Source organism: Petaurus breviceps, unplaced genomic scaffold, assembly GCF_028583685.1.
Source record: "Petaurus breviceps papuanus isolate PSGF00001 unplaced genomic scaffold, PetGlider_PUasm1.0 90792, whole genome shotgun sequence".
Lineage (NCBI taxonomy): Eukaryota > Metazoa > Chordata > Mammalia > Diprotodontia > Petauridae > Petaurus > Petaurus breviceps.
Genome location: NW_027187347.1, coordinates 4,202,808 through 4,274,896, shown reverse-complemented (window position 1 = coordinate 4,274,896; position 72,089 = coordinate 4,202,808). Strand labels below are relative to the sequence as shown.

The following is a 72,089-nucleotide window of genomic DNA, read 5'->3' as shown; positions in this document are numbered from 1 at the left end:
AAAATATTTTAAAAGTGTTGTTCTTTTACAGATCTGTAATGTTTACATGGTCCAGTATGAAAAGAAAATAAGAAGGAAAATGCAGTCCATAACTCAGCAAGCAAACGTGACGGCAAGGAATAATGAAGTTCATCATAAACAATGTGAAAAACAAATAAAAATTACCGAAAATAAGCTGCAAAGCCTTCGGGCAAAAGTGTCAACATTGCTGAGTCACTGGAATCTGGTAAGTGATAGCATTTACTTTGAATCCTAGAGATGCTGATTATAAGAGAACAGAACCTGAGGCTTGTTACTTACTATTCCCACTGTCACTTAATCAAATGACTGTGGACAAAGCACTTTCATAATCTGTGCCTCAGTTTACACACATAGAGGTTGCGAGGATTTTGTTGGTGTTGCTCAGTTGTTTTGGTCGTGTCTGACTCGAGGTGACCCCCTTTTGGGGTTTTCTTCGCAAAGATACTGGAGTGGTTTGCCTTTTCCTTCTCCAGCTCATTTTCATAGATGAAAAGCTAAGGCAAACAGGGTTAAGTGACTTGCCCAGGGTCACACAGCAAGTGTCTGAGGTCACATTTGAACTCAGGTCTTCCTATCTTCCGACCCACCTAGCTGCCCAGTTATGAAGACAAGCTTCATTTAAAAATGGACACACTCTGGAAAGAAATTTAAGGCATTCTAAATGCCTTTTATGAAAATGTCAGATTGTTATTGTCAGCATGATCTTTGTTAGATCACTTTATTTGTTAGTCCACTTTTTGTGGACTTCAGTTTTCTGTTAAATAAAAGGATTAGACAGCCACTAGGGTGCCCCCAACTCTGACATTTTGTGATGCTAGTATATGATCAACAGAAGTATTTTTGACTGACCTCAGTAGCAATACATTAACATCTTTGCCACAGAAAATTAGTTTCCCATGTTTTCAGCCAGCACAATATTTTCATTTTCTCAAAATAAAAACAGATGTGTAAAATTTGGTCTAATTAGAAGGAAATAAAAGAAGAAATTATTTCATTAAAATTTTTTTTCTAAAATGGACTAGTATAACTAATGTTCTTTTCATAAGAAAAGTATTATTGACAGAGATGTCCTAGGTAAATGTTTGACTGACTTTCTGGGGGGAAAAATTGTGTGCACAACACGGTCTTAATTTTAATCTGCATTATTAACATTTTCTAAGTGACTTTCATAAGTCTAGTCAATCAACAAAACACTAAATGCATCCCTAATTTGTAGTGTTTGCCTATTTCTGAGGTGTAAATGGTCATACTGAAAATTTAATAATCAACTCTCAAGAACAAACGTGAGCCTGCACCATCGTACCACTGAGCCTATTCTAGTATTTTCATAACAAAATGGTTATAATCAACCTTTTATCATTCACTTCCCATTTAAAAAATAAAAGTAAGCTTTCACATTTCTGTAATGCATCAAAGTTTACAAAGTGCTTTTCTTCACAAAACAACTCTGAGGAGCAGGTACTACAAATATTATTATCTCTCTGAGAGCTGAGGAAACAGAGAACTTAAGTTACTTGCTCAGAGTAACACAGCTAATAGGTATCAAAGATGGCACTCAAATTCAGAGCTTCTGTCTCAGACCATTTCTGTTTCTTTTGTATTGTGTTAAGGAGAGTGAGGCCTGACCACAGGTGGCAAGGAAGACAAACGTGCTTAAAAATGAGTCAAAGAGGGGCAAGTAGGTGGTGTAGTGAATAGAGCACCGGCCCTGGAGTCAGGAGGACCTGAGTTCAAATCCAGCCTCAGACACAACACTTACTAGCCATGTGACCTTGGGCAAGTCACTTAACCCCAATTTCTCTGCCTTTCCCCCTCCAAAAAATGAGTCAAAGAAATAAGAAACCTTATTGAGGAGCAAAGGGCGTAAGTTTCAAGTGATGGAACTTCTAGGGTGTGGGAGGCAAAGACCAATGATGTAAGAGGGGACATAACTGAAGATGCTTTACGGTTTTACCTACAAGCAGGGCTGTGGTTCTACATCTCGGGAGAGCCAATGGTTAAATTTTCAGTGTGAGCATTTGTACCTCAGAAACTGGAAAATGCTACAAATGAGGGCATGATTTATTGTTGATTGTCTAGACTCAAGAGAAAATGTTAATATTACATATTAAACTTATGTCATGCATACCTTCCCCCCCAAAGAGCTAGTTTTTAAACATTTACCAGAACACAGGGATGTAGATTCCAAGGTTAGAAAATGGGATCTATGAGGAAAGAATTAAAGATTAGAAGTTGACCTAGAGAAGATAGAATTCATAGGAGATTTTTCAAGTTTTTAATGCCATAATTATAAAGAGGAGGAAACCTTATGATCAAATCTTCTCCTGTTAAGTCTGTGAGAGGAGAACTAGGTCATGCTCCCAACAGTGTCTGCAGAGGGAGTAAGAGAAGTAAAAGCCCTCACACGGAAAGAGGTTAACCTCAAGGGCACACAGGTGGATAGGTTAACTGCAGTGAGGAGGAAAGAAGGGGTGAGAATGTAATAGAAAATGTTAAGGGACTGGACAAAGGGAATTAAGGAAGTTCCGCTTGGATGAGCTCAGTTTTGCCAGTAGAGTCCAGGCAAGATTCCTTTGGCTATAGGGAACCAATCAAAGATGAATAAAAGGATTTCAGCATAACAATGAGGTCCCAATTGAAGTCAGAGAAAGTGAACACTTAGGGACCCAATCTGTGTGGCTTCCTAAGAATTCAGCATTTCAAGAGTATAAGAAAGGCCTAGGGTTTACAGTACATTAGGAATTAGCTGGGTGGAGACAACAGGTGGAAAAGAAGGCCTGGTTTTCAGGGGTAGAGACTATGTCTTTCAAATAACCAACAATGGGCTCAAGACCAAGTAAGTCAGAACAGGAATGGTAAACTGATAGAATGAAAAGGGTTCCAGGGACAGAAGTCACAAGGATGAAAGATCATTTCAGAAGGAGCAAGGCTATGGGACAGATGGAAGGGTGGGAGACTGTGGTCATAGAGGAATTTCAGAGTTTGAGATAGTAGAATTAGAGTAGTTTAGAGTGATGAGTCCTAAAGGAGGAGTGCCTTTTAGGGGTGGCTAAAGTAGAATGATAATGGAGGAAACTAAATTTGAGGAGTTTGAATATTAAAACTACCTAGGGGGACAGCTAGGTGGTGCAATAAATAGAGTTCTGAATAGGCCCTGGAGTCAGGAGGATCTGAGTTCCAATCTGGCCTCAGACACTTGACACTTACTAGCTGTGTGACCTTGGGCAAGTCACTTAACTCCAATTGCCTTGCCTTCCCCCCTCCAAAAAAAAAAACAACCCAGGAAGATGACGGGTGCTAAAGTCATTGAGGATCATAGGAGTATTCACCAGGTCCATATTATAGTCAGAAAGATCAAGAGAGGAACAAGGGAGATAGCTTAGCCTTTGTGGTTGAAGGAAGCCCTGGAAGTAGCACCATTAGCCAGTCAACAAGCATTTATTGAACTGCGCACTGTGCTAAGTTATGGAGATACAAAGAAAGGCCAAGGTCACAGTCTAAAGGGGAAGACAACATGCAAACAACTCTAAAAATTTACAGAGTGATTTAGAGATAAGCTCAGGGGGAAGCCACTAAAATTAATGGGGATTGGGAATGGCTGCTTGCAGAAAATAGGACTTTAGCTGAGTCTTGAAGGAATCAAGGGAAGCCAGGAAGTGGAGATGAGGAGCAATGGGGTAACGACCAGTGAAAATGCATGGAGTCAGGCAGTAGAGTGTCTGGTCCAGGTAAATGCAAGGAGGCCATTGTCACTGGATCCTAGAGTGTGTGAAAGAGTAAAAGGTGAGATGGCTGAAATGGTAGAAAGAAGCCTGATTGTGAAGGGCTTTCAAAGCCAAATGGAGCGTTTTATGTTTGCTCCTGGATGTGAAAGGGCGCCACTGGGATTTATCAAGTTGAGGGGGAAGAAGGGGAAGGCATGATCAGATCTGGGCTTTATAAAGGAAGGTTACTTTAGCAACTGAGAAAAAGGATGCATTTGAATGAGGAAAGACTTGAGGGAGACCAGCCAGAGGTCATTGGAGTAGTACAAATGCAGGTGACACAGACCTCTACCAAGGTGGTGACAGTGTCAAAGGAGAAAAGGGGACAGCTTGGATGGGGAGGGGAGAGGTAAGAGAGGGAACATTGGAGAATAACACTGAGGTGGCAAGCCTGGATAATTAGGAGGACAGTGATGGCGAAAAGACTTCTATTAAGTTCAATTTTGGATGTGTTAAGTTTAAGATGTCCAGTAGGTAGTGTGGAATGTATTAACTCTTACTCCTAGTCTGTGTTACATATAAAAAGTTCAAAAGAATAGTTTCTGGATGATTAACAATCATTTTATTAATTATGGCTCGTGGATAATTAATAAAAGGGCCATTGGTTGTCTCTCCTAAACTATAGACAGATCATAGTGGCTTTTTGATGCTTAGATGCCCTTAGAAGAATGGGTCTTCCCAACAAGTAGCAATTAGCTCTGATTGGTTAATAATTAATGAGAAGATTGAATATTATAATGATAGGTGGGCCTATTCTAATGAGGGATCGGGAGTGACTTTGATTATTTCACTTTTAGGCCCAGACTACCCATCTACACAGAGGATCTTACCCCACCCCAGACCCCCCACTCAAGCCTGAGTTGAACACAAAAGGGTTTTACCACTTGAGGGGGTCTGAACAAGATTAAGGAGAAAGTTAATCCAATCTCCATACTAATGGTGTCCTTCAGATACTGACTGAATAACCTATAAGGAGCTGATTTCTGAATAAGGAAATAGGAAGATAAAAAATTCTGGTCCTAATTCAATAATTGATTATTAATAGAAGAAAGAATCATTTCTCTTGCCTGGCTATTGGGAGAAAGTAATCTAAGACACATTATCTTTGAGGGAAAACCAGGTTTTAATTAATGTTAGGAGGTGAAAATAGGGAAATACATATAGAAGAGGTAAAAAATGAAAGGGAGTTGGCAACCAACTAGGCAAATTTTGAATGAGTGGACAGGAGAATAGGGCCTGGGGGGCAGGAATGCTGAGCTATGTAGAGATCAGAGAATGAGCAGCGTTAGTCAGAGATGGGGTGAGGAGAGTAGCCAGAAGGATTTTCTAGGCACAGGACAGGGATAATAGAGAGTGAGACAAAGCTTAGAATGAACCAATTAGCCTGAGATTCTAATTAGTATTTGCTTGAAGAAGCCTTCACAAGCTGCAGCAGTGAGTAGACTCCCAGTGAATCTCAGTGCAACTGAGAAAGGCCAGTGGTTTTGACTTGGGAAAGAGTTTAGAGGTGAATCCACCCTTCCTCATGGTTTAAACTCAATAGTGATTGGTTTTTTGGTTTTCTTTTGTTGTTTTTTGTGTTGTTGTTGTTTGTTTGGTTTTTTTTCAGATTACTCCTTCGGAGGACTTAGAGCACATTGACAGTTACATAGAAACTTTGCTGAATAAAGAAAGTGTTTTTCTACCTGACACTTTAAAACTAGTGACAAGAAAGCCAGGAGAGGCTCTTCCTTCCTGTGAAGAGTGAAAAAAAGTGCCTTGTACACCACACCCCTTTTCAAAGCTGTTAATGAGGTGTGACTCCATAGCTTTTATTGTTTTTAATTGTATGAGGATGGGAAATTTTGATAGTGATTTTATCTCTGCTCTAAATAAAGGACAAAATTAGCGTGTCATTGAGTCTAAGGGGGAAAAAACAACACTAAAAAAAGGGATTCCCACTGGTAGATATTTCATACTCTCTACCTATTCAAGTATCTTTCGAAAGTGCCTTTGCTTTCTTTGACTCCCATGTGAGGGACATTGAACAATGAAAACTTAAGCAGGCTTAAGTTTTGGTTTTGTTAAAGAAAAGTAAGAGCTTGAAAAGGCTAGCTTTCAAAAATAAAATTTGAAGAATTAGACCATCGTATTTTGTACTTCTCCCTTTGAGACTCCTACTGTACAGATGTACCTGGTGGGGAAATCTGACCTCCCTTTACTAAGGCCAGTTCATTTTGAAGCAGATAATATAAATCCAAACCTTTGAGCCTTAAAATATATGCCTCTTGGTTATGTTAAGAAAAAGATTCCTTAGAGTTATGTTATAGAGAAAAGGAAGAAATAACTCAGGTAAAATTTTTTTATCATACAAATAATTATATTATTCTATTTTTATCGTTAACTTAATGTTTTTTTTTAATATCTCTTGTTTCAAGTACATAGGGTTAACAGGGAAGCAATTTTTATATTGTTCTTGGAAACTAAAATTTGTATTTTTCTTAGCATTGTATTTAACTTCTAATAAAAACAATAAAGCTTGTGTGTTCCTATTTCTGCCTTTACAACTGTTACCTTTATAATGTGATTATGATTTGAGGATATTTTGGAAATCCAATTTCTATGGGAAGGAAATCTTAGGCTCCTTGAAAATAATTTATAAATTCCACAAGCTTTCATTGTGTATAATAGATGTAGCATCACTCGCTGGTTAGACAGCCGACCAATGCTGCCTCTGACACATTGACAGTGAGAACACATGCCACATTTTTAACTTCTCAGCCCTCTCAGGGGTGTATCCTCACCTGAATCTAGGATGTTCCCTTGACCAATACCATCTCAAGACCAGCCTCTATTCCTGTTATGTTCTCAAGACTTGATTCAATGTTAATTATTGTACAATCCGGAGAAAATTTAAAATATTAAAAGGAAAACTCATGTAAATTTCCCACTACCTCTGTCAGAGCTCCCAAAAGGAAAGACACTCATAGTATAAGAGACTTAGGGCTGAAAGGGACCATAGATGTCAATGAGACCAACCAACTCATTTTACAGATAAGAAAACTGAAACTTAGGGAGATCTTAAGTAAATAACTTGCCCAGCATCAGACACCTTGTAAATGTCTGAGCAACATTTACTCTCTCCAGGGCACCACCTAGCTGGCATCATAACTATAGCATGGAAAGGGTATGGGGCAAAAAAGTTGCATTGCTTCAGTTGGGCACAGTTTACTCACCTCTGCATTTGCCAAGTTGGCATGCTGGTGTTCAGTCTGCAGGAGGGTTAAAAAATCAAGTGGCCTCCATTACCAGTTTCTTCTCTGCCTATTTGGACAAGCCAGCCCCTCCTTCCAGCTGCCTCCTCTCAGGCACCATTTCTCTTCCTCATGTAATATATTAGGTACTGAAACGATGGAGTCCAAATAAGGTAGTCCTAATATCGTCAATGATGAAAATAGACCAGTGTGGAAATGACATTAAATCCCTACCATTTCCCATCTTTTGATTTTGGCCCCCGTGTTTTCATTTATAAGCGTTCTCAGATTGTCTGACTTACCTCGATGTGACATCAAGCTTCTAATCGGGCTCCTTTTTCCTCTTCCACTGATTTTTACTGTTTTGCCAGGCAGTGTTGTGCATAACATTGTGTCACTCTCTCCCAAAATACTTTGCAAGGATCTCTGGGTTCTCTGTCTTTCCATATAACAAGAAAAGCAAACATTGACTGACTAAGGTGATTTCTGGGTGTTTTTGGCCTCCTTGTTGTTGAAGACTGTTTTTCAATCATTCAAGTTCTTGAAGAATGTTGATAACAAAAATCAATATCTTTCATTTTTGAAAATGAAAATGAAAATATCTTTCATATCCCCTTTTGTTTTTTCAGGGTTAATAATATGTTTAAATAGGTCAGGTTAAAATCATTATAATAACCCAGTGTCTTCTCACCTTTCTCCTAATTCGTATTGATTTTGACTTTTTCTCTGGCCAAGCAACCTCACAAAATAGCTGGTTCCAAAATTATTCCATTTGATTAATGAGGTGTTTCCTTATGGTTCAAATATTGCTGCTTTCATTTCATTGTGATGTGCTTTTTTTTTTTTTGAAGGGGGGAAGGCAAGGTAGTTGGGGTTAAGTGACTTGCCCGAGGTCACACAGCTTGTTAAGTGTCAAGTGTCTGAGGCTGGACTTGAACTCAGGGCCTCCTGACTCCGGGGCCAGTGCTCTGTTCACTGTGCCACCTAGCTGCCCCATTTTTTGTGTTTTGGAATGATCATCTTTTGTGGTCACTAGTTCTATCAACTTCTGAATCTCTCCAAGAAAAAAATTCATGCTTTATAGATATAAGGCTTCTGAGTCTCCTATAAGGCTTCAACAAATACCTTCATTTCTTGATGCTGTAACAGATTTTTCAAGATGTTTTTGTCTTATTCCCTGCGCACTGGAGTATCCAAGTGTTCAGTATACATTGCCGTATTGTCAAGTTGTTCAGACAACTTCTCAGGAACAGCTTTTCATCATCTATGCCATGCTTGTTCTTTTGCCTCTGCTGGTCAGAGAATCAAACATTATGAGTTTAATAGGAAAAATCATTTAATTCAACAAATATTTATTGAATCTCAGAAGAAGAGGTAGAATTTTCATGGACAGAATGCTGGACAGGGGGTCAGAATGCATTTGCTAGCTATGTGCCTTCTGGGCCTCAGTTTCCTTGTCTCTAAAATGAGAGACGCTTGAGAGGCATGGTGGCATAGTGGAATAAACCTTATACTAGATTTCAAGTTACAGATAGTTCTACCATTAACTAGCTATTTGACCTTACACAAGTTAATCAACACTTCTGTACCTCACATCATCTTTTTAAAAATATATTTTAAGATAATTTTTAAAATAAAATGAAAGAGCAGGACTGGATGATTTCTGAAAACCCTTCCATCCACAACTGACTGCAGGAAAAAAAGGAAATGTGCACAAAACACATTTTTACGTTTAATTCGCATTAATAACATTTTCTCCATCACTTTCTTAAATCTAGAAATCAACAAAACAATAAAGTCTTCATTTGCAATATTTGCCCATTTCTGCACTGTAAATTCTGACGCTGAAAATTTAGCGGATATCTGTCTGTCTCTCCTGTGCCAGGGCCAGCTGTCTTCAGCATCCCCACCTCCTGCATTTAGGTCTAAATCTCTGACCCTGTGATCAAGCTATTATGTTCATCTGCACCAAGCTAGATGTTCTTGGTATTCCAAAGAAGCATCATAATCCCCAGTGTCCTCAAAGCCCTTCATAAGCCAGTGGGAATAACAAGAAATGCACCAAGAAGATCAAAATAACTGAAGGAGCCTGTAGAGCTAAGATGTGTTGCCAGATGGTCACAGTAAATGCCATGAGTTCAAAGTGAGGAAAGAGCATTAGGGGCTGGAGTGGGGACATAGCTTGAGCTGTAGCTTTATAAAAAAACAGGTACAGGGGAGCAGGGAGAACCCTCCAAAAAGAAGTAGAGGAAGGTGGATACACTATGAGAACCAAGTGAGGCATCCCTTTCCTGTGTAGGACAGCAGAGGGAAGGGCAAGAGGGGGTTAATGTGAGGCTAAAGTGTGGAGGGCCTTAAAATTCTGGCTAATAAGTTTAGAATTATTCTGTAGGTAATTCAGAGCTACCGAAGGTTCCTGATGAAGAAAGGGGGATGATGAGAGCAGTGTTGTAGAAAACTTTACATAGGGGTGGTGTACAGAGTGGATTAAAGAGAAGGAAGAGGGAAAAGACTGAAGAAGCTTGGATAAATGGTTAGGTGGGCAAGTTCAGGGGCACCACAGTGCACAGAGTGCTGGGCCTACAAGCAGGAAGACTCATCTTCCTGAGCTCAAATCTGACCTCTGACACGTATTAACTGTGTGACCCTGGGCAAGTCACTGTTAACCCTGTTTGCCTCAGTTTTCTTACCTATAAAATGAGCTGGAGAAGAATATGGCAAACCACCTCAGCATATTTGCCAAGAAAATTCCAAATGAGATCATGAAGAGTCACATACAACTAAAGCAGCTGAATAACAACAACAAATTGTTAGGTACCTGTAATTCTTCCCCCAGTTGTCTAAACGATGCTCCTAAATGCATAGATTTGACTATGGCTCCTCTCCTCCAAAATTCTCAGTGCCTTCCTAGTCCCTATGAGATAAAAGTCAAACTCCTCAAGCCTAGTTTTTAATGCCCTTCATAATCTGACACCAGTAGCTAGATGGTGCAATGGATAGAGCCCTGGCCCCGCAGTCAGAAAGACCTGAGTTCAAATCCAGCCTCAGACACTTAATAGTTGTGTGACCCTTGTCAAGTCACTTGACCCCATTTGCCTCAATGTCCTCATCTGTAAGATGGAAATCATAATAGCACCTGCTTGCTAGGCTTATTGTGAGGATCAAATGTAATGTTTGAAGACCACTCAATGGAGTGTCTGGCGCATGGTAGATGCCATGGAAGGGTTAGTTATCAGTATTATTGTCACCTGGCTCCAGATTCCTTTTCCAGCATTCTTTCAGACGATGGCCTGCTGCAGTATAAGCAGACTGAACTAGCAGCGCGCCCTGAACTCAACAGGCGATGTCCTTGTCTCTGCATATTTTCTCCTGTCTCCTCTCTACCTGCTCTAACCCTCTCGCTTAGAAGGTCTGCCTTTGCCAGCCCACCCAGTTCAGAGGGTTTCCTCCTCCTCCTCCTCCTCCTCCTCCTCCATATTTTCTTAAAGCATTTTGGATCTTTCCTTTGCCTTTGGATCCCACACTCGCCCTTGCATTATTATCATCATACAGTGTGTGTGCAGTTCCTTGGGCTGAGCTGGCATTTAATAAATGTTTGCTGATGTGAGCTTGATGGGAGAGAAGATGGACTGAGCCTGATTCATAGATGGTTCTGGGGAAGGGGTGGGGGGTAGAGCAGCAGGAGAGAAAGAGAGAAGAGAGGGAGAGACAGAGGGAAAGAAGGAGACAGAGAGAGAGAGAGAGAGACAGAGAGAGAGAGAGAGAGAGAGAGAGAGAGAGAGAGAGAGAGAGAGATTGAATCAAAGGTGACTTAGAGGTTTTGAGGCTGACAGAGAATAAAGGCTCCATTTACAGAAATAGAGAAGTCAGAAGAAAAGAAGACGTGTTCGAGCATCAGTCTTCTGAGCTTGCCAGATTCTTTTGTTGTCGTTCAGTCATTTTCAGTCGTGTCCAGCTCTTTATGACCCATTTGGGGTTTTCTTGGCAAAGATACTGGAGTGGTTTGTCATTTCCTTTTCTAGTTCATTTTATAGATGAGGAAACTGAGGTAAACAGGTTACATTGTCTAGGGTTACCCGGCTAGTAAGTGTCTCAGGCTACATTTGAACTCAGGTTTTAAATGACAGTGTTCTACATGACCATGTAGCTGAAAAAGAAACCTAAACCCTTCCTGAAAGAACTGTGAACCAATATACTTACACCCAATGAATTCCTAATCAGAGGTGGCTGCCAGATGTTTAGGAAGATGGCATACCCAGCCCTTATCATAATCTCAGCTTCCACCAATGTTCCCCATCCCATTCCATGCACGAACTACATATAGTACCCCTGTCTTCATTCCATTTACTGCTAAATTTGTTCACCCGCAGACTTTCTCTGAAACACATATATACACACATATACATATATACATGTATACATTATATATCTATATACATATATGTATCTTAAGATTGATTGTGTGACATGGGAGACATTGGCACAGGACCACTCAGCATGGCATGCCCACATCAGAGAAGGTGCCATGCTCTATGAGCAAAGCAGAATTGAGACAGGTCAAAGGGAACACAGGATGCGCAGATGTAGAGTGTCCACCCCAAATGTTCACACAGACTATTTGTACCCCACCTGTGATAGAGCTTCCCAAGCTCATATTGGCCTGATCAGCCACAGTTGGACACATTGAAACTTGACTCTAGCATAGTGATGTCATTTTGGACCTCTTTGAGAACAAAGGACCACAACATGCAACATACACACACATATGTTATAAATTTACACAAATACTATAGATTTAATAATTTTTCATTATCCGTTTATTTTCAACATTTCTTCGTCTCTATACATTGGGGAGGGAATGTGGCTCAGTGGGAAGAGTTCTGACTGGAGAAAGAGGAGCTGAGTGAATACTGGTTATAACACTTTATTTCTGTGCCCTTACATAAATCGCCTAAAGTCACCGGGCCTCAGTTTCCTCCTGAATAAAGTAAGGGACTTGGACTAGATGAGCGTCTCGTCTCACTCTAAGTCTGTGATCCTATTGTGGAATGCCAATAACCCAGAGAGACAGCATAATGGACAGCCCTTATTTTGTAGCAATTTAAGGTTTACAAATCACTTGGCAAATATTTTTCTCATTTTATCCTCACAAAAAACCTTGGGAGGTAGGTGCCATTATTATCACCATTTTATAGATAAGAAAACTGAGTCAGAAAGAGGTGATGTGACTTGCCCAAAGTCACAAGGCTGGTAAGACTGGTTTTGTGAGACTGGATTTGAACTCAGGTTTTCCTGACTCCAGCTCTAACACTCTTTCTACTGCACCACCTAGCTGCCACTAATAAAATAGTATCAATAACAATAGCTAACATTTATATGGCACTTACTATACACCAGTCATCGTGCTAAGAATTTTATTATCTCATTTCATCTTCACTACAATCCTAGGAAAGGTAGGTGTTATTATTGCCCCCATTTTTTTACAGGAGAAGAAATTGAGGCAGAAGCAAAATAATCATTGATTAATAGAGTCAAATGAGATTGGAGCTCATTCTCCAGATGCCCACTTAAAATGTTTCCTTGAGACCATCCTCTCTCCTTCTGGGAATCAATAAAAGCAGAGTTTAGAATCAAGGGTAAAGTAAGGCTTGCCCACAGTAACCTTGCCCGTGTCAACAGCCCCTTGGCACCTTTAGCTGGGCAGCTGTGCTAAGGATACCATCTAACTGTAGTCACTGCCTGCTTTAAAAATGAGCAGTCATGGTAATCTCACCAGCTTTCTCTTCTTACTTAGCCTAAAGCTGTAAGAGGTTTACAGTGACCATTTAGGGGCACACTTGAATTTCTAGTTTCATTTAGGAGTCAGTACATGAATGAAAAGAACCCCAAAGAGAAAGCTGTTAAGCCTGGGAATCCCAATGGGGGGCACAGAATCAGTAGCTGGTGGTCAAACTGTTATCACTGCTACCCAGACCCATGTATGGTTTAAGAGATTTATGACAGAATGCCCATCTGGATTGCAAACCCTGCATGAGTTTAAAGCACTTCTGGGTCTGCAAGGCCTGAATCAAAGAGCGAATCAATATGTTGACCAACTGTTTAAAATTTTTGACAAGAACAAGGTAAGATTTCTTTTCCTTTCACTTCATTTACTTGTAATTTTCCATCCCCTCATTTAAAAAACAAAAAAGAAGAATTACCTGAATTAAAAAGTAGATCTCTCAAAATGAGGAGGTCTTCATGGAATGCACAGCTTGCAGAGGAATGAGTCATTAAATACTGTTAGCACTGACTGTGTGAAGATAATTGGGGGTGAGGCACTGAACACTGGGAAATGTTCTACATGTAGTGAGTTCTTTTAAAAACTAAATTAAATCTCTGTGTGTAATTCTCAGGGCATTATTTAAATAAATCCAGTAAGTGCAGATTGATTTACAAAGCCTGTTTTTCAAAGTATTTTAGGCATTGGTGACATTTTCTAGAAAAGCAATTTATGGAATTTTGCTTTTAAAAGTGTGATTGGGTCTAGATTGGAAGATTAAATCAATGGAAATTAACAATGTGCTTGTGTTCCAATCAAAGTAGGAATGTTTCTCTTTTTTATTAAAAAAATGGATTTTTATAACTGACCAGCTTTAATTTGAAAATTAAAATTAATTTTGACAAACTTGGGATAAGTTTTGATTTTTTTTAGAAACTCTGTCTTTTTCATATTTTGTTTTGTTTTGCCCCAGTATATTTTTTTAAACTGTTGATTTTAGGTTTTTCCCCTAAGCTTTTTGGGTTTAGTACTTTTTGTTTTAATACAAAAATTCAAATCAGAGCAAAGAAAATAATGATACAGGACAAGAACAAGTCAGAGAAGGGACTTGAACAACAACTCTATTCAAAATGCCTAATCTAGAATTAAAAAGTGAAGGGTTTTATAATAAACAAAAGAAGTCATCTTGGTTATTTTCTAAGCCCTCCTCCCCACCTTTTTTTGGGGGGGGCCTTATTATAAAACTCTACCTTACAGGTAAGACTTTTTAAATCCCGCTCGTAAAAGAGGAAGTTTCATAATGGGCCAAAAAAAAAAAAAAGACCATGTCTAAAAAGAAAGGAAATGCTGCCTTCCAAGAATAAAGCTGGGAGGAAAAAGGGACCGGAAAATTACTGGAGAAAAATTGTATGTTACTTTAAAAGATTGCAAAAGTGAGAAATAGAAGAGAAAAAAGGAAGATGGGATTAATAACATGACTAGAATCAAAGCCAATTGGTTTGCCTTTAAGATGTGAGGAAATTTATGATAGCTCCTGAGGCCAGAGAATTTCCTAAATACAGACATAGAAATAGTGACTGAACCTTTGATTTCATTAATATAGGAAACTCCTGGAAAAAAAAAAAAACTCCCTCTACCCGTGCAGGGCAGTATTTTCTCTGCAATTTATAGTCTCAGACTGTTGCCTGGAGAACTGAGAATTTGAGTGGCTGAACCAGGGTCAGAGGCAAGATTTGAACCCAGATCTCCTTGGCTTCAAGACAGCTCTCAGGTTACTTTACCATACTACCTGTCAAAAATACAGAAATAAGAGGCTTCAAAGATGAAATCCTGAAACTGGTGAAAATTTAACATGTGCAAGGACTAAGACTTTTTCAATCTATTCACAATTTTTAGGCACAAATTTAAGACAATTGGTGGGAGTGAGGAAGGATCTCATCTTTCCAATCATGGCTGTAAAGTTCCATGAAGTCCCTACCCAAAAAGAGTTTACAACCCAGTGAAAAGATTAGTTGGATTTTCCCTGTATTCTTCACTTATGAACCCTGAAGCAAATCTCAGATTTAGCATATCAACCAATAAACATTTACCAAGCACCTCCTATATGCTAGGCACTGTATTAAGCACTGGGGATACAAATAGAGGCAAAAGATGGTCCCTGCCCTCAAAGAGTTTACAATCTAACTGGGGAGACAACTTGCAAATAAATATTTACAAAGCAAGCTTTATACAGGATAAAAAGGAAATAATTAGCAGAGGGAAGGCACAATTAAGGGGGGTTAGGAAAGTCTTCTGGTAGAAAATGAAATTTTAATTGGAACCTAAAGGAAACCAGAGGGGTCAATAGGCAAAGATGAGGAGTGAGAGCATTTCAGATATGAAGGACAGCCAGAGAGAATGTCCAGGATCAAGAGATGGAGAGTTCAAGGAACAGCCAGGAGGCCAGTGTCACTGGATTAAAGAGTATGTATTAGGGAGTAAGGTGAAAGATGACTGGAAAAGTAGGAAGGAGCTAGGTCATGAAGGACTCTGAATGCTGGAGCATTTTGTATTTGATCCTAGAAGCAATAGGGAGCCACTAGAGATTATTGAGTAGGGGAGTGACGTGAACAGATCTGCACTTTAGAAAAAATCGCAAAGGGGTATGTGGCACTTTTGTGTGTCCTGTGTGTGTATGTGTGTGTGTTTCACAAAATATTTAATGCCTTTTACATAGTTTTTAATAGCCCCTCTTCCATTGTGCCTTCTGCAACCCGCACTAGCAAGCCTCTTTTGATGTTCAATTAGAATCTTGTTAGATAAGGGAGTTACACTAAGATTCAGTCATTTCCCCAAAGTGTTGCTATCTTTCCTTGCCTGCAGTTTCTCTCTTATGTTGGCATTTTGAACCTACCGTGATTGTCAGCATTCCTATGCTAGAGACAAAATGAGTAAAAAGAGAAGCTGGATTTGAGAGGAGGACCTGCTGTCAAAATGATGCCACTGCTGAGGAAACACACATGCAGATAATGTCCAAATAGGCATCTCATGATTTACAGACCCTTTGTGTGAGGAGGAGCTCAGTTCCAGGCATTAGAGAACTCAGTCCCAACCCTGAAGCCCAATTTCCAAGATATAAAATTCACAATATATTTATGATCTGTTATAGAGATTGATGTTGGCTTGGGTGCAGTGTGGATCTAGGCAGGGGAAGAATAGATGGTTTTTATCTGACATTGGATTTCAATTCAAAATAGTGTATATATGCACATGTGTGTGATTCAAAAGAAATTAAGAGGATGATCTTATACCACATAAGGACATTTGTCGTTATCAACACAAATAAGATCAGAATATTTTGTTGTTAAATGTTGGAAAATAGGAAGAATGGTGATTCATTAAAATATGTAATTATAATAAAACCTAGTCTCTCTAAAACCCTGTGGAGTGAGCAGTGTCACTGAAATAGAAGATACTTGAGGTCTCATTATGATTGGACTATGAACTAGTTGTTTCCTCCTCCAAAATCAGAGGAAGGAAGGAAGGAAGGAAGGAAGGAAGGAAGGAAGGAAGGAAGGAAGGAAGGAAGGAAGGAAGGAAGGAAGGAAGGAAGGACGAGGAGCAAGGAAAGAAGGATGAGGAGCAAGGAAGGATGAGGAGCAAGAAAGGAGGGAGGGAAGAAGGATAGAAGGAGGGAGAGAGAAAGGAAAGGGGAGAGAGGGAGGAAGGAGAGAAGGAAGAAAAGGAAGGAATGGAGGAAGGAAAGAAGGGAGGAGAGAAGGAAGGAAGGAAAGAGTGAGGAAGGAATTGCTTTGGTCTGGAAAGTTACAGAGATGATGAGGTGGGTCCTGGGGAAATAGTTTGATACCCCCTCCCCCAAGGAACAATAGCAGATTTGATTTGATTATGGTTCATGGTTCCAGAACTGAAGGGGACAGGAGTGGGGGGGAGGGGAGATCATGTAGAAGGAGGAAAAGTGATGTCATATGTCAGCAAAAGAGTGAGGAGGCCAAAGAGGTGATCTGAGAGGAAGGAGTGAAGTAAAGCATGGCTGGAGAGTTTGGGTTTAGTCTTGTTTTTCCTGAAATGGTGCCCTGGGAGAACTATCGCCAATTGGGAAAGTGAGACCCCAGAACAGAAATTTTCTAGGGCATAGTCTCTGGTGTGGATAGCAAGATGTTTTTTGAGAAACTTGCAGAGGTGTTGGCATAGGAGCTCTAATAATATTATACCTCCTTAATGAGTTGTTCCAAATAGCTGAGGTTTCACCCAGCCCAAATTTGCTGTCTCTTGATTTCAATGTTTGTGGATGGAAATATTGTTAGCATTTTTTTATATACCTGCTTACCTTCCTAAACCAAGTATGCTGAGCTTGAGTTAGCTTTTTTTGATGTCTAAAGGTCATAAATATTAATACTAATTGTCATACTGTGGTATGATAGAATGGTACATGCAGGGAGTATTGACGAGGGAATTCGCATTAGTTAAATTCCTACTATGTGTGAGGCACTATGCTAAGTGCTTTATAATATTAATCTTATGGTGATCCTCACAACAACCCTGGGAGGTAGGTGTTATTATACTATCCATTTAGAGTTGGAGAAACTGAGGCAGGCAGAGGTTAAGTGACTTACCCATGGTCACAGAACTGATAAGCATATGAGGTCAGATTTGAATTCAGGTCTTTATGATTCCAGAAGCAGCACTCTATTCCACTGTAACACCTAACTGTCTGATCTAGGATTATTCACCTAAATGCCCCAACCCTACCTGTATTTGCTTTTGTAGTTTTTCTTTCTCCTGAAATGCTTGTCTTTAGAAACTCCTTTACCATTTTTTTTTAATTTGATGCTTCATTACTTCATTTCTGGATTGAGAAACCATTTTCTTAAAATTGTGTAAAAAATATTTATAAAGAGGTTTTGAGTGGGAACTTCAGGAACTGGATTATGGGTCAACTACCTTGGCTTTGGTGCATGGATTTTGTGGTGCCTCCTCTGGCTACTTATTTGGAGGCGTTAATTTGTTTCCTTCCTGATTCTCAGCTGGGTTTAAGATAGGTGAGGCTTCTGGATAACTGAGTATCACTGTTCTTGAAGGTGATATAGAAAATGCTTACAAATCAGTGACTGATATCATCTGCGCATGCATGTGATTGTTCCTTTTTTCTTCGTCCTTTCGAAACTCTCAGTAAATTTGGTGTTAGAAGTCTTCAGTAGATTTCAGCTAGTTCATTCTCTGTCAATAGTGGATTAAGAGAAAGAATATCTCAATGCCCTCCATATAATACCAGCAGTTAGGGTTTTGTTGGCACTCCCCAGGTTTGCCCAGATGGCAAAACCAAACCAAACCAAAAAAATGGTGTGGGTCATCATTGTATGATATGGACACCCCAGCTATGCTGTAATTCCTTTATTGAAATGAGTGGTGATAAATTATAGCATAACTACATATTTCACTCCTCCTTTATTAGTAAACAAAGTAAACTTTTTAAAATTTAAAAAGGAGTTCAGTTACAGCAATTTTGGAAACAAAAACAGAATGTTTTGCATCTTTGCACAGATCTTCCAGGCCAGAGGAAAGAATCTGGGGTTCAATGTCAGACTGGTTATGTTTAATTAATGTTTAGTGAATTTAATTGAAATGAACCACCATTGCTGCTTATTAGTTATGTGACATTTAGGTAAATCATTAAAACTCCATCAATAGTCCTTAGCCATTTTGTGTCTGTCATGGTTGCTTTTGGCAGTCTAATGAAATCTATGGACCTTTCTCAGAATAATGTTTATAAATGCATAAAATAAAATACATTGGAGTACAAAGGAAATTATATTCAACTACAGTTATCCATCTATCTATATTGTGTGTGTTGGTGTGTGTATGAACATATGTGTGTGAACCTCTATATAGCTATATAAAGTTCACAGACCCCAGGTTAAGAATCTTTGCTCTCTCTGAGCCTTAATTTCTTCAGTTATAAACTTGGGGTAATAATTTCTGTTCTGCCTACTTCACAAAGTTGCATAAGGATAAAATGAAATTGTGAATATAAATCACTTATAAACTATAAAGCACTAAAAAAACCAATCCCTATGTATATGACACAGTTCCCAAATTTGTGTAAAGGCAAAGAATTCTTGCAGGTGAATCTCAACATTTCACCCTGAGTGTCTGCAAGTGCATCATCTCTAGAAAGGATAACGAGGCCTCAAATTTAAAATTCCCAATAACTAGGTAAACTATGATGTAAGAATATGACCACCTAGGGATATTATCAATAAATAAATATTTATTAATTTCTTACTAGGTCCCAGGCACTGTGCTAAGGTTGGGGGTACAAAATGAGGCAAAAGACAGCCCCTGCCCTCAAGGATCTTACAATCTGATGGATATTGGGAAAGCTTCCTGTACTTCTTAGTCAGGACCCTAAGGACAGCTCATTCCTCACCTTAAATTAATTAATGCCAGATTCTGTCTAGAGCAGGACTTCTTAACCTTTTATTGCACCAAGTGTGAGTCACTAGACTTTGGAAATCCAGTGGAGCCCCTGGACCTCTTCTCTGAATAATGTTTCTAAATGAATAAAAAGAAATATTAGTATTAAAAAGGAAAATAATAATGATTTCACAGAAACTGTTCCTCCCTAGGGAGTTCAAAGACCCCAGGTTAAGAACCTCACTTTAGTGGATGGCTGGGTGGATATGCAGATCGAGAGAGAGACAGAGAGAGACAAAGAAAGAAAGACAGAGACAGAGAGAAAGAGAGACAGAGAGACAGAGAGAGAGAGACAGAGACAGAGAGAGACAGAGAGACAGAGAGAGAGACAGAGAGGCAGAGACAGAAAGAGATAGAGACAGAGAGAGACAGAGATGATAGAAAGATTGGTAGATAGACATAGACATACCTGCATGTACATACACATACATGTGTTATATATATATATATATATATATATATATATATATATATACACATGTGTATGTGTATATCTGCGTATTTATGTGTCTGTGAGTGTGTATTTTTGTGCATATATTCATTGAAATGAACCACTTTTGCCACTTATTAGTTGTGGAACTTTTAGGGAAATCATTTGCCCTAGATAATGGTTCTGAACATTTTTCTGTGTCATGTATTCTTTTAGCAGTCTGATGAAACCTATGGACCCTTCTCAGAATAATGTTCATAAATGCCTTAAATTAAATATACAATATTAAAAAGAAAACCAATTATATTGAAATTTAGTTATCTATATACATATTTACCATATATATGTATATTTACATAATACTGATTTTTTTATTTATAACTATTTGTCATATTGTCCATGTTGCCAATGTCCCTGGAAATCCCAGCATTCTAGGTTTATATGATCTAAGCTTAATCCTATGGGCCAACCCCTTTGGGGTCTTTTTCTGTTTTGGACTCACCACCTCCATGAGGAGTTGCTTCAAGAAAATTTAATATATTCAGGGCATAGCTCATGTCTAGGTTTCTGAAAAGATAGACACAAGGACTCCCTAGCTCCTATAAGCACTGAAGTTAACGAATGCATATTTATGGCTATATCCCATAACCAGATTTTAAAAATAAATTAAGCACCTATCACTTCTCCCTGGAATGAAACTGAACTTGGAATGCCACTGGACAACTGTTTAGCATTCTGGTGAGTCCCTCTATCCTAGAGAGTGTCCAGATAGAGTCTCCCCAAAACTCATTGCACCACTGTGGTTTAAACTGCCCCTGAAAGATGAACATACTTAAAACTGGGGAGGAGGTGGCAGAGAGGCTTCCAAACCATTTCTTTCATTGTATCTATGCAGTCTAAATCATCCACCGGCTTTGCTCTCCAAGTAGCCAGTCCTCCTCTTCCTCCAAAGAACACACCTCATGAAGAAAGCTCCTGTTCTTTTTAGAAGATCCATGGTACCAAATCTCTTATCCAGGAACTACTGAACTTGAGAATACCCACAAGACAACAGACTCCTCTCTCAGCCTCAGTAGCCAGACCTTTAATTATTTCTGCCTTGCATTCTTGCAAGAAATCTCTCAGTGCCAGTTGCTACCAAGGCTTTTTTAGCTGGGAAAATCCACTCTCAGCTATATAGTCTCTGACTTGTGCTCAGAAAAAGAAAGAAAAAGGCAGAAGGCAGTTAGTAACCCCAGGTTCAAGAACCCCCATCTTAGACAGTCTGATCAGCATATAACCCATCAAGCACTTCTGATTAGAGCTGCCAGTATCTGCTCTCAGGAGAGGTTTCTTTTTAGACTGAGTATAAACACATGCCTAACTCCACAACTATTTTCTCCCACGACCGCTCCAACAAGGATCAGGGGAGTGCATTAGACTGGGTAGTGATCAGAACATAATCTGGGTGCAGAGGTAGAAGACTACACAAAGAGGAAGAGGTGGAAGGAATGGTCTTCACTTTGAAATTTTGAACCTCTTTTTCACCTGAACTCAGGAGAAAGAGAGACAGAGACAGAGAGACAGACAGAAAGAGAGGGGGGGGGGAGGGAGGGAGGAAAGAAGAGGGAGGGAGAGAAGGAAAGGGAGGAGGGAGGGGGGAAGAGAGAGAGAAATGGAAGAGGGAGAAATAAGAAGATTCCAAAGAGAATATACTCATAGACAAAACTTTAATGCTTAATGTTAGAGGTTGGATTGTGAACAGGGATTTAAAATAAAGAACCTGTAATTGGGGTTTAGGTGAGGGAAAGAGAAGAGGGAGAGGAGTGGAAGTAGACTACATCAAGCACAGGTAACTCATACTGAGTGCACTCCTCTCTCACTACCATCTTCTTCTTTGGAAAGAATGGACAGATGGTAAAGAGAAGAAAAGGAATAAGAGAATAGGAAGGAGGGGGGAATACATAATTAATTGTAATAATAATGTAAAATGGGTTAAATTCATACATAAAATGGAAGGGTATAGTAGAATAGAAAGCAGAATACAATAATATGTTGCTTACAAGAAACACCCTTGAAACATATATTCACACAATGTTTAAGTAAAATTTTGGGTCAAGAATCTATTAAACTTCAACTGAACTCAAAAAAGCAGAGGAAACAACCATGAAGCAAAATAGATGGTTAAAAGAATTGAAAAGGGAAAGTACATGATGCTTAAAGATGCCATAGACAATGACAGTGTGCACCAAATTGCATGGTGTCTAAATACTTAAAGGAGATGTTTAAATTCTAGGAAGAAATATAGTAAAACCATAGTATTGAGGTCATCAATGTACCTCTTTCTGAATTAGATAAATCTGACCCTCTAAAAAATTCAGCACCTGAATAAAATTTAAGAAAAGTTGATTGGGGAGCACATCAAATTGATTGTGGACTTCTCTGATTCTACATACACACACACACACTTTACATGTATGATGCTGTTCTAAAGTATTATTGTAATGCAGCAGCAGCTACACCCTGAAAAAGGTGTAAGCCCTCTATATATAACCCAGTGACACTGGTCTCCTTGCTGTTCCTCAAACCAGATACTCCACAGCTTCACTCCCTGACTTTCCGCTAGCATTCCCCCATTACTGGGAACTGTCCTCACTCCTTCCAACCAATTCCTAGCTTCTCTAACTTTCTTCAAATCCCAATTAAAATCTCACCTCCGTGAATATTTTCCCAGTCCTTCTTCATAGTATTTCCTTCCCTCTAAGATTGCTTTCATTTGTCCCATATAGATCTTGTCTGTACATGATTGTTCACACATTGTCCCTCCATTTAGAGTGTGGACTCCTTAACGAAAAGGACTAATTTTTTTTTTTTGCCTTTATTTGTATCCATAGCCAAGCACAGCGCTTGGCACATAGAAACTGACTAATAGCTAGCTGACTTGTGGATTTGAAGTATTCACTGGACAATCATTTATTAAGTAGCCACTCTGTGCGATGCCCATGGTAAGTGCTTCTTGACGTGACTGAGCTTGTTGTTTGCCTTTTGGAGACTTGAATTCTCTCATCAGATTAAGGAGATGATCCTCTATGGTCTCTTCTAGATCTAAATCCTATGATATCATTTGGTCCTTAATAAAGATTTCAAAAGCTTCTTCCAGCTCTAAGAATCTGTGACTCTCTGACACGAAAGAACATGATAGAGGAGTCTCAACTGAATGGAATACGACACCTTACAGAATTGTCATAAAAACTCCATTATTGGAAATGTTCAAAATGAAGGTCTAGTGTAGAGAAAATCCTGTCCAGGAGTAGGAGGCTGCCTTTGGTAACCTCCAAGGTTACTTCCAGCTCTGGGTATGTATAAATTGAAGATATTAGAAGGCTTCAACATAATACTTTGAGATCATAAAGTATTAGGTATTTTTGTCATTGCACTAGTTCTGTTTATAATAATTTAATTTGAAGTTTGAAGAACTGGGTTCTAGTTCTGGATATTGCATATTATCTGTGCTTTTTTGGCCAGATCACTTCATCTCTCTGGGACTTGATCTACTCTGAAAAATGAAGAAGAAAGACTTTGTTGCTGTTGTTTTTCAGTCATTTTTCAGTTATGTTTGATTCCTCATGACCACATTTGAGATTTTCTTGGCAAAGATAATGGACTGGTTTGCCATTTTCTTCTCCAGTTCATTTTACAGATGAGGAAACTAAGGTAAACAGGGTTAAGTGACTTGCCCAGAGTCACACAGCTAATAAGTGTCTGAGAGCAGATTTTAATTCAGGAAAATGAATCTTCCTGACTCCAAACCTGGTGTTCTGTCCGTTGTACCACCTGGCTGCCGGTAGATAGAATGTCCCTTCCAATTATAAATCCTAATACTATCAGTCAGTGACAGCCATAACTTCACACACAGTTTTCATGCATCTTTTAGCTTTTCAGCTATTATCTATCCATTTTTCACTGGAAAGACAAAATTCAAGCCTTCCTACCTCCACAAAATAATCTCTCCATAGCAACAGTCTCCTGCCATATACTGCTAAAATCATAGACTCTTAGAAATGAAGGAAGCATTAAGGATAATTTAGGCCAACCTTTATCAGAAGCATGAATCTTCTATATGGCATTCCCACATCCCAGTCTACAACACCCAGCCTCGGCTTGAATAGCTCAGTACCAGAAGAGCTTTCTACTTCACCAACAAGAGCATTTCATTTTGGAAACATTGTAATCAGATCTATAACTAGAATTCTTTCATGCGAGTGTAATCCCTGCTTCTAATGTATCTCTCATAGAAACGATAGATAATGTTACTATAGCTTTAAGGGTCAGATAAACTGTTGAGAAGAGTAGATTTTCCAGGCAGTTTTCAAGTGTTTCCAAGTGAGAAAATGACTTCCTCTGAAATGTTTCTCACCATGAAATCAGGGAGAAAGTAAGTGCTTTATCTGTGATCTATAAAGATCCATGAGAAATATGTGAAGAAAGATAAGGAGCTGATATGAAACTTATTCCTAATCAGAAATGTCATAAGTGATGATTTTAAAATAACAACTGATAGAGAAGTCTATGAGGAATTTGTGAGGATGGAACTACTATAGTGTATTTTGTGAAGACTTGTTTCCCGTGCAATATGGTTTCTTTGGCCCCATTCTCTGAAGGCTAGGCTTGGTACATTTTACCCCTACAGGGTTCTGTGGTATCAAAAAGGGACTGGGAAAATAATTTTTTTCTTTCATTGTCTTGGGTCCCCACTAATTATGTTTTCTTCATTTTAGGGATCCAATGACTAGTACCACCATTCTATTTAACAAAGAATTATCTTTCACAAAGGGATATTTACTTCAAAGACAACACAAGGACAAAATAAAAACACACCTCTCCACTCTCAACACCTCAGGAACATAGTCTTTCCTCTTATACCACCTCAGTCTTTGGGAGGGGAGGAGGAATTAGGATCATAATTTAGCTCAGTTCCTATATATGATTAGTTCCACCAAGTTCAAGAAAAAGGATGCTCATACCTCGAAAAAGGAAGTATGGCCCCTGGCATGTTGACATCCTGGGGTAAAATTCTACTTGTCCTTGTATTAGTTAAACTCTGTCTAATTGTTAGAAAGTTCTTTATATTCAGCTAACATATACCTCATTGTGACTTTCACCGTGTGGTCTTAGTATTGCCATTGGGAGACATGGAAAATAAATCTGATCCCTTTGCTAAATGATTACCCTTCAAATACCTGTGGAATTCAAAGAATTATTATGTGAATAAAATGAGAAAATGGATGTAAATTGATGTTGTTATCATTATTATTGTTAAAGCTACATTTTATTAAATGTAATTTGTTATATTAAAGTATCTATTAAAATAAAGCTATATTTTAATCCTGGCCCTATTTACTACCTATGTGACTTTGGGCAAGTTACTTCCCTTCTGGGACCTCAGATTCCCCATTTACGTGCATCACTTATGGACACCCTAACATTCCCTCCACACACACCCAGATAATCTACTTCTGTCATAGGGTACTCTATGATTCCACACCAATTCAAAAGTGTAGCACACAAGTCTCCCCCAATATGCTTAGTTTTATTAGTCAGCCAGAAGACATGGTTAATTTGAAATAAAGACATTTAATGAAAAGGAATGATAAGAAAAGTAACAATAGAACATTTCCCAAAAAGCCCTGGGGCATACTCTTCCACAAACACATACACCAGCAGTGCTTACACAGCTATGAAACTTGCGTGGAAATGCACATGTGAAGGGAATATATATATATATATATATACATACACACACACACACACCAGCAGTGCTTACACAGCTATGAAACTTGCGTGGAAGTGCACATGTGAAGGGAATACACACACACACACACACACACACACACCAGCAGTGCTTACACAGCTATGAAACTTGCGTGGAAGTGAACATGTGAAGGGAATATATATATGTATATATATATACATATACACACACACACACACACCAGCAGTGCTTACACAGCTATGAAACTTGCGTGGAAGTGCACATGTGAAGGGAATACACACACACACACACATATATGTGGAGCAGCCTGGGGAATACATGTGATGATATTGGTTACATATACAGACAGCTCACCACTCTAACATCACACGGCCACTGATTTCTTCTGTCTTCACAGGACATTGCTCTGTTCTGGGACTGTTCCCCACTAGTTTTAGCAAATGAGATTGTACTTGTAAAGTGTTCAGCACAGTGCCTGATACATAGTAGGTGCTTAATAAATGCTTATTCTTTTCCCTTCACCCCCACCCCGCTAGTCACTATTAGGCATGGTTTTGCTGGACACACGGACGTGGAAACTTCCCCCTGCTACCATGTTCTGGGTTTCAGTTAATTCTTCAATTTGAGGAATTACCTCTTTCCCTAAGAGAAGGGATGGTCTCTGTCATCATTCATTTATCTTAAAGCCCTGGGAGTTAAGCTTTAGGTCTTTTAAAGGAGAAGACAGACCCTTCACATATCTAGTAGTCAGACTAGGAAGAAATTTATGGAAAGTCAGCCATTTCCCATAAGGAGAATAATCTGTCAGGTTCTAGATCCATAGATGATTGTGACTTTTTCCTATGGAAACAGAATGTGTCTCCAGAGGGCTTTTTTTTTTTTTTAGCCCATACTGGCTATCTAAAACTCATGGGTATTATGGGCTTTTCTTCCTGCTCACCAAGAATATTGACTGTATGCCAAGCCTTTGCCTGTATTAGAATTAAACTTCTACTTTAACTTTCAATCAATTTTGAATGTCTAACTTTCACCGCTCAAAATCACTTTAGGAATTACTTTTCAATACCTGGGTTTAAGGATCTGTGCTTTTTCTTGTCCTTCAAAAATGCTTTGGTACATCATGTAGGTAAAGTACAGAAAAAGAAAGAACAAAAACAGAAATAGTGGAGCCATGATGAGACTTTGCCCTATGTTTAATTTTTTTTTCATTCCAAACTCCTACCCTTACTATGTCTATGTTACTAGGAGAACAACTTATGCAATAGCAATACTGTAAAGACAAACTTTAAAAGTTTTAAGAACTTTGATCAATGCAATCAACATCCATGATACCAGAGGATCAATGACAGAGCATTCTATCCTTTTGACATAGAGTTGATGGATTCAGTGTGCAGAATGAGGCATATACACACATGTGTACATACATATGTACGTATATGTATATTTGTGAATACACACACACACACACACATATATATACATATATATATATATACCTAATCAGTGAGAGAATTTGTTTTGCTTGATTATACATATTTGTTCCAAGGAATTTATTTTTCTTTTCTCTTTTTATCATTGGGGAGAGCTTGGGAAGGAGAAAAAAATAAATTTCTGTTCATTTAAAAAATATTTTTAATAGAAAAGTAGAGTGTTGTATACAAGTATGGAATTTAGCATATAGTTTCAGATAAAGCCACTGAATTGGTAGTTTTGCTTAATTGTTTACACTGTGTTATAAGAGCTCTCACTGGGTGGTAGTCATTTGTAAGGTAAAAATAAAATGCATTAATAAAACTTTTTTTAAAGGTGATGTTATAAAACACATTGCTTTCCTATTGTTTTCCATTTTTATTTCACACCTATGCTTCAGATTTTCATTTTTTGCTCTATTATTGAGATTCTGCTTCCCTTCCACCTCACCACACCCCCACCTTATAAAGTGTCCCAAGAAAAGGGAAACATTAATTGAATGGAAATCTCTAAGATCTGGTTACCACGGGATTATGACATAAATTACAATTGCCAATGAGCTCAGATTACATTTTTAATTCAAAAAAATGACCTCTCTAGGGTGATACTGAGGAATCTCTCTGTGAACCAGACTTTATTTTAACAGAAAGTCTGGCTTTTAACTTCTGGTATAATTGCTGATTTTCATTAACCTAGTTGATGCCCTGCAGCCTAGACTTTCTCTCCTTTTGTTGCCTGGCCTATAAAGTGACTATAATTATTATTACTGTTAATAAAACATTTACTGGGATACATTTAGTGTACTGGTAATAAGACATATTACTGTACATGATCTAGCTAAGCCTCTATTAAAATGTAAACCATTGTACTATAATCTTTTAAGGGCAATGACCTAGAGCTTCTAGTCCAGAAAGCTCTTGATAAATTCTCATGTAATGATGGTGATTATGATGATAAGGAAATAGCCCTAGTACTCAGCAGACTTCACTTCTAGAAAAATAGTAAGACATAGACTGAGAACAACCAATTAACATTTTTTTATGGATTGTCCATTGGATGCAGATCTCTGTTCTAAGGTACAAAGGAGGAGATAAAGAAGGTAGAATTTAGTGCCAAAAGTGCTTAGAGATCATCCAGTCCTAGTTCCTTATTTTTCATGTGAGGAAACTAAGGTTTAACATCTAGAGATGTAAGTAGCACAGGATGAATAGGGGCTTTGTCTTGCTCTAGGGTCCCCAGAGATGAATGTGTTGTCCTTATAGTATATACTGCTACGCAGGTAATTGTGAATCTAGACGATTCTACTAGAGAATCACAGAAGGTTGTTGGTACAGTTCCAACCACTATCTTGTTATCTTATTACCTAATTACTTATTTATATAAAAAAGAGATACCCACTGACCCATGAATTCTGTTGTTTCTCCAGACACTCTTCCCTTCTTCAAGTTTACCCTGTATTTCTTGCCCTTCCCTTATTTATGAGAACAAAAGCATAGGTTTTTACATTGAATATACAAACTTTCAAATGAAAGTAACGCAACCTAGGGTGAAGCTGATTTTTCTTCATCCATCATTCTTACTGCAATTTAAGAGGATCCAACCGCATAAAGAAAAAGCTACATTTTGACTGCCTGGTGCCATTGTATCTAATGATCTTGTTTCTTGGGGATTTTGTTTTATTTTGGACCAGATTCAGGTTTCATTTATATAGGGAGCTCCAAAGGAGGAAATTCCCTCTACCGATGTTGATCAGGCCCTGGTCTGCAGGTTATATACCCTTATACAGTCTCCCAACTCCACAGTTGCTTGTGGCATTGAAAGGTCCATTGACTTCTCCAAGGTCACACAATAAATATATGGCAGAGCTTGGTCAGAATCAAGTCTTCCAGACTCTCTTTGTCCTTGTTTTAGTTACAATAATATCTGTAGGCTAAATAAGCTGGAGCCCTCTCTGCTGGTTACACTTGATTTAGATTACTACAATCTCATCTCCAGTAGCAGACGAGCTGAAGAAAAAAACAATTAATCAGTCAATAAGTGTTCATTAAATACCTACTATGTACCAGACACTGGGCAGGTATAAAATATTCCTAGAAATATGATACAAGTACAAAGGATGAAACAATCTCCACTCATGAGGAACTTAGTCAACAGCATTTATTATTTGCTATGTGCCAAGGCATTGTGCTAAGCAATGGAGGTATAAATATAAACAAGAAAGATCATCCCCAACCTCAAGAAGCTCACATTCTAATGGGGGAAAGAAATATATTGAAGGGAAACTGAGAAGAGGGGGGGAGAGGAGGTAACCAAGCAGAAGCATGGTGGTATAGTCCAGGGAATGAGAGATGGATGGTTGGGGTCCTTTTCTCAAGATAGAGATTCTAGGAAGAAGCCACCAGTGGGAGAAGGGGTCCACAAGGGTAGAGTCAGGAGGCAGCTGAGACATGGTGGTAAAGGCCTGAGAGTCAAGGAGAGCTGTTCTAGAGGCCTTACCTAAAATGGAGGTTCCTGGAAGAACTGACCAATGGGAGAAGTGGCCTGCAGGAGCAGAGTCAGGAGACGAGTATGTATGTGAGTATGTGTGTGTGTTTGTGTATTTGTGTGTAGGTACATATATTTATGCGCTATAAATATAAAGTGAACAAATGCAAATATATACAAAGTAATTAAATACAAGATGATTTGGGAGGGAAGGGGCTGGCAATTGGTTGAAACAGAGAAGTTTACATGCAAAAGAAGGTACTTGAGCTGCTTCTCAACATAAGACAGGCAGCTAGGCAGCACACTGGATAAATCACAAGCCTGAAGTTAGGAAGACCTGAGTTAAATCCAGCTCTAGACCCTTACTAGCTGTGTGATGCCAGGCAAGTCAACCTCTGTTGGCCTCAGTTTCCTCATCAGCACAATGGCACCTAATAGCAACTGTGGAGGGCCGTGTCTGAAAAGCCTTGAGCTCAGCTCGGACACTAGGAAGATGCAAGGTCTCTTCCCCCAGACATAACTCCTTAGACTCTCTCCCAGATAAGTAGCAAATAATAACCAATGTTCAGAAAAACACCTGCATACCCTGTGAATGCCAGTACTGGGAAAACAGGAATAAGTCAAGATAGTGCTATGAAACATCGACAAGAAATTGTGTTATTCTTGCATTTTTGCTTTTCCCACAAATTATGTACACTAGGACAAAGGGCAAGTTTGCCCTGTCATATAAGGACCTTGCTTGCTTGAGTAAACTAGTCAATGCAACTTGACTCACCTAGACCAACTCTGTTTTCACCGTCCGTCCTACACTGCCTTTGCTGACAAGCACCTACATTCCAAGGTTGTTGAGAAGATCAAATGAAATAATTGTAAAGCATTTAGCACAGTGCCTGGCACATAGTAAGTAAGCACTATAGAAATGTTATTTATTATTATTATCGATGAGGCAGAGAGAAGACATTCTAGCCATGCAGGATGTGCAGATTTCTTCACTGACGTGTTGGCCAGGCAGGTTTGGAAGCTCTCTATTCAATTCAGTTAGTATTTATTGGGACCTTAGAAATCTGGCTCACCCTATTCCAACTTAGATGAGAGTTTTATATGAGAAAGCCAAATTACCATAGCAATCTTCATTATGGGAATAAATAGAATAGCCAAAATAATTGGAAACATTTTACTGCATTGGTCTCCCTAGGGATTAATAATTAATTAGGAGTTTGTGTGATAAGTATTTTCCAAAAGGTCCTATTTCATATCCCTGAAATTTTATGTAGTCAAGGTAAATTTCATGTGAAAAAATTCCACAGAATAATTTGAAATTATTAAAAATGTGTAAGGCATTGGTCATGGGATAGGGAGCATAGAAATAGACTTGAAGCTGGGAAAATTAGATTCAAATCCTACCTCAGATACTTACTAGATTTGTGAACCTGAACAGGTCATCTAACCTCTCTGAGCCTCAGTTTCCTCACCTATAAAATGGGACAATAATTTGTGAAGATTAACTGAAATAATATATCTAAAGTACTTTGTAAACCCAAAGCATTATATAAGTGTAAATTGTTATCAGTAAGAACAATAGCAATACTTTAAATAGATGTTTCCATGTCAAAGACTCAAAATCTCTGAACAGAGAATAAAAAGCTTTTAAACTATAGAGATAGATCCAACAGAAGAAAACCAAACCATGGGGAGGGGAAAAAGCAGGGACAGAATGAGGTTCATATTATCATTTCTGTCATTCTGTCTGCTACTGGAGATTATTTCACTAGTCTTAAAAAAAGGTTAGTTTATTCCTCAACACATTTATTCAGTAATAGAAAAGCAGTAATTTCATCCACCTGAGCAATGGTCACAAGAACATTCAATATAAAAGAATAATTGGGGGATAGCAACATGTCAACAATGAGGAATTTTAGGACCATTAACATTAGAGGCCTTACCTAAAATGGAGGTTCCTGGAAGAACTGACCAATGGGAGAAGTGGCCTGCAGGAGCAGAGTCAGGAGACGAGTATGTATGTGAGTATGTGTGTGTGTTTGTGTATTTGTGTGTAGGTACATATACACACCTTAGGACAATTCCTATTTGAATTTCATTGAAAAAGATGAGAAGAAATGAAGTAATAATAATAATAATATGGGTAGCACACATAGCACATATTTCCTGAGAAGTTTCTCAAATGTGTCTAAGTATTATAAATGCCCATTTGCAGTAAGCTTGTATCTGAGCATCCCAGAGTCAGAGCTAAAAGGAATCTTAGAGGCCAGAAAATCCAACCTTCCTATTTTGGAGATGAGGAAACTGAGGTATGGTAGTTAAGTGCCCTGCCCAGGATCACACAGTAATGTGAATCTAAGTTTTGTTGACTCCAAGTTCTACGTGCTCTTCTCTACACCATAACTATATATACTATGCTGACGGTAATTCTGCTGCTAACTCTCTGACTTTACTTCATTTTAGCTATCAGTGACCAATTTTGGACAATAATTTCAAATCAAGAGTTATTTAGGATGTCTTTAAAAATATCTCTTTTCTCTGCATGTCAGCATTATTCACCTTTCCTGGAAAGGACACTAGACTTGGAATCAGGAAGACCTAGATTCAAATCCCACCACATTTACTAGTTGTATGGCATTGAGCAAGTCACCTAACCTGTCTATGCTTCAAATATAAAATGAAGGGGTTGGATTTGAATGACCTCCGAGGTCTCTTCCAGATCTAAATCTATGATCACATGATGATAGATTTCATTTCCCTCGGGTCAATAGCTCCCTCCTATTCTCTCTCCTCTTCCTCTCTCTCCTTCTTCTATGAAGCAGTTATATGGAAAAGATCTGGGCAGTTAAGTGCACTGCATGCTCAATACTAAACAACAATAAGCTAAATATTAGGTGTGACCCACCCCCCAAAAGTTAATGGGATGTTACCCTGCATTAGAGGGGGGACTAATGTCAAGGAAAAGGGTGAGGACAGTCTTGCTGTAGAGTACTGGGAGCTCTTCTAGGCACCATTTTTTTGGTAACCCTTGTGCCAAAGACTTTTGTCACATAAAGGACTTAGCTACTCTGTGAGAGATGTTTTCACTCTTAATGCCATCCAGAACACCTGGAAAAAACCTGCACACCCACATACATACATATGCACACAAATATGTTAACACCTGTTTACTGAGACTAGATCTTAAATTGCAAGTTTGTAGATCACAATATTACAGGGAAAAGAAAGTTTAATTTAAAAGAAGGAAAATAGAAGAGAAATCAGAGAATGAACAGAAATCTGGGAAGACATATACAAATTGATGCAAAGTAAAGAGAGTAGAACCAGGAGAACAAGTCATAAATGACTACAATTATGTAAAGGAACATAACTTTAGAAGACTTAGGAATTCTGATCAATGCAATAAAAAATAATGATTCTAGAAGACTGATAATGAAGAATACCACTCTCCTCTTAGCAGAGAGATGATGGATTAAAGGTTGACAAGGAGGCATATTTGTTCAGACTTGGCCAATGTATGACTTTGTTTTGATCAACTATACTTTTATTACCAGGTAGGGCTTTTACTTTGGAGAAGAGTTATGAGAAAGAAAATAGGTGGGTAGGGATAGTGATGGAAAAAATTGTATAAATGAAAACACTCAAAAATACATATAAGGGAGGTGGGGAAGGAGGGTTGGCAATAACATATCTCCTAGTCCAGCCTAACAGTTTTTGATGATAAGACTCCCTGACCACCTTTTGCTATATCCCCACCTCCAATAAGGGGTCAGAGTATTTCCTTGGAGAGCAAAATTAGGGTGACAACTTCCATCTTTAATGACTTTACAAGGGGTTTGATATTTTTTAAAAAGGGTCTCACAGAATCTCAGAATTGGAAAATACCTCAGAGACCAGCTAGCATGGCCAAGTTATTGTAGCAGCAAGCACCCCAGCATCCTCAGGGTAGCTGCCAACACAGGTTCTTAGATCTGCTTTTCTAAAGGAAAGCAACTCAAAATGGGTTAACAATCTTTCTTTAATCAATCAAACATATGTCATTTACCTAGTTCAGGGGAAAAAGATCAGCACCCCGAACTTCAGAGAATACAAACAAGTTACAAGAAGAAGTTACAAGACAGAGAAACATCAGCAGACAGGCATCCAACTGTCTGACCATTACATGCATACCTAGTCAGTTACCAGAGAGGGAAGCATCAACATCTGGGTTTTCAAAGCCAGGGGGCTCGACAACTGCCCAGAGTCTTGTCTGGTCAAATCACACAACACTTCTCAAAGTGAGCCCCAAAACAAAGCCTCACATCAGGGTATATATAGCCTTCTCCTGGCTCAGAGAATGTCACAATCCTCTTGACCCACTGCCCAATCACAAAGTAAAACCAAGCCTCCCACCACAGGCTCCATGTGACTACATTCAGCCTATTAGGGGGCAGGGTATATTTTCAAATCAAGGAAGGTTCTCAGAGTTACTTAAGCCTATCAAAGGGCCTAGGCACAGGGAAGATCTTAAATTCCAATTCCCATGACAGTTATGTATATACATGACCAAGAATTTCTGGCAAGGAGTCATCCAGTCTTTGTTTGAATTCAGGCATAGGTGTGCTGGTAAATGTTTAACTGGTTCTTTGAAAAAAAATGTAGGTATGTCATTTGTAAGATAAATCTGCATCATTGACATTTTCTTTCTTAAATCTAGACAATTAGAAAAAAAATGAACCAAGCCCTAATGTGTAGCCATTATCCAAAGTGAAAATGCTCACACTGAAAATTTAACAATGGGGAGTAGTCTAAGCTGCCTCTAGCACAGCCCAGTTAAAAATCTCTAACGAGGGAGAACCCACTACCTTTCCAGCTCTTTTTGCTTTAAATAACTCTAAGTGTTAGAGGGTTTTCCTTATGTTGAGCCAAAGCCTACTTTTCTGTTTCTTCCAATAATTGATTCTATCTCTGCCCTGTGGGGTCAAGGAGAAAAGAGCTTAAAAGTCTCTTTTTGATGAGACACTCTTTCAATACTTGAAGACAGCTATCATTCTCTACTTGTGGAATTTATTGTTTAACCTATGAACAATATATTTACATTATTAAATTCCATTTTATTAAATTTCAGCCCCTATATTATATCATGCCAAGGTTTGGATCCTGACTCTGTTACACAGTTCTTCTCCCCAATTTTGCATCACCTGCACATTTGACAAACATATATGGCTATATACACATCATTTTTTAAAATGTCAAACACCACAGTCAAGCACAGATCCCTGGAGTCCTCCACCAGAGATTTTTATGCAATTTAATATTAAATCATTAATCACTACTCTTTGGGTCTAACCATGCAACCTGGTTTGAAGTTTACTATATTCTACTATCACATAATACTCAATTCTCTACCTTTCCCACAAAAAAATAACATGAGCAGCCTTAAAAAAATTTTTCCTGATTCTAACTAAACTATATTTACAGCATACCCTAATCTACCACTTTCATAATTCTATTTTTTCAAAAAGGAAATAAGCTTAACTTGATACAAGAACAATTTTTATTGAAGTCATGAAGAAACCTAGATGACAAGCATCATAGACAGCAAAATCATGTAACTGGAACATCTAAGAAAATGAAAGAAAAGATTAAAACATTCTCCATAATTATCTTGCAAATCAGTAAATTTCCACTTTCATCTATCCCATAATAGTTCAGACAGGAAGCTTCCTCTCTTTCCTCCCACCTGCAAACTGGAAAAACCAACATAACCTCTTGGCAGCTATGAGATCCATTGTTCATAGCTTTGGGGTATCATTTACACTTGGCTGTAGAGATAGTAGTTGTCCCTATTCTGCTGCTTCCTAACTGACAACTGGCCCCAACATTAATTCATGCTTTTGCTCCAGGTTAGCTCTCCACCTTGCCCGACTCAGCTGGCAGTCTGCTCATTTAATTTAATTCTCTGCTCTGGATATGGTCAAATCCATGTATTGGGACCTCTCGATATTTCTACCATGTGGCTTGGCTTCTGATCACTCCTCTTAACTCTGTCTTTTTTTTTCTTTACATTATTATGAACTTGAAACCATAAAGAAACATTAACTACATTTCAGTATAGAAGACAGAATAAGAAAACAAGCCTTCTTAGGGAACCATGAATCTCCACTTTGTACAGTTTGAATTCTTTAAATATCCTTTTTCAGATTTAACATGTTAGTTAAACCACTGCCCTGTTTGTATCTTCTCCTGAATTTTCTCCTGCTCTTTCTTGCACATTTTAAATGTTTTATTGACATTTTTCATTTTCTTTTTTTTTTGCATCAATATCACTATGAGCCTCTTGCCCCACCTCTACCCCTATGATCCCACTACTATGAAAAAGGCTCTCTTTTGTAATAAATAGGTATAATCAAGGAAAACAAGGTCACACATTGGTCATATCTGAAAATATAAGTCTCATTCTGTTCCTCTGCTAAGAAGTGGGAAGCATGATTCACTGTCAGTTTTCTAGTGTTGTGATTGGTCATTGTATTGTTCTTAGTTATTAGCACAATAGTATCTCATTACATTCATTTTCCATAATCTGACTATTTTGCAATTGATGAGCAGTTGCATCATTCTCAGTTCTTTCCTATAACAAAAACAGCTTCTATACGTCCTTTCCTTCTGTCTTTGGTCTTATTGGGGTATATGCTTACATGCAGTATTGCCAGGTCAAATGGCATGGCCAATTTAGTGACTTTTGAATATAGCTCCAACTGCTTTCCAAAAATAGTTGGATCAACAATGCATTAGTGTGCCTATCTTCTGACAGGCCCTCCAACAATTGTCATTTTTCTTCATCATCTTTACCAATATGATGGGTATGAGGAAGAACTTCTAAGTTATTTAAATTTGCATCTAACTTATTAGCTATGAAATATTTTTATGTGACTGTTAATAGTTTTCCTTTTTTCTTTTAAAAACTTCCTTTTCATATCCTTAACCATTTTAAAATTTGGGAATGGTTCTCATTCTATATTTATATCAATGACATATATGTATATATAATGCTATATGTATATTTATTATATAATGCTATGTGTGTGTATATATATGTATACATATACATATATATGCAGAGAGAGAGAGCATTAGACGTTTGTCAGAGAAATAAATTTTCTGTGAAGATTTTCCAGTTAATTGTGTCTCTTCTAATTCTAACCTAATGTTACATTTGTTCAAATCTTTTTAGTTTCATACAATCAAAAATTTCCATTTTATCCTCTGTGATCTTCTCTGTCCCTCATTTGATCAGGAACTCGTCCTTTATACAGAGTTGTGAAAGGTATCTCCTTCAGTACTTCTTTGATTTGTTTATGGTACTTATATCCAGATCATGTAATCTATTTAGAGATTATTCTGATAGAAGGTGTTAACCGTCTCTTCACAGTGACCAGCAGTATAGGGTATCACAGAAATTCAAAGTGCTAGCCCCATCAGGCCTGACTCTTGAAACCTGAGGTCTCAACAGGAATATAGCTCTTGATGGAATGGATATTTCATTGTATTTCTCTTTGAGGTGTAGGGGTATAAGACTCCCCTTCATCTCAACCACCTTTTACCCAAAAAGGGAAAACTTTTGGAAGGTCACAAAAGGTTATACTGATACAGTTTTGCATTTTACAAGAACCTCTCCTCTCAACATAGCAAACAGAATGAGTAATAATAATTAGCCTGGCATAGTGGCACATATCTGTAATCCCTGAGGCTGTTTGGTGGATCACCTTGAGCTCAAGAATTCTGAGATGCAGTAGTACTAAAGGCAATCAGGTGTTCATATTGAGTCTGATACCAATATGGTGAGCCCCTAGCAGTGGGGGCACACCAAGCTGCCTAAGGAGAGACAAACTGACTCCTGTCAGAAAATGGAACAGGTCAAGGGTTTTGTGCTCAGCATTGGCATCAGGCTCTTCCATCCTAGGTGAGATAAGGAGTCCTGGTTCCCACACCCTCCTCATCCCCACTTCCCCCCAAAAAATACCACTTAAAATTAGAAAATAAGGTTCTAACTATTGCTGTTTCACCAATTAGCTTTTGGGTTTTGGATAAGTCACTAAGCCTCTGTAGGTTTTGTTTTTCTCTGTCATAAAATAAGGATTTGGAATTAATTGATTTCTAAGATACTTTCTAGATTTAACATTCTATGATTCTATTCTGTCCCCTTTCCTGCCCTTAATTTCAGTAGACAAATAATGACTTGTCATAAACCAAGTCGTCTATATCCTCCACACAATACAAACTTCTATGAAAACTTTTAACAAAGAAAAAGATAATAGGCAATGGAAATCAGTAAGATCTAGCCCTATACCCTGGTACTAACTTGTCTGATTATGTAACAGGATAATGGTAACCACAGTGAAAACAGGATTCATCTCCCATTGGGCATTTGTTTTCTAGAGAGGCTGTGGATTGTTGAACTACATACACGTGGCTTTTTTCACAGCTGGCCTTGGCTGCCCCAGAGGTCCCTGTATAGATTAGTGGGGCTGCCTGTTTTAGAACAACAAAACAAGAGTGGCCATGCTCCTCTCCAGGTTATGTTTGCACAGGGCTGGTGGGCTGGAATGAAATGTAAGTACAAAACTCTGCGGTTACCCACAGTGCCTCATCATAAAATGTCAAGCGTTCTTACTGAAATGCTGCCTTGTGTTGCCTACTGCAATTCATCATTTTGATGACATTTTAAATGTGATGATTGAAATGAAACTCATAAAGTGCAACAAACCATTGTTGAATGAAACGTTGTTATGGAAACCTGGAAAGAACAGTCCATAATAGGTTTGCTAAAGCTCCCCAGGAATCGTGCACCTGAGTTACACATGCAAACTAACACAGGTATCAGGTACATACCAGGCTTTTGTGGATGATTTTCCAGTTAACAACCATGAGAAATGGTCCTGGAAATGCTTAAGAAAGAGGCTATGTGCGAGGTGTCCCTTTGGAGCCACAATGTAACCTTCCTTCTATTTCTGAGGTGGGTGTGTCAAAGCTAGAGAGCACCTGTTCAGAGATTGCTGGAAGGGCTTCTGTGATGGGTGTTCTAGACAAAGTGGTGAATGGGAAAATCATTTGTTAAGTACTTTCTCTGTGTTATATACTTTATTAGACACTAGGAGTATAAATATAAAAGTAACAGTACTTGAAGATGGCAGAGTAAAAGCAGGAACATGCTTGGTCTCCCACTCCAATGACCTCCAATACCTGTAAAAAATGACTCTAAACAAATTTTAGAACTACAGAACCCACAAACTCACAGAGAGAAACAAACCTCCTGCTGAAGGCAGCCTGGCAGGGCGACAAGAAGAGTCTAACACACCAGACTGGGAGGCAAGCTCAGTCCTACATGAGCCAAGCTGGCCCAGACTCACAGTCCAGACCTGGCCCGGAGCATACATCAGGAAAGTGAATTACCAGCAGCTGTGGTGGTTTCCAGACTTCTCAACCCATAAATGCCAAAGAGAAAGTAAAAGGTCAGTAAGGAACTCTGTTGGAACTGGGTGACAAAAGAGTGTGATCTGGCCCCTGCCCCGGGGCAGTAGAGGTACCGTGTTTCCCCGATAATAAGACCTATCCCGAAAATAAGCCCTCCCCTTACTGTGTAAGATTCCTCTAAAATAAGCCCTCCCCCGAAAATAAGCCCTATTGAGATTGCTACTGTAGTGAAGGTGATCCCCTGTGGTGCATGCTACATTACGGTACCCTCTGTATGGACCGTCCCTTCCCCCCCCCCATGAAACGCACGCCACGCTCCGAGCTGCATCCAATCAGAGCTGCAGCAGTGAGCGCGTCATCCTGTTCTTCCCCAGTGATTTGCTTGCTGGTGCCATTGAGAGCAGTGCCGCGGAGGAGAGCTGAGGCAGGACAACATAAGCCCTCCCCTGAAAATAAGCCCTCTGGTGTTTTTCTTTCCAAAAAAATTAATAAGACAGTGTCTTATTATCGGGGAAACATGGTAGCAGTGGGCAGCTGCTGTAACTGCTGCTGCATGGCTGCCTCCAGAACTCCTGGCCAGCAGATCATAGGGGGAACAAGTGACCATTCAGAGGGTAATCAATCAAACCTGCTTGGATCTGGGTCGCATTCTTGTGTGGTGGTGCTGGGGTGCAGAACGCCAGTGGGCCAGAGCTTGTGGTGGCTATAGAGAGGGCACCCTCCTCAGACCTCTGACAACAGATCTGATAACTGCAAACACCCCAGCAATTTGGGACACAGCTATCTCCCCTCTGGAAGCAGAGTTCTACCATAGCAAAGAGCTCAAAAGTCAAGTAACTGGCTGGCAAGATAAGCAACCAGGAAACACAATCAAACCATGGAAACTTTTTGGGGGGACAAAAAGTATCAAAACATGGAACCAGAAGAAGACAACAAAGTCAAAACTCCTGTATCAAAAGCTTCCAAGAAAAATTATGAACTGATTGCAGGCCATGGAGGAGCTCAAGAAGGATTTTGAAAATCAAATAAGAGAAGTGGAAGAAAAGTTGGGAAGAGAAATGAGAAAAATACAAGAAAATCATGAAAAGTGTGTCAATAGCCTGACTGAAGAAAATAACACCTTAAAAAATAGACTAAATCAAATGGCAAAAGAGGTCCAAAAAGCCAATGAGAAGAATGGCTTAAAAAGCCGAATTTGCCAGATGGAAAAAGAATCTCAAAAGCTCACTGAAGAGATCATTCCTTCAGAATTAGATTGGAGTAAATGGAAGATAATGATTTTATGAGAAATCAAGATACTATAAAACAGATCTAAACAAATGAAAAATAGAAGGCAATGTGAAATATCTCATTGGAAAAACCTCTGACCTGGAAAATAGATCCAAGAGAGATCATTTAAAAATTATTGGACTATCTGAAAGCCATGATCAAAAAAAAAGAGCCTAGAAATCATCCTTCAAGAAATTCTCAAGGAAAATTACCCTGATATTCAAGAACCAGAGGGTAAAATAGAAATTGAAAGAATTAACTGATTGCTTCTTTTAAAAGATCCCCAGAAGAAAACTCCTAGGAATATTATAGCCAAATTCCAGAGTTCCCAGATCAGGGAGAAAATATTACAAGCAGCCAGGAAGAAACAATTTGAGTATTGTGGAAACACAATCAAAATAACACAAGATCTAGCAGTTTCTACATCAAGGGATTGAAGGGCTTGGAATATGATATTCCGGAGGTCAAAGGAGCTAGGATTAAAACCAAGAATCACCTACCCAGCAAAACTGAGTATAATGCTTCAGGGGAAAATATGGTAATTCAATGAAATAGAGGACTTTCAAGTATTCTTGATGAAAAAACCAGAGCTGAACAGAAAATTTGACTTTCAAATACAAGAAGCAAGAAAAGCATGAGAAGGTAAACAGGGAAAAGAAATCATAAGGAACTTATTACAGTTGAACTATTTACATTCATACGTGGAAAAATGACCATTGTAACTCATGAGGCTTTTCTCAGTATGAGGATAGTTGAAGGGAATACATATGTATACATACAGGGTGTATGTGTGTATAAATACATATGTGAGTATGTGTAAATGTGTATACATATATACATAGACAGGGCACAGGATCAGTTGAATATGAAGGGATGATACCTAAAAAATAAAATTAAGAGGTGAGAGAGGAATATATTGGGAGAAGGAGAAAGGGAGAGATAGATCAGGGTAAATTATCTCATATAAAAGAGGCAAGAGAAAACTGTTACAATGGAGAGGAAGAGCAGGAAGGTGAAAGGGAATGGGTCAACCTTACTCTCATTGAATTTGGCTTAAGGAGGGAATAACATGCACACTCAATTGGGTATCTTACCCTACAGGAAAGTAAGGGGGAAGGGGATAAGATGGGGAATGATAGAGGAGAGGGCAGATTGGGGAAGAGGGTAATTAGAAGCAAATGCTTTTGAAAAGGGACAGGGTCAAAGTAGAAAATAGAATAAGTGGGGGGTGGGATGGGATGGAGGGAAATATAGTCAGTCTTTCACAATATAACTACTATGGAAACGTTTTGCATAACTACACATGTACAACCTATGTTGAATTGCATGTTCTTCCAGTGGGGGTGGATGAGGAAGGAAGAAGGGAAAGAATGTGGAAATCAAAGTTTTAAAAACAAATGTTTAAAAAAATTGTTTTTTACATGCAACTGGGAAATAAGATATACAAGTACTGGGGTATAGAAATCCATCTTGCCCTACTAAAAAGTTAGGGGGGATGGGGTAGGATATAAGAGAGAACAGATTGGGGTAAGAGGTATTCAGTAGGCTTGCTCTCTTGGGGTGAGGGTAGGGGAAAGACAGGGAGAAAATTTGTAACTCAAAATCTTATAGAAACGAATGTTGTAAACTAAAAATAAATAAATAAATTGGGGAAAATAGTAAGTATCCTTGTCCTCAAGATGCTTGCGTTTTAGTAAGGGGAGATAGGATATCTAGAGAAATTGGGGCCAGGGAATTGACTTTTGGTTTAAGGAGTTACAGGAATTGTGAGTGAGAAGAGAGCCAGATTGTTATGCTTATTCTAATTACCATTGAAATATTGGTTTTATTATTGTTCTCAAAACAAGACATGAACAGAGATCATGGTAGATCCTCCCTGGTTTCCTTGTGGATGCATGGATTAAATAGGAAACATATCCCTGAACCATATTCTTGAGCAGTCTGGATATAATGATTTAGGTGATCCTGTCTTTACTCACCCATTAAAGAGGATAGCTCAATTGTAGAGTGAGTTCCCAAACTGACTTTATACTAGGTTAGTCTTTGGAAGTCAGGTAGGAAGATTGCTTTCTTAGGCATGAAGACACGATGTAGAAGCAGCATACATGGCAAGGGGCCTGGATAGGCTCTGATGTCCTAGTGGAGGTCTGAATAGAATGTGAGATACAGTCTGGGGCTGGCTGGATGTAGAGACAATGTCCTCCATCGAGCAAAGTGATCCTCACCAGGCCTTGACATTGTGAAGCATCTCTAGGAGGATTGCTAAGAAAACAGCCTGGCAAGTGGATATTTAACTAAACTTACATTTTGAGAGAACTAAACTCAAATCCTACCTCTGAGACTTAGTAGTTGTGTAGCCATAGGCAAGTCATTTAACCCCTCTGATCTTCCCTTGCCACATCTGTAAAAGGGCGGAAGAGAATACTCATAGTACCTACCTCTCGGAGTTCTTATGAGAATAACATTATCTATAATACACATTCAACTGTAGAAATTTATCTTGCTCAAAAAGGAAATAGGAAGAGAAGAAGAAAAGTAAAAAGAGGTGGGGGGGTGATATAAAGAAAGGTGGATTAAGGGAGGCAAAATTAAAGGAGGAACAGGATAAAAAGAGAAAAAAGGATAAACAGAATAAAATAGACTGGAGGGAAATACCATCATAACTGTGAGTGTGAATGTGATGGACTCACTCATAAATTAGCAGCAACAGAATGGATTAGAAACCAGAATCCAACAATGGTTGGGTACAAGAGACACACCCGAAACAGAAAGACACAGGAAGAGAGTTAAACTAAGGGGCTAGAGCAGAATGTATTATGCTTCAGCTGAAGTTTAAAAAAACAAAGGTAGCAATAATGATCCCAGAGAAAGGAAAAGTGAAACTAGACCTAACTGAGAGAGAAAAGAAAGGAAACTACATTTTACTAGAAGGTACCATAGACAACGAAGCAGTATGAAAACTTTTTTTACAGAAGTTTTGCTAAGAAAGGCCTCGTTTCTCAAGTAATATGAAACTGAGTTAAATTTATGAAAATAAGAGCCATTCCTCAATTAACAAATGGTCAAAGGATTTGAGCACACAGTTTTCAGAAGAAGAAATCAAAACTATCTATAGACATATAAAAATGCTTTACATCACTGTTGATTAGAGAAATGCAAATTAAAAGAGCTCACACCTATAAGAAATAATAAATGCTGGAGGAGATAAGGGAAAATAAGTACACTAATGAACTGTTGGTAGAGTTGTGAACTGCTCCAACCACTTTGGAGAGCAGCCTGAAACTATGCTAAAAGTAACTATAAAACTATGGCTGCCCTTTGATCCAGGAATACTACTACTAGGTTTGTACCTCAAAGAGGTTGAAGAAAAAGGGAAAGGGCCTATATGTACAAAAATATTCATAGCAGTTCTTGTTGCTGTGGCAAAGAATTAGAAATTGAGGGGATGCTTAACTGGGTAATGACTGAAGAAGATGTGGCACAGGATTGTGGTGGGAATACTGTTGGGCTATAAGGAATGATGAGGGAGATGGCTTCAGAAAAAAACATGGGAAAACATATATGATCTGATGCAAAATGAAGTGAGAAGAACTGGGAGATCATTTTATACAGTAAAAGCAAAATTGTAATGATCATCAACTGTGGAAAAACTTGGTTACTAAGGTCAATACAATGATCCAAGATAATTCCAAAAGACCCATGATGAAAAAATTGTTATCCATCTCTAAAGAGAGAACTGATGAATCTGAGTGCAAATTGAAGTACAATGTTCTCGCTTTAGTTTTTTTTTGCTTTTATTTTGCAATGTGATTATTATGGAAATATGTTTTGCATGATTTCACATGTATAATTGATATCATATAGCTTGCCTTCTCAGTGTGGGTGGGATGAGAGGAAGGCAGAGATTTTTGGAACTCAATTTTTTTTAAAAGAATGTTAAAAACAAATAATAAATTTAAAAAAGAAAACAATCTAATTGGGGCAATTACATACAAAAATATATACAAAGCAAACAACGTTCAGGACAAATACGAATCAAATGAGATATGTATGCAAAAATGTTTTTTTCATATTTTAAAAGACTGTATAGATGTTGGTTATTATTATTATTCCCCTGCTATTAGGGGATAAATAGTGACGGAGTGAGGCATGGAGAAAATAGTAGCTGGTACTTATAAAATCCTCAAAGTCCATCTTGATTCCCAGACACACACACATAGTTAGGTGTGGCTTTTTAATTTCTTTTTTTCTTCAATGCTGCCTTGGATATTAATTTTAACATCATTTCAAGGTATACAAATATTAGATATGAAGAAGTCTTCTGGTGTTTTGCCTTTAGGCCTCAAACAGTCTCAGGGTAGCCCTGCTTGGTAGTGAGGGATAAAGATTAAGGAGAAGGAGCTAGGGGTAATCCAGGGTGAGGACAGAATGCCAAAGTGGGAAAAGTCACCTCCAAGACAAACATTGCCAACTTCCTAATTTTGCCGGAGGTCAACCTTGCTCTAGAAAACATTCTTTCATGGCTTTGTAACAAACAGTCTGTGATCTATGGGTCAGACATATAAGCCAGAAGTAAAGGCTTATTATCAATAAAGGTCTCCAGCAGTAATTTTTAATTTATTGAGAGGATGAGCTAGGACTGATAAATCATGGCTCATAAAAACCCAACACTGTAGCTTGCTGCATGTGTATTGCATTTCAAAATGAGTCTATGGAGAAACAGCATGTCAGTCTGCCTTAGAAATCCAGGATGCTGTGATTGTCTAACATTGTCATTACAACTGTTGGTGAGTTTCACGGGTGCCTATTTACAGATCTGTTTGAGAAAAAGATGTAAAAACTCAGGACCTGAGCTACAGACACACACATCATTGTGTTTTCTGGGAAGCCCTGGAATGAGACTTTGTAATGCAGAGCTTTATTTCCAAAGTGGAAGAATACACAATTTTGATTTCATAAAGTAGGACTGGGCAGCCTTTGTACTCCACAAAAAATGCTTTGACAGACATCTTTCTGTGTAGAATTCAGAGGTGGTAATGCACATTTCATACAGGCACATACCACGCCCTTCCTCCTTCTTTCCTCCTCACCCTCAAGTATCCTTTATTGACCCAATTTTATCATTTGTAAAAGTAATCCAGCTAACACACAAGCCTTAAAAATGTATACTGAGATATCAATGAGTACTGAGCCAAAATATTTATAGGGCAAGGGACCATGGGTCAGGAAACCTCCTCAGAGAAAAATATGATCAAAAAGAATTAGTTAACTTTAGCAAATCTACAGTGCATCCGTGTATAAACTATGCCTTAGGTCTTTAAAAAATAACTCACCTCAGAAAAAAGAACACCCAAAACCCAAACCTCACCTCACATCTATTTCTAAAAGATACTAAGCAAAATAACTGCATTTGGCAGATTCTTTATACAGGAATAAGAAAGGACAGATCTTAATCTGCTTTTCAATGCTTAGGCCCCTAAAAAGATAACTAAAATTCAAACAAGGGGGTTAAAAAAAAACCAACCTCTGAGAGGGAGTGTAATGTAATAGAGACAACACTAGACTTGGAAATGCTCAGAGAAAGACCCGGGTTCAAATCCTACTCAGACATTTAACTTGACCTAAAGTAAGTTGGGGGGGGGGAGCGGGGAGGGTTGGAGAAAAGGCAGTGAGGGAGCATTTATTAAGCATCTACTATGCTCCAGGCTTGCCAATAAGTCCTTTTTTTTCTGTTACAAATATCTCATTTGATCCTCTGAACAAGCCTCCAAGGGACATGCTATTATTATTATTATTATTATTATTATTTTGCAGTTGAAGAAACTGAGGTGATCAGAGGTTGTGACTTGCTTAAGGTCACACATCTAGTATATATCTGAGGTTGGATTTGAACTCAGGTCGTCCTGATTACAGACCTGGGGCTCTGGTGACTCTTGATCAGAATATTGAAGTGATAGGGAGTTCTGAGAGGTAGAAGTGAGGAAAAGAGCATTTAAGGAAGAGAGATACTATGTGCAAAGGCATGCTTTGTAGATGGAATGTTATGGTCCAGTAAACAGACCAAGCTGGCTACAGTGTAGAGTGCATGGGGCAAAGTAATATGGAAATCCGTGTGGAAAGATAAGTTGAAGTGAGATTGTGAAGGGCTTTAAATGCCAGAGGAATTTTATATTTTATCATCAAGGCAATACGGTTTTTTTCTTTCCGTGCTTCTTTCTAGGGAACATATGAGTACCTCCCTTTTAAAGAGTTAAGCCCCAAGGAAAATTGACGTGCTGGGTTCTTTATGAGATTGTATAGTGTTGTGTTAAAGGTCCTGCTTATGAAAGATTACTATCCAAATAAAAGCTGACTGCCCTGGTTAAACATCCATTTCCTTTTTCATCCCTCCCTTTCTGTAGGATGGATTTATCGACTTTTTAGAGTTTATCGCTGCCATAAATTTGGTTATACAAGGGAAAATGGACCAGAAATTGAAGTGGTATTTTAAACTGTATGATGCCGATGGAAATGGATCTATTGACAGAAAGGAACTACTGAACATCTTCATGGTAAGGCTGTAAACGCACTGTATTCTGGTGGTATGGGACATTATATAGCAAGCACCCGATGGAATCAAGGAGTTTTCAGGGCATTCTGTCAGGCAGTTTGGTCTGGCATATATGAATGAACTGAGTTAAGGGGGAAAGTGCTTGCCACAGACACCAGAGGGTACCAGGCAGTTGCAATTGCAAATCAGCATTTTAACACTGGAGTCCATTCCATCCTTCACTAATAGAACATAGAATTTTCATCAACATCAAATAAATGAACTGGCTAGAATTAACATTGGAGGTAGTCCCTTGGACTGACATAAATGAAGACAGAGTGGGCAGTTGCCTATATGGTTGAATTAGAAGAATACCCAAGAAAGGTTTCCCTGCTCCAAAATACCTTCCTCTCTAATATGCCTCAATGCTTGAAATAGCTCTCCTCAAGGCTGCTGCATTGAAGACAGTTTTTGTGATTTGGTTAAACAAACATTTATGAAATGTCTTCTGTTTGCAAAGTATATTTTAATTAAATCTTAATTTAATTTTTTTCAATTAATAAAAATTTATTTTCTCTCCCTCCCCAGTAGGAGAAAAATAAAAGATAGAAAAACAAAACCCCTGTAACAAATGTGCAGAGTCTAGAAAAACATTCCAGAATTCTATTTTCTCATTCTGTATCCTGAGTCCATTATGTCTCTTCAGGAGGGAAGTGAAATTCTCCATCGTTGGTCCTCTAGAATCATATCTGATTATTGCATTGATCAGTTCTTAAATCTTTCAAAGTTGTTTGTCCTTACCTTATTGCTGTTATTGTACAAATTTTTCTCCTGGTTATGTTCATTCTGCAACATGAGTCTTGCCAGGTTTCTCTGAAACTGTACCTTCCATCATTTCTTATAACCCAACAGTATTTCATTATATTCATATACATGAATGTTCAGCCATTCCCCAATTGACAGACACCCTTTCTTCTTATTTTCAAATTCCTTCAAAGAACAGCCTAAGGTACTTGGGTAACAGAGACAAAAGCTAAAAAAAAATTCTACTCTTAAGGGGTTATAGACCTGGGATCTTAGTAGTGCAGGGTAGAGGTGTCAAACAAGCAACACTTTCAAGTTAAATCCAAACCAGGTTAAATTGCTTAAAATGGATAATATTTAACAAAATAAATGAAATTACAATAGGGCACAGACAATGCAAATGTGTTGTTTTCTAAGTTAATGTGCTGCCTGCATAGATCTTTATGTATGGTCTAGTGCCTCCCCCCCATTTCTATTGGATTTTTACACCACTAGGGTAGGGAATTCCCAGAGAGGAAAGTCCCTCTACCAATATAGATAGTCAACTGTTGTGTATTATATATAGTCTTAGAAAATTGTCTAGGGTACTGAGAGGCTATTGTCTTGGCCCAGCCAATATGTGATAGATTCGAATCAAAAATATTAGGTCCATATTTTCCTGCTTCTCAGGTCAGGTCTCTATCTGATATTCTTTGCTGTCATTATTTAAATACATTTTAAAGTCACTTATATGTGTATACTTGTGCATATATGTATACATATATGTGTTATATGTATGTTTGTTTGTGGGTATGTATGTATGTGTGTGTATCTTTCCCAAACCAACTTTGATACCTGGAAATGCCTCTAGCTAGAGTCACTCCAGAATTTTATCATCAGATCTATTGGGAAGAATGTTTGCCAACTCCACCTCTAACTCTAATCCTAAATATCTCCAATTCTGATTCTAACCCTCTGACCCCAGACTTAACCCTAAATATGCGACTCCAACTCTATCTGTCTCCAACTCCCCAATTCTAACCTTAACCCGACTCTAACTCTAACCCTAATAAGCATATTTTTATTTTTGAAATGTGCTCTCTAATTGAAATATACTGCCAGCAATGTTTCAAAGGATGTCTGTGTGTTCAATAAGTGCTATATAAATATGAAATATATTGCTGGCAGCCCTAATTAAAATAATTACATTTTTACAAAGACATCAGGACATGATCATAGGATATCTGGAAAGAAATTCAAATGCCATTAGTCCAACTTCCTCATTTGATAAATGAAGAAGCAAAGGTCCAGGGAGTTTAAATTACTTGCGCATGTGTCATTTGATACGCTAATGTGACAGGGGTGTAATTTGAACCCAGATCCTCTGAGTTTGAGCAAGTGCTCTTTCTGCTATACCAAGCAGTCCCCCTATAGAATATTGCTAATGGTAATTCCAACTTCCCCTTGCCATTGATTCTTCCTCCCCTGTCCTAGAGACCTGGGGTCTATTATCTAGTGGACAAGGCACTGGAGAAGCAGAACATGTCACACACATGTTTTGCTATGTCTGGGAAATAGATGGAGGAAACAAGATCTTGTTCCCATTTCTCACAAAAGCTTCTTCTCTTATCTCTTTTCCCTCCCACACTCCCTACCACCAGATCCAGTGACAAGAGGCAGGTGGAGGTTGTGGGTCATGATGATTTATTCCTAGCACTCTAGGATGCCTAACAACCACTTTTTTGACTGGTGGGAATTAAGGGCTCCTAAGTGGGCTATACGCCACCCTTCGTCAACTAGAGCATGGAGGCAATTTGAGTCCTTGTCATCTGTTGTCATTCTAATGTGGTTTTTCTATGTTTTGGGGACCTTGACTATAATACTTCAATTTTATTATGAAACAACACCGAACAAGATCTAAATTCAGGCTATGCCTATACCTGCATCAATGCTTATCAGCATTTCTCATTCTTCAGCGCCCTAGCAAAATTTTCAGAAGAGGTAATTGTTGATCCAAACAAAGGGAACAAGGTCCAGAACAAAGGACCTGGAGACAAAATGAAGTTAATAGTAAGTAACTAATACCAGGGGAACAGCCAATGAACAAAGTCAGAGGTCATAGCTATAAGTAAAAAGATAATGCAAAGGAGGAGTTGAGAAGCACACACTATAAGCCACACAAAAGACCTGAATACAAGTCTAAACTCTTCTAGTGACTCTATGTGAATTTGAACAATTTGGTAAATTTCTTCAGGTATCAGATTCTTCATATATAAAATGAATTGATTGGACCAGAATGTTAAAGTTAGAAGTGACCTACTTCTTCCAACTAATATTGTATGATATTCTTAACTTTTTTTGAAACCACAATTCTTCTTTATCCGCTGTCTCCTTTCAAGTAGTCATAGGCCAACAACTGGGTCTGTTGAGTGTGCTCCATCCAAGAGACCTAAATATAGATTCTTCCAATTGAATTTTTACTTCACAGAGTAGTATCTTACTTCACAAGGTTGTTATGAAGTTTGAATAAGGCAATCTACATAGAATGCTTTATAAAGCTTAATATTAGCTAAATATTTTATTATTATTATTCACTCTTTAAAGTCTGTTTAAAATCTGTCACTTCCATGAAGTTTTCCTGGTTACCTCAAGTTGGCAATGACTTATCCAATCATTATTTTTTAAACTCTAATGCATTTTTCATGTAATACTGTTATTTGTGTTAGTGTCTATTAAATGGTCAGTAGTAGGAAGGGAAGGAATTGTGTCTTTTCTTGAAAGGCAGCATGGTTCAAGGGAAAAAGTTGAATTTGGAGTTGATAAACTTGGGTTTGAATTTCAGCTCCACAAATTACTACCTGCATGATCTCAGAGAAGTCACAACTTCTTTGGGCATCATTTTGTTCTTCTATAAAATGAGGAAGTTGGATTCAGTGGGCCTCTGAGGCCACTTCCAAGTCTAGACCTACAAGTTAACTTTGGTATTTCTACTAGAAGCCTGATGAAGGTGGGACTGCCACAGCTTTGATTGAGGCAGGGGTATAATAAGACATTTCCTTCCCACAGCAGTCTAAATATCCCTGTCATCAAGCATTAAACTAAAAGGTGACCCCATTCCCTGGCTTGGTCTGCTTGCAGCAAACAGGAAAGGAATTCTAACCCCCACAAGGGCAGATCTCTGGGCATCACTAAACCCACAGTTGGACTATCCTCTGTACCTGTGCTGACTCATCCCTGACTTCTTTTTTGCAACAAGTGAAGGTTTTCTAGTTATTACCTTGATCCATTCCATACCTCTTAGTAAATATTTCTTAATTAATTAAACTGTACCATCTTTAACAATAAGAGGAGAAATAGGGAAAATTCTAGTAGGAAGATCCTTGATAGACCGATCACATCTAATTGAATATTAATCAGCATAAGGAAGTTGAAGGGGATGATAAAGATGGGACAAAAGCAATGTTTTACTGAGAGTAAAGTCAGCAATGATTTAGAGTCCCTAATATCAAAGGTGATGTATTAGAATATCTAACAAATCCCTTTTTGTGTTAATTGGACAGAAATAGAAAGACTTTGGAAGATATATATATATATATGAAAGCCAGCTGCTTAATAGGTTTCTGACTTCCTGCTTGCCTTCCTAGCGACTTTGGAAAGAAAATTTTCCTTTGGTCAAAATTGGGGCCTTTTTCTCTCGGTTTACATTCTTATTTTGCTCCCAGGCATAGAACTCATTCACATGTGTTTATTTGGGGGCATAGCTTAATCTGTAGAATTTTTCCAGTTTATAAATGGGCTTCTTCTTTAAGTGTCTCTGCCTATATGTGATATTATTTTCTATAAACTGATGTACAGTGGTATGGGACGAAGCCAGATGCCATAAACTGAGAGCTATTCTCTCCCCTTAATGGTTAGTGACCAGGGAAGCAGTTTTTATTTTGAATCTATTGTATGACTAGAGGAACAATATTTAGGGGGGCAGATAAGTATAATTATGGTCCAGAACTGATCTTAGAGACTGAAAAAAGAGTCCATCCACGTTCTTTCTCATGCACCCCTCAAAGCAAGAATCACAATCTCTCTTACAGAGGAGTAAGCCAGTTTCTAGACATATCTATTCATGCCACCCTTGAGCTACATTTGAGATAATCCCTAATTCCATTTCTAGAGGCTGTTAGGTGGTGCAGTGGATAGAGTACCAGGCCTGAAGTCCAAAAGACTCAGTTTCTTGAGTTCAAATCTGGCCTCAGACACTTACTAGCTGTGTGACCCTGGGCAAGTCACTTAACCCTGTTTGCCTCAGTTTCCTCATCTATAAAAATGAGCTAGGGAAGGAAATGGCAAACCACTCCAGTATCTTTTCCAAGAAAATCCCAAATGGGGTCATGAAAAGTTGAACAGGACTGAAAAACAAGTGAACAAGACAATTCCATTTCCAATCCTAACCCTAACTTTAATCTTAATTCCATTTATAACCTTCCTCCTCTGGGTGTATATTTGAGCTGATTGCATTTATTTCTGTTTACAGGCAATACAATCCATCAATGGCCAAAACACTCTGAATGCTCAGGAATTTGCCAACTTGATATTTGAAAAGATTGATGTAAATAGTGATGGTAAGTCAGTTGCTAGCCCTGGGATCATTTTTGTAATGGTCCATAAATGAGGGGGCTTAGCGGTAGGAAATGATATATGTATTTTTCAATTGAATGGTGATGAAAAGGGAAGATATATTCAATTCAGCATTGATCACAAAACCATAGAATTGGAAAGTAGGAAACTAATCATTTAGTCCATCCCATAACTGAAAGAATCCTCTCTATAATGTATCTGATATGTAACCTCAGTTTAAATACTTCGAATGAGGAGGACCTTTATTCCACTTTTGGGTCAGCTCTAATTTTTAAGAATTTTTTCCTAACCCCAAGCCTCAGTTTATCTTTTTGAAACTTCCTCCATTGCTTCTAGCTCTAACCTCTGGGGTCAAACAAATCTAATCTGTATTGTGCATGATAGCCTTTAAAAAATGTGAAGACAGTTATCACACTCCCTAGGGACAGGCAGAGTGGTGTAGTGGATAGAGTGTTGGGTCTGGAATCAGTATAGACCTGAGTTCAAATCTGGCCTCAGACACTTCCTAGTTGTGTGACCCTGGGCAAGTCATTTAACCCTGTTTGCCTCAGTTTCTTCATCTGTAAAATGAGGTGAAGAAGGAAATGGCAAACCACTCTAGTATCTTTGCCAAGCAAATCCAAATGGGGTCACAAAGAGTCAAATACCACCGAAAGAACTCAACAACAGCATCACATCTCCTTAAGTCTACTCTTTCCAGGCTAAATATTACTAGTTCCTTCACAGATCTTAACATGACATTGAACTTGAGAATTAAATATAATATTCCATTGTGATCTGTCACTGAACTTATCTCTAAAAGTTATGCTTCAAGGCAGCCCACATTCTTTTTTTTTATGACTGCCATATCATACAGCTGACTAATCTTGATTTGCAGTCCACTAAGACCCCAGAATTTTTTAATCAAGTTTTATGTTAATCTTTTATCAGATTCCTGTTGTATGAAAAGTCCCAAACTAAGTGCTAAAGGAGATACAAAGTTTAGATAAGGCACAGTATTTGCCTATATATTTCCAGGCTACCAACACAAAGGACTATAATACAAAATATCTGATTAGTGAATGAAAAAGATACACAAAGGGGGTGGGTCAAGAAGAGAAAAAGTTCCTTATGAACTACAGGGGAATCTGGAAGAGGACTAGGTATATGGTTGGAGCTGTTAGGACTAAATAGGCTTCCACAGCAGAAACTAGAAAGGGATGTTGTGCTAGGCATAGAGAATAGTGTAGTGCAGAAGTTCACAATGTATGGACCCCAAGCCCCTTTCGGGGATCAACAAGTCAATTCTATTTTCATGATAATATTAAAATATTATTTGTCTATTAAAATATTCATCCTTATTCCAACTGCATATTTGTGTGAGGCAGGATTTTCTTCATATACTTGAATCAAAACAACATATTGCACAGATTGAATGCATAAGTATATATGAGAATCCAACAATTTTTATTAAACTAGACATTAAGGAGATTTGCTGAAATATGTAAAAAAAATTCTACTCTTCTCACTATTTTTTGAAATTATAATTATTTTTCATTAAAACATTATTTATAACATAATAGGTTTGTTATTTTAATGTATTAATGAACAACTATTTAAAAATTTATCAGTTTTAATTTCTAACGTTCTAAATATAAATATAACCCATATAAACAAAAGGTCTTCAGGGTACTCAATAATTCTGAAAAGCATAAGGAGTTCCTGAGACCAGAAAGTTTGAGAACCTTTGGTATAAAAAGATAGGTATTAGTGGGAAGGTACAGAGTGTGTTCAGGAGAAAAAGTCCAATTTAATTGGAATATAGATTATGTGTATGGTAGGGGGAGGGGGAGGAAGCCCTATATTTTCCATTCTTTACAAGGGTAATGACATTTTAGAATAAGTTTGAATTTTAATGCAATGGGTATGCCATTTAATAGCATTTATTTTTAAAATTAAATTGTATTTTTTAATTAATTAAAAAAAATCTATTTTATCTTCCTCCTACCACCCTACCCATGGGAGAAGAAACTAAAAGCCACACTCTTATAACAAATAACAGTCAAGCAAAACAAATCACCACATTGTCCATGTCCAAAATAATACACACACACACACACACACACACACACACACACACTGTACTGAGTCCATCACCTTTCAATACCTGGCACATAATAGGAATTAATAAATGCTAGTTGACTGTGAGGAGGTGGGTAGAATGTTTCATCATGAGTCCTCTAAATTCATGATGGATCATTACATTGCTCTGAATCAACTCAAAGTTTCATAATTTCAGTGGGTATGTTCTTGGGTTCTTCCAAGCACTTAGATGACATAGTGGACAGAGTCCTCAGCTTGGAGTCAAGAAAAGCTAGGTTTAAATTAGGCGTCAAATGTTTATTAGCCCTAGGACCCTAGGCAAGTAAGCTAATCTGTCACAATCTCAGTTTTCTCCTCTAACAAATGAAAATAATAACAGTATGCGACCCAGAGGGTTGCTATGAGGATCCATAGACTTTGCCAATCTATATAAATATTTGGTTCTTATTTTCTCTTATCTGTTATACTAGCCCTTGTGCATGGACAACCAAAGCCCTCTCTATTTCAGACCCCCGAGGACAATGGCAGCCTAGAAGATTGAAGTCTCTCTCTGCTCCCTTGGAACACAATAAATCACCCCCCATGGACCCGTGACAGACCATTTGTAACTCATTTTAAATACCTTTGGGAAACAGCTGACATTCAAAAACCTATCAGCCTTATAGAATTTCCCCTTCCTTAGGGGCCAACTCCCTGTCCTTTGAGAGATTCCATGACAATACAAGGCCACTGTTGTGGTGTGTTCAGGAAGAAGAGGAGAGATGACAGACTAGCCCAGTAAAAGGCTAATGGAGGGGTGAGGTAATGAGAAGAGCAGGTTTTCATTTTAACTCTTTATGTTCATTAAGTAGGTGCTAAGCTCTCATGTTCCCCTCCTCAGAACTGAGGGGTTGAAAGTTCTGTCAGCAAGCCCTTTAATTTTCATCACCCTGGGAAAAGTATTGTCTTCTCTGCTTTGGCTGCATCTTTATTAACACTCCCAGAATTCCTGGAGAGATAAGGTGCAAGGGGGTTTATATAGCTGAAGTCATTATATTCAAACAAGTAATAATCTTACGAGTTTACAATCCAGATTTTCAGTCTTAAGATATTGTTTATTCAACAATTGACTCTACCTTCTCTGATAGAGCTTAGTGATATATAAACACACATATCTAGAAATATGCTTTAAATATATATTTAGGGCAAGGAAATTGTAATCTTTTCTCTCTAGTGTGCTATATGACAACAGTACCTACCCAACAGGATCATTGTAAGGATCTATAGGCTTTGGCAACCTATATAAATGTTTGGTCATTATTATCTGTTATCTGCTACTCCAACCCTTATGCATGGACACCCAGAAGACTTTTTGTAGTTTTCAAAAAAACCTTTGTAGTTTACAAAAAAACTTCTGTAATTTCCAAACTGGAATCTATTTTCCAATTAATTCTGCTAGTGAAATTGTCTTCCATTAGGTTAATATGTCCCTAGACCCCTAATGCCCACCCATGAAATTCCTGTCCCCAAAAGCCACACAGAGGAAGAGGAAGAGCAAGAGAAAGCATGACAAAGCATATACTACCACTTGCCATCCATAAGACCTCTTAATTCCATTCAGATAAAGGCCAAAGCAATCATTAAATGAAGGGTAGTATGTCATAATTCATAAATGTTCATGTCTGGTGTAAATATTTACCATGAAGAAATAAAGTAAATGCCGTTGACCTATATGGAACGAGATCAGATGAACAGGTTGCACTTTGAAATTAAAGTGATCAATGATTCCCTAGTAAAGCCGAAAACAAGAGACCCAGAGGAGAACTGACAGTGTTAGATTTTCTCCCGGGGGGGAGGAGAAGGGAACCGGGATGTTACTTAAGAATTATGACATCATTTCAGAGAGCTGGGCCTGGAATTAGTAATATCTTGAATTCAAAGCCAGCCTCAAATACTTAACAGTCATGTGACCCTGGGTATGCCATTTCATCTCTGCCTCAGTTTTCCTCATCTCTAAAACAGGGATAATTATTATAACTCTTTCCTCCCAGAGTTGTTGTGAGGATAAAATGAGAAGATATTTGTAAAGCATTTTGAAAACCTTAAAGTGATTTTTTTGGGTTGATTTTCTTTTTTTGCCAGCTATAAGTGCATAGTGTCACAGGATTAAACACAGAATGGAATTTAGAGATCATCTAATACAATCTTCTCATTTTGCCTAAAGTCGCATAGGTAGTAATTGTAAAATCTATGTGCTAGTCTCATATTCTTTCCACTTCATCATGTTCCCTTCCAGACGCAGTCTATTTAGTCCTACAGAATGCATGCTAAACATAATGCAAATGAGTCATCTGATGCAATAGTCAAAGGAAATAGTTTATGAAGAATTGAAAGAAGCATTACAGAAAAGGTCACTGCATTACAGCAGTACATGGAGATTTCATGGTTGGTGGGCTGAAAGAAAGTAATCAAGAAATCTTCATTGGCAAATGTGTAAGAGAACAGAAAGGAGAGAGATTGTTTAATGCCTCTGGGGAGCCAATGGTAAATGCTGAGACCTTAATACACTTATCTCTGATTTCCGACTTTTCAAGCTATAGAAACTATATATCTGAGAGAGAAATTTTGGTTTACCATCTAATTTAGGTTTATTCTGCTAGCTAGGAAATACAGAGGCACCTTCAAATTTATTTTACCACTTCACATTTAAAATAGATTTTTAAAAGACTTTATTAATATCTTTTGTTTTTATAGTATCATTTCCCACTTTGTGCTTCCCTTCCCCTTCCCTCCTCTCAGAGAACCATTCCTTATGACGGAGGATTTTTTTAAAAGAAAAAAAGGAGAAAAAAATTCATCAAAGATGATCAACATATAAAAAAGAAAAAACAAAACAAAAAACTAGTGCTGTGTATGCAGTATTCCACAGGAAACCTGACCTCTGCAAAAAATAAAGGAAGATGGGGTAGCTAGGTGGTGCAGTGAATAGAGCATTGGCCCTGGAGTCAGGAGGACCTGAGTTCAAATCCAGCCTCAGACACTTAACATAAAAACTAGCCATGTGACCTTGGGCAAGTCACTTAACCCCACTTACTCTACCTTCCTCCCTCCAAAAAGAAAAAAAAAAGGAAGATATCTTCTCATATCCTGCTTTGTTTTTAAATAAGTACCTGCTAACTTCTTGGAGACCTTTCATTTCAATAAATATTTATTAATTTTTTAAAAGCCAAAAATACTATGTGTCTTAGGAAGACAATTTTCCAAAGGAGCCACAATACTTGTGACTCTGGAGGAGTCTAGACAGTTGCCCCAAGCCAGATTGATTAGAGGCTGACAGAAATAGCAATAGTTTTGTGGGGTATCATTACCACCAGATCAGATTACTGAATACTGAGGTCAGAGATATGAATTATGAGAGTCTACAAAGATACAGTGAGAGTTCAGAGACAAGAACAGAGGCAACCATTCAATAAGGAGTTGTTTTTGTAACTAAAGTCATCAAAGGTAAACCCCTGCCTGAACAGGAAAATAGATGACAATTATGGACTGTTCCTTCCTCAAGCTATCTTGATAGACAGAGTCAGGGGAAGAAGATTCATTAGGAAGGAAGTTGAGGACTAAAGAAAAAAAGGTGAAAATAACAATAAAAAGTAGCATTTGTATGAGGACTCAAGAAAGAAATAAAGAAGAATAAGGAATGTTGTGAAAAGCCAGAAGAGAATAAAGAATTCTCCAAGGAAATAAGAATAAAAAAGTTATGAGAGATGGCAGAAAGTAAGGTGAACTGGAAGGAAATTCAGAAAGATTTAATGCTGAAGCAAAGTCAACCAGAGGCATTGAAAAATAAAAACTGAGAGAAGGCAACCCAGAGAAACAGAATAAATGAGATAATTGTGAAATTCTTTAGCTTCTTCTCACCTAAAGTATTGGCAAACTATATTCCCTGTGAATAAATTCAGAAATGGTCCCTACAGTGATTTGAGGAAGAAGGGATAAATACTGTCTTCAGTGTGAAAGGCACAAAATACTCAAGTTTAGATGACATTTGGCTGAATATCTTGAACCTGCTATCTCAGAACTACCCATAGAGTTCTAAATCAAGGGTTTTATGTTACAAATGACTGTCCCCCAATAGAGTAGAAAGAAACTCAAGGTGACTCTTTTAATGACAATAGACTTAGAAGACCTTCAAGCAGTTCTCTTAAAACTCTACAGTGTCCCTGATAGAGAATATTAAGATGGATACCAGGGCATATATCAGCAAGGAATCCCCTTGGTTTCCACCCAGGGTATTTAATTAGTGGGATAGGATTCTGGGCTTGACATTAGAAAGACCTGGATGAAACTTTGCTCATGGCACTGACTTTGTAATCCTTTCTCAAGTCACAATATCTCTCAGCTCCCATTTCCTCATCTATAAAATGGGGATAATGATATTTCTGGGACCTACTTCACAAGGTTATTGTGAGGTTCAAATGAGATAATTATGTAAAATCTTTTGCAAAACTTAATGGCATATATAAATTTCATGTTCATTGGCATTATCACCATCATCATCTTTATCTAATTTCCACCTAAAAGAAAAAAAAATGTTGAACTATTAATAAGCAATCCTCTTTGTATTTAATAACAAGAAAGCGTTTCGCTTAATAGAATGTGAGAATCAGCAAACATTTATTAAGAGCCTCCTGTGTTCTGGAAACTTTACTGGGTGCTAGGGAAAATACAATAGAGCCACTAGGTGGTGCAGTGGATAGAGCACCAGGAGTCAGAAAGACTCATCATCCTGAATTCAAATCTGGCCTCAGACACTTATTAGCTGTGTGACCCTGGACAAGTCACTTAACCCTGATTGGCTCAGTTTCCTCATCTGTAAAATAAGCTGTAGAAAGAAATGGTAAAGCACTCCAGTACCTTTGCCAAGAAAATCCCAAATGGGATCACGAGGAGTCAGATGTGACTGAAAATGACTGAATAATGACAAGGGAAAATACGAAGGTTAGATAAGAAGTTTCCTGCCTTTATGGAGTTTACACTCTAGTGGGGAGAATTTAAGATAATAAAGGTTAACTATTATTTACAATAATACCTGATAAGTTCATTTGAGAGGTACAAAGCAAGGCACTATGACAGGTCAGAGGTGAAGGATGAAGGAAGACTTCATGCAAGAGAAAGCATTTGAGTTGGGCTTTAATGTTAGGTGGGGATTCAGCAAGGGGCAAAGGTCATTTCAGGCACTGGGAACAACCTGATCAAAGGCAGAAAGGAAACCACAGCATGTACATTGGGGCACCCTTTTTAAATATAAGGAGATCTAAGTTGGGCTTTAATGTAAAGTATACAAATAAAGACTGAAAATGTTTGTTGAAGAAAGCTTCAATCCAACAAGGAAGAGAAAGGTAGACCTAAAATCAACCTGGCTTATTCTTAATTGGAGGTCAGCTAGCTATTATCTAAATTGATCAAGCAAGCAAGCAAAAAAAAAGTTTATTAAGCACCTACTATGTGCTGGGCACTAGGGAAACTAGTACAAGAAAATGAAACATTTCCTGCTCTGAAGAAGCTTACAAGATATGCAAGTGTAAATATATACCAAAAAATCAGAAGGCTGTTAGGGAAACAGGACCCCGCCATTTAGGGGTGGGGTAGGTCAGGAAATGTGTCATATATAAGGTGGTATTTGAGCTACATTTTTAAGGAGGTGGGAAGAATGTACATTACAGGTATGGGGGAGGCAGGGTGGCCAATGTAAAGCCATAGGTGGAGGGCTATGTATGAGGAACATAGATAAGGCTATTTTGGGGTAACCAAAGAGTGTACAAAGGGGAATGAGTCTGACAGGATAGTTTGGGAACAGTTTGAATAGAAGTCACAGGAGTTTGTATCTTATACAAAAGCAATAGTTAACCATAGAAGTTTATTGAATGGGGGAATGACATGGTCAGATTCCCACTTAAATGGGATAATAGTTGTAAAGTGTTTAGCTTGCTTGGAACATAGTCTAGGTGCTTAATAAGTATTTCCTGCCTTCCTTTCTCCTTTTCTCCCTCCCATCTTCTCTCCCCTTTTATTCCCTTCTTCCTTCCCTTCTTCACTTCCTGCTTGCCTGCCTTCCTCTTCAGGAAAAATATTTTGACAACTGCGTGGAGGTTGGATAGGAATTGAGAGAGATGCAGCAGGAAAATCAGGTAGAGAATTGTCGAAATTGCCTGAGAGGTGATGAGGGCCCAAATTAAGATGGTAGCTGTGTGAATAAGGAGAAGGTATCAAATGTAAGTGAATTTGTAGAAGTGGAAAAGGCAAAAATTATGAACCTGGATGACTGAGAGGATGGTGCCCTCAAGAGAACTGGTAGGAAATTTAAAGATTATTTAGTCCAAATTTTACATTTTACAGATGAAAAAACGCAAGGCCCCGAAGAGTATGTGATTTGTCTAGGTCACACATGTAGTAAGTAGTAGTACCAGGATTCAAACCCAGGTCCTTTTACTCCAAGTGCACTTTTTTGAGGGCTGCAAGATAAGAGCTAATTGGCAAGTATGTGCAGGGAAAATCTCAGTTGATGAAGTGTGTGTGTGCGTGTGTGTGTGTGCGCGCGCGCGCGCTGGGTGCTGTGTGTAGGTATCCTATTGGTGAAGAAGGTTGAGTAGAGACAATAAAAAATAAAATAAAATGTTAAAAGACTGCAACATGACCTGTGGGGACCTACTAGTAAAGAGGCCACAAAGAAATGAGGGCCTTGGAAGCTCTTCTGATGAGAGATCCTGGTGTGGGGGAGTAAACAGGGCCCATTATTGATGGGGGGGGGGGGGAATGGAAGAATACTTTGTGATTAGTTCATGGAAGAAAAGGAGGCTGGTTTTTGTAAGAGTAAGACCCTGTTATGGAGAATACGAGATGAGGCTGAGGCTCCCTTGGCAAGGACTCTGATGTTAGGGAAGTGCAGCATTTTTTACCTCTACTGACCTTTGGAAGAGAAATTTCTTTATGTCATGGTAAATCATTGTCCTTGGGAGATATTACTTAACTGCCCACCTAAGTTAGGTTGGACCTGAGCTTATCAGGTCTCTTTCCCAACATTCATACCGATAATATGGAGTCACCAAGTTTTCTATCAATGATAATCTAAATATCACTTATATTACACATTTTTTTTTTTGCTTGTTGGAGGGGGGAAGGTAGGGCAATTGGGATTAAGTAACTTGCCCAAGGTTACACGACTAGTAAGTGTTAAGTGTCTCAGGCTAGATTTGAACTCAGGTCCTCCTGACTCCAGGGCTGGTGCTCTATTCACTGTGCCACTTAGCTGCCCCAACATTACACCTTTTTAAGTAGAGTCTGTAGTGGTAGATCTTGTTTTTCTTTATTAGTGCCAACCTTCGCTAGTGCCAACTTCTCTTGGATAAGCCCACATACAAGCATGCCCTTACTCTACGAACAATAATCTTTTGAAATCAGAGGCACTATTTTAATCATTCTTGTTTCCCCCATAATGCCTTGCATGTTGTATGAACATAATACTTGTTGAATGAATAGCAGCAGAGTACAGGGCCAGGTTTTTTTTTCAAAGAAGATATCTTAATAACTTGCCATTTCAGCCAAATAAATACAAAATGTGTGTATAGCAAATTTTTGTCTTTTTTTCTATTTACTTCCATTCCATTTCATTCATTCCATGAATTCACTTTTGTATGTTTCCACATTCATGACTTTTTTTAATGCATCCTACTTGCTTCTCCTTTATTTATAAGTGTTCATGTCCCCATACAGCCACATCCTATCCCTTTATACATACCTTTTCATGGTCCATGATTCATGTCAGTAATGCATTTCCTCCTTACCTGCCTAGCTTAGAATCCTTAACTTCCTTCAAGGCTTAATAAGTACCACAAGACCTTTCCTGATTCCCTCTAGTTCCTAGCATTTTCCTTCCCTTCCCTTCCCAATTACCATTTATGTATTTTATTAGTTATCTGTTTCCATATTGTGTTTTACCAATAGAATGTAAGTTCCTTAAGGACAAGGGCTGTTCATTTTTTCTTTGTAGTCCTAGCACGTAGTAGGTCTTTAATTAATAAGTGCTAGTTGAATTTAATAAAATTATTATCTAGGGCTATTTGATAAGAATTGCCCTGAGGAATAGTAATGGGGTTCATAAAATGTAAGAAACAAAAGGAAAGGCTCTTGAGGTTGGGATTACTTATTAGTGGGAAAATTTTCCCCAATGTCCCAATTCAGTCATAGCTTTGTTTGTACCTGCCCTACAGCATTTAGCGTATTGTGTCTTGGTGGCATGGTAAATATAGTTCTAGACTTGAAGACAGAAAGACCTGAATTCAAATGGTGTCTCAGACAGTTCAGTCATTCATTCAGTCAATAAGCACTAATTAAGCACTTACTATGAATCAGGCACTGTACTAAGTGCTGGGGAGACAAGGAAAAGCAAAAGATAGTTCCTGCTTCAAGGAGCTTACAGTCTAATAGGCGAGACAACAAGCAAACAAAACAAACAAGCCATAGACAGGATAAATCTGAAATAATCACCAGAAGGAAGGTATAAGAACTAAGAAAGTTTGGTAAAGGCTTCCTGTAGAAGATGGATTTTATCTGGGACTTGAAGAAAGGCAGTAAACAGAGATGAAGAGGGAAAGCATTCCAGGCATGGGGGCAGCCAGAGAAAAAGCCTAGAGGTAGAACGTCTTATTCATGGATCTGCAAGTAGGCCAGTGTCTGTACAACAATGAATATATGCGGAGGTGGGATGTAAGGTGTAAGAAGACCAAAAAGGTAGGAGGGATCAAGTTTACGAAAGGCCTTGAATGCCAAACAGAGGATTTTATATTTGATCCTAAGGTGATAGCCGCTGGAATTTATTGAATAGTATGGAGTGGCATAGTCAGAGATATACTTTAAGAAAATCACTTTGGTGAGTAGATGAAGGATAGACTGGAGTAGGAAAAGACTTGTGGCAGGCAGACCAATAAGCAGACTATAGCTATTGATCAGGCGTGAGATGATGAAGGCTGGTGCCAGAGTGGTGGCAGTGTCTGAGGAGAGAAGGGGGCATGTGTTCGAGATATTGCAAAGGTAGAATTGACAGGTCTTGGCGACAGATTGCATGTGGATGGTGAGAAATAGGGAGGAGTCGAGGATGAGTCCTAGGTTGTGAACTTGAGGGGCCGGGAGGGTGTTGGTGCCTTCTAGAGTAAGAGGAAAGTTTGAAAGTTGGGGAAGGATTTAGGGGGAAAGAAAATTAGTTTAGTTTTGGAGATGTTGAGTTTAAGATGTCTACTGGAATCCAGTTTGAGATGTCTGATAAGGAGTTAGAGAGATAAGAGTGGAAGTTAGCAGAGAGATGAGGGATAAATCGATTTGAGAATCGTCAACATAGGGGTGATAATTGAAACCATGGGAGCTTATGAGATCATCGAGTGAAGTAGTATAGAGGGAGAAGAGAAGAAGAAGGCCTGGGGCTGAATGCTAAGGGATACCTGTAGCAGGAGGGAATGATCTGGATCCAGAAAAGGAGATTGGGAAAGAATAGTCAAATAGATTGGAGAAGAACCAAGAGAGTGGTATCCCCAAAACTCAGAGAGATAAGAGTAACAAGAAGAGCGTGACTAACAGTGTCAGAGGTCAAAGAGAGGTCAAAAATGAGGAGGATTTAAAAGAGGTCATTGGATTTGGCAATTAAGTGATGACTGGTATCAAGAAAAATGATGAAAAGAAGTAAGGAGAAAGGGGGAATAGCACTTCCAGACTTCAAACTCTATTATAAAAGCAGCAGTCATCGAAACCACCTGATACTGGTTAAAAAACAGAGAAATAGATACATGGAACAAACTAGACAAGGAAGATTCAGAAACAATAGAATTCAATAACTTTATAATAATAAATATCATATATGTATACATATTTTATTGTATTTTATTTTATATACATTATATTATTTATATATTACATTATTTTTATTATATACAATAATTATAACTTTATAATAATAAATCAATAACTTTGATAAAGTAAAAAACATGTCACCTAGGGAAAACTCCCTATTTGATAAAAACTAGAATGCAATCTGGCAGAAGTTAGGCTCTTTACCACACTCCATAATACATTCCAAATGGATACGTGACCTTAATACTAAAGATCACACTATAAAAAAAAATTAGAAAAGAAGCAGATCATGTATTTCTCACAGCTATATCACAGATAAGAGATGTGTTCTTAATAAAATAAGAGATAAATTAGGTAAGATTAGAAAAGATAAAATAGACAACTCTAATAACTTGAAACTGAAAAGCTTCTGCATAGACAACATTAATGCTTCTAAAATAAGAAGGAAAGTAGATGATACGTGTGATGAAGACAGAATCCTGAGGAGCTCTATATGAATTGTAGCAGAGTGAAGGAAGCAAAACCGATAAAACAATATACACAGTAACTAGAACAATGCAAATGGGGGAAAAGGTCACATTAAAAAATCAAAAGTAAGTGTAATAAAATTATAAAGATCAAGCAGGACTTAAATGAAGAGATATGAGAAGACATCCCCCAACCTACCTGTGGGTGAAGGTGGGAAGTCTTCAGCTGTTACATATTACATGTTTGCAGACTTTCTTACTGAATCAATCAATTATGCTGATTTCTTCTTTAAAAAATACACAAAACCCCACCACTATTTATCATGTGGGATAGCTCTGGGAATGGAGAGGAGGAGGAATATATGGAATACCATGACGATGTAAGAAACAGAAAACATCAATAAAAATTATTTAAAAGGACAAAGAGAAATCACTGGTAATTTTGGAGAATTGTTTTAGTTGAATGATGAGGTCTTATTGTAAAGATTTAAGAAGAGAGTGAGAAAATCGGAAACACCTCTTGTGGACAGTCTTCTCAAGTTAACCCGACTGCCCCTCTGTGACCCTGAGAAAGCTACTTAACCTCAGTCTCAATTTACTCACCTGTTAAAGGGGATTATAACAACACCTACCTCACAGGGGTATTACAAAGATCAAATGAGATAACGTATATAAAATGCATAGCAAAACTTAGAGAGCTGTTTAATTGTTAACCATTATTTCAGTATGTCTTACCGTCCCCTCTAAACTGTAAAGTCCTTTGAGAGCAGAGACTACATCTTACATTTCTTTTTTTAATCCAGAACCTTGCATATAAGAGCCTCAATACATTTTCACTGAGTGAATGAATGAATTGGTCTGACAGCTCCAAAGATTCAGAAGCCTTCATTATTGTGCTGTCTCACTCTCCCTTCCCCCTAAATGGATATTTAAAGAGGTAAAAGAAATGCTTTGCAAGTTCATTTTTCAAGCAGAATGTGCCATTCAGGACCAGCCTTCCAGATATTGGCAGAATAACCAGGCCCCTAAGTAGTGTCCTTTAATATCTACCCTCCCCTACAGCCTATGGTTTGTCAAGGGCACTGCTCTTCCTCATTAAAATTCCCACCACTGGAGTCACTAATGGGTTAGATTACAAAGGCCCTGGAGCCCTGAGGGGATGATATTAAGCAGGAAGGCAGTTTTCTACTGGGGAAGAAAGCCTGCCAGCCACATGACCTGAGTATAAGAAGTTTGTATTATATCCCTGGACCAGTGAGGGTAGTCCTAAAGTAATGAAACATGGGAATGGAAATGAAAAAGAAGAGAATATTATAGACCAATAAATACTTAATGAATATTTAGGTAACTTTCCAATTCTGCCTAGGGCTGGTCTTGGTACCATATTTAAGAAAGAGAGGACATTAAATCATTCTTACAAACAGGATTTATTAGGAAACCAGCATTGTAGATAAGAGTACTGCACTTGTATTTAAAATGACCCAGGTTCAAATCATGCCTCTGACTAGCTCCATGGAACTGGATCAGTCTCGTCACTTCTCTGAGTTTATCCATCTGTCAGATGATGAACCTCATTACAACCTCACCTGTTTGTACATAAGGCTTATATGTAAAGTGCTACCTTGATGTCAGCTATTATTGACTTCCCCTGACCTAAATGAACAAGAATTAATCATATCTTCATCTAGAATTGGCCACATCTTCAAATACACTCACATTTCTCTGGGACTTTAAAGATTATAAAGTACTTATCTGTGCCTGGTAAATAGTAGGCATTTAATAAATGCTTCTTGCTTTGACTTTTCTCACAACAACCCTATGAAGTAGTCATGAAGACATCAGAATCCACATTTGAGGGGTGGCTAGGTGGAGCAGTGAATAGAGCACCTGTATCTGGAGTCAGGAGGATCTGAGTTCAAATATGACCTCACACACTTAACACTTACTACTTATATGACCTTGGGCAAGTCACTTAACCCCAATTGCCCTGGCCTCCCCCCTCCAAAAAAACAAAAACAAAAAAAAAGAATCAGTATTTGATAGGTGAGGAAAATGAGCTCTACAGAGTTTAAATTTAAGCTTAAGTCTAAGATTTGCCAAAAGTACCACAGCTAGTAGGTATTAGAGTTGGCATTAGATGATCCCAACGTCACTTTCAGCTCTAAATTTTTGATCCTATGATTTGAGCCTAAATGATTTCAGATCCAAAATTATAGATCATAAGATAATAGAATTAAAGCTATATGGGACTTTGGAGATCATCCAATCTTCTCATTTTACAGATGAGGAAACTGAGGCTGAGAGAAGCTGGAACTTACCCTTGGTCACCAGGGGAAGGATCAGGAGTAACACTTGCTCCAGAATGGGTCAGAACATCATGCATGCCTAATTAATGTCAGAGGCAGGATATGATATCCACATCTTCCTGACTCTAAGCCCAACACGTTTTTTATTTCACCTGTCAGCAGATATCAGAGTATGACAGGCAGATTCTATAAGAAATGTAGTTTAAAAGCATAAATTTCCCTGTCCTGAAGAATAATTTTTAACTGACTAAAAAAAGGTTGAATTAATCACGAAAACAATCATCTCTAGCCCTGCCTGCAACATTTCTTGAGTATACCAGACATTGAGCAAGAAGGGAAGTGTTTTATACCCTAAACATACAGCACAGTGCCTTAATGACCTAATTAATAATTAATGAGTGCCTCCATAAGCACTTAATAAATGCTTGTTGCTTGACTAGTTGATTGATTAGGGACTCCTAGTCTAGTCTAGTTGGAGAGCCAAGATACATAGATAAAAGAACAACATTTTAATAAAAATAATCAAAATAATAATTGTAATAAAAATGGCTTCTTCATTGTAATAAAAAATTGATATGAAAATAATTGTCCATTGAATAGGTAATGGCCAAAACAAATTCTGTTACCATTATCAAACTAGAAAAGATTTTAGGGACTGAGTGATACCAATAATAAAGGATTCATTATTTTCTCTAACTGCTCACGTATTTATTATATTCCAGGAGAGTTGACTTTAGAGGAGTTCATCAGTGGCTTAAAAAAAGACCCCAAGCTTTTGGAGATGATTACCAAGAGTTTTGATCTCTCCCACATATTGAAAGTGATTCAGAGTGGGAGGAAGCAAGACACCAGAGATAGCTTGCCTTAGACCACCGCCAAAGATGAGAATCTTCAAAATAACAGGAAACTTCAGCTATAGAGACTATTTTCCCCACACTCAATGCACACTATCGCTCCTACAACAAGAAAGAATTCTTCTCTTGTGTATAATATTGTTGGGTGCAGATGTAACATTCTTGAATCATACTAATAAATAAAACTGTGATATTCAACCCTGAGAAACCTTCCATAAAGTGATAAGGCAGATACGCCATTGTTGTTCTGTTTAAATATTATTTGTTCTGTCTTGCAGACTTGAATGTGGTAATAAAATTGATGGATAGATTTCTGGATCCCATCACTTAAGGATAGACTGCTTGTTTGCATTAACATGCTTGCACCAACTAATCACATCTTAAAATAGAATTGGGTTATTTGACAAACACTTTCTCTCCCCACTATTTGTTTCAGAAAAATAATAACTTGATAAAAAAAGTTTTTTTAAGCTCCTAGTTCTTACTGAAACCATATATTACAGATTACCAGGTTCCTGTCCAGTCTTTTCTCTCCCTTCTTTTATTTCTATCCTAAATGCCACCATGAATTAATAAACATTCTGTTCTAAAGGAACATCCCAGACGACATGAGAAGTTGTATGTTATAGTAAAAAGAGATAAATGTTTGCTAGATAACCTCAGTTCTTCCACTAACAAGCTCCGTGACTGTGCAAATCACTTAAATTCTGAGTGTGTTTCACCATTTGTAAAATGAGGGCATTGCCTTTTCCCACCCACCTAATAGGCTCAAGTTAGACAATGGGGCCTCTGGAAAAGGTACAGAATTTAGAGTTAAAGAAACTCAGCTCAAATCCCAGTTCTGTCACATTACTTTTATGATGTCTCTTAAATTGTCTCAGGCCTCAGTTTTTCATCTATAAATGAAAGGGTTGGACAAGACAACTCCTAAGGTCTCCATCTGTTCTAAATTGATGATCCTATGAATATATGTGAAAGCCCTTGGTAAAGGTTGATGCCTATTCAAGGTATTATTATCAAAGGGGAAGGAGCATTGAGTTAAGCAATGAGAATGTTTTCTTTCAATTGGTTATAAATTTGTGTCTGGTTACACATGAAATTGTGATGCTGCATTTGTAATTACTATGCCAGTTGTTGTTTTGATGAGTATAGCAGACAGCCAGGCTATGCAGCAACAAGCACTTGACATTTTAAATGGTCCTGACATTATAACTCTGACATTTCATGTTTTTTTTTTAATATCCCTTCCAAGAGAAAATGTAATGATGAATGGGATTTCTTGATGGGTTATAACTTTTAAGTTTGGGGTTTCTATAACCCAGGTGCATTAATGTGTCCATCAGTGCTGGTCTTTTTTACAGTAAGTAAAGTACAGACTGAAGAGCAGATGTGATGTGTCTTCACATTTAAAATGTTACAATTATACTTTAACACACTGGTTGCAATATATACACTTTAAAAACAATTTAAACAAATCCCAGGGTAAGACTACTCCTGCCACTTCAAAGAGTTGCTATGAGATCAAATGAGATAATGCAGGGTATTAGGGTTCCAGTTTTGATTCTTCCAACTAGCTAGGTGTATGACCTCTACCTTTAGGTAAGCATTGTTGTTGAAGAAGGGCTAAGTACTATGACTTAAAGTAACAGTCAATTGGGTTGGTACTAAGAGAAGTGGAAAATTCCCACACCTGGGATGAATGGAGCTACTTTGATGCTCCTAAAGGCAGAATTAGCTGAGGAATTTTTGGAGGAGAAAGAGATTTCCCTGGTAGCTGCTAGGAGATAATCAGGGTGCCTGATTTGTCTTAAGATGATTTGAATTGTTTGCAGAGGGATTGTCCCACATAAGACTTAGTTTCCTTATCTGGAAAATCAGAATAGCATTACATGTATTACATTTCTCATGGTAATTGTAAGATAAGCACTACCTAAATATATCTATAAGGATTATGAGAATAATGGTAATAATGTTTTATCTTCATGACCTAGTCTTTTTTTGCATGACCTAGTCTTTTTCTACATCCTGTTTGTGAGAATAAAAGGTAGCAAGTATAATTTTCCCGTTCATATTGTGTCACCTCTATGTAGTCCTTACCTATTTTAGCATGAGTTTGTGTTACATAGAATCTCTGCTCCAATTCAATCTAGCCCAGCAGATTTTTAATAATGGAAATGAGCATCCAAAAGACATAGGAGACAGAAGCTCCGGCCAGAAATCCTACCCATTCCCAGAAGTGAGTAGAGTCCAACTCTAACATAGTTAGAAGTTAAGAAATAGTTTGGGAAAATGAGCAAAGAACAACAAAAAAGAAAGAACCTGAACATAAAAAAGCTACTATGGTGACAGGAAACTCAAAACACAAACTCATAAGAAGACAATGACTTGCAAACATCTACCAACAAAGACTCAAAAAATGCAGTTTGGACAATACCCCCACAAGCATTCTCAGAAAATCTTTTTTTTAAGTGGTTGAAGAGTGGGAAATGATTTTTAAAATTAAATAAGAGTTATAGGAAAAATTAGAAAAGAAATTATAATTATGCAATAAAATTATGAGAATAGAATTAATAGCTTGGAAAAGGAGGTAAAAAACAACTTTTGCAATGTTGTAGAATATAAAATAAATTCCCATAAATCGCCACGATTTCTATATATCAACAACAAAGTCCATCAGTAAGAGATAGAAAGAGAAATTCCATTTAAAATAACTGCAGACAATTAAAAAAAAATACTTGAGAGCCTACCTACCAAGACAAACCCAGGAACCATATGAACACAATTACAAAACACTTTTCACAAAAAGAGCGACAGATCTAAGTAACTGGAGAAATATTAATTGCTCAAGGGCAAAGCTGAGTCAATATAATAAAAATGAAAATTCAACTTAAATGGATGTACTTATTTAGGGCCATACCAATCAAGCTACCAAAGAATTATTTTATAGAAATAGAAAAATAATTTTAAAAATTCATCTTGAAGAGTTAAAGATCAAAAATATCAAAGGAATCAATAAAAAAAAATGTGAAAAAAGAAAGCTAGAAGTACCAGCTTTTAACCTATACCACAAAGTGGCAATCATCAAAACAATAGTACTGACTAAGAAATAGAGTGGTGGATATATTTGATTACATGCTACCATAGTGGGGAGGGGGCAAGAGAAGGAAGGGGACAAAATTTGAAATTCAAGAGATTGTAGAACTGAATGTTGTAAACTAAAGGTAAATAAATAAATTTTTAAAATAGGATAATAATAAAAATAAATTTTAAACAGTGTTGAGTAAATGTTGCTATAGTCACCCCCATTTTCCAGACAAGAAACTCAGACTGACAGGTTCAGTAACTTGCCCTGCATTAGGTAAGGGTCTAAAGTGGCATTTGAACTCAGATCTTGAAGTCCTGAGTTCTAGCCATTCTACCCAATATTGCTTCAGAGCATGGCCCTTTAAATAACCTGGAAAGGTGGATAGTGTCAATTCTACTATCCCCAATTTATGAACAAGGTAACTCAGGCTCACAGAGGTTACTGTCACTTAGCAAATAAGGGGTTAAGCTGGGATATGAACCCAGGCATTCTGTATACTGGCCCAATGTTCTACCATTGTTTCCTTATAGTCCTTCTCTCACTCAGATCCTCACCATAACAGATTTTTAAGAAAAATAATATGAAGGCCAGGAGGAGTCAAGATGGCGGAGTAAAAGCAGGACCTCCCCGCTGCTCCGACTTCCACCTTCCCCAATCCATGTAAAAAGGGGACTCTGAACAAACTTTGGAACTGCAGAACCCACAAAATGACACAAAGAAGCTAACATCCCGCTGAAGACAGCCCAGCAGGCCAGCAGGAATTGGCCAGCACAGTGCTCTGGGAGATGAGCCCAGTGCCAACCCAAGGCATTAGCCCCAGGGCGGGCCTGACCAGCCACCAGCCAGAGGGACTCCAAATCAGCAGAAGCTGTGGCCCTTTCCAGATATCAACACATAGATGCGAAGAACAAAGTGAGAGGTCGGTTCAGTCTGGACTTTGGGACCCAGTAAGTGGGAGAGCATGGCTTTTGCCCCTGGGGCAAGAAGCTGCAGAGACACAGGCACAGCCAGCCAGCACCACTTGGCAGCTTCAGCTCCTGGCCTGCAGAGTTTAGGGGAACCAAGCACCAGACTGAGGGATAATCACTCTTGCTTTAACCTTCTTGGATCTGGATTGCAGTCTAGGGTGGAGGTCCTGGAGTGTGTGTCCAGCTTGCCAGAGCATGGGGATACCTCAGAGAGGGCACCCATCTAATACCTCCAGCAGCTGAGAAAACCCTAGCGTTTGGGACAAAATCTCCCCTGTCTGGTGGCAGAGTCCTACTGTGGCAAAAAGCCCAGGGGTCAAGTGACAAGAGGAGTGACATGACCAGGCAAAGGAAACAAAGCAGAGAGAATTTTCCAACATTAGACTCCTATTTTAG

At 38.2% G+C, this 72,089-nt stretch overlaps 2 protein-coding genes across 2 annotated transcripts in view; both read left to right on the top strand.

Moving 5' to 3' along the window:
• The window catches only part of MORC1 (MORC family CW-type zinc finger 1), a 197,612-nt gene extending 192,080 nt beyond the window's left edge, over nucleotides 1-5,532 (top strand). The window contains exons 25-26 of the mRNA XM_069069913.1: nucleotides 32-226; nucleotides 5,395-5,532. Coding sequence (XP_068926014.1) covers nucleotides 32-226; nucleotides 5,395-5,532 — 333 coding nt within the window. The remainder of the gene's footprint in view (nucleotides 1-31; nucleotides 227-5,394) is intronic.
• A 7,359-nt stretch (nucleotides 5,533-12,891) lies between these two features.
• Nucleotides 12,892-67,654, top strand: GUCA1C (guanylate cyclase activator 1C). The gene is made up of 4 exons (XM_069069912.1): nucleotides 12,892-13,140; nucleotides 46,513-46,662; nucleotides 51,952-52,039; nucleotides 67,509-67,654. Exons 1-4 carry the CDS (start codon nucleotides 12,892-12,894, stop codon nucleotides 67,652-67,654), a joined length of 633 nt encoding a protein of 210 aa, XP_068926013.1.
• The last annotated feature ends 4,435 nt before the right edge of the window (nucleotides 67,655-72,089 follow it).

What these genes read in the sequence shown, in the direction of transcription:
- GUCA1C (XM_069069912.1), top strand. Translation starts at nt 12,892, where the DNA reads ATGAAAAGAACCCCAAAGAGAAAGCTGTTAAGCCTGGGAATCCCAATG. An exon ending in AAATTTTTGACAAGAACAAG is followed by an intron (nt 13,141 to 46,512) that starts GTAAGATTTCTT and finishes CCCTTTCTGTAG; the next exon opens with GATGGATTTATCGACTTTTT. An exon ending in AACTACTGAACATCTTCATG is followed by an intron (nt 46,663 to 51,951) that starts GTAAGGCTGTAA and finishes TTCTGTTTACAG; the next exon opens with GCAATACAATCCATCAATGG.